General features: G+C 40.2%; 2 protein-coding genes across 2 annotated transcripts; both read right to left on the bottom strand.

Moving 5' to 3' along the window:
• Positions 1–21882: 21882 nt before the first annotated feature.
• On the bottom strand, positions 21883–46578 carry LOC311282609 (tRNA pseudouridine synthase Pus10-like). The gene is made up of 17 exons (XM_084396499.1): positions 46515–46578; positions 45093–45302; positions 28166–28252; positions 28041–28075; positions 27822–27933; positions 27672–27733; positions 27350–27395; positions 26576–26640; positions 26414–26499; positions 24351–24476; positions 24171–24227; positions 23981–24057; positions 23607–23662; positions 23201–23318; positions 22973–23115; positions 22184–22283; positions 21883–22088 (listed from the first exon to the last, which is right to left on the bottom strand). Exons 2-17 carry the CDS (start codon positions 45297–45299, stop codon positions 22050–22052), a joined length of 1416 nt encoding a protein of 471 aa, XP_084252625.1. The 5' UTR covers positions 45300–45302; positions 46515–46578; the 3' UTR covers positions 21883–22049.
• Positions 46579–47460: 882 nt separating this feature from the next.
• LOC311286096 (lysozyme C, milk isozyme-like) lies at positions 47461–50362 on the bottom strand. The gene is made up of 5 exons (XM_084402135.1): positions 50119–50362; positions 49254–49443; positions 48979–49152; positions 48765–48825; positions 47461–47988 (listed from the first exon to the last, which is right to left on the bottom strand). The coding sequence occupies exons 2-5, from the start codon at positions 49432–49434 to the stop codon at positions 47880–47882; spliced, it is 525 nt and encodes a 174-aa protein (XP_084258261.1). The 5' UTR covers positions 49435–49443; positions 50119–50362; the 3' UTR covers positions 47461–47879.
• Between the last annotated feature and the right edge of the window lie 21727 nt (positions 50363–72089).

Here is a 72089-nt window from a genome sequence, read left to right as displayed (position 1 = left end):
CGTGTTCAAGCAGTACAGCACCGACTGAGCGCGTTGCTCTGTGAGACGCGCTGTCTGGGCGACCGAATCCAACTCCATACCGAGATAAGAGATCCTCTGCACGGGGGCGAGTTTGCTCTTCTCCCAGTTGACCTGAAGGCCCAGCTGGCTGAGGTGCCTGAGCACGAGGTCCCTGTGTTCGCATAACTGATCTCGAGAGTGTGCCAGTATGAGCCAGTCGTCGAGATAGTTGAGAATGCGAACGCCCTGTTCTCTCATGGGAACAAGGGCCCCCTCCGTGACTTTCGTGAAGACACGGGGAGACAGGGCCAGCCCGAAGGGCAGGACCTTGTACTGATATGCTCGACCCTCGAATGCAAAGCGCAGAAACGGCCTGTGTCGAGGAAGAATCGAGACATGAAAGTACGCGTCCTTCAGGTCGATCGCTGCAAACCAATCTTGGGGACGGATGCATTCGAAAATGCGTTTCTGCGTAAGCATTTTGAACGGTAGCTTGTGAAGGCTCCGATTCAAAACTCGCAGGTCCAAGATCGGTCGTAACCCACCTCCTTTCTTGGGTACAATGAAGTAGGGACTGTAGTGCCCTGACCTCATATCGGCTGGAGGGACCGGCTCTATCGCATCCTTCGCCAGTAGGACTGCGATCTCCGCGCGCAAGACATGGGCATCGGCTGCTCTCACTGTAGTGGAGTGGATGGCCCGAAACTTGGGGGGACGCCGGGCGAACTGAATCGCATAGCCGAGCCTGATGGTCCGAATGAGCCAGCGAGACGGACTGGGGAGCGCTAGCCAGGCTCGCAGAGACCGTACAAGCGGGACCAAAGGGACCGTAGGCGTACCCGGAGTGGGGCAGCGAGGTGGAACACAGGGGCTCGGCTCGGGAGGCTCTCTCTGGGAGGCAGCCCGTAGCGGAGTCTGAGTGTGCTGTGCAACACTTACCTGATTCCACGAGGCCGGAGGTGCAGGAGGCGGCTTGGTTGCGTTCTCGAACTGCACACTGCTGCCTGCTGGCGATAGAAGAGGCGGATGAGAGTGGTGAGGATTCTCTCCCCCCACTGCTCTCCGGCCCTCTTCGGACCCAGAGATGGAAGAAACTGCTCTTTTATTGAAAATTTGGGTACCGCTGGTTTTGAGGCCAGCGGCGGAACAAAAACAAAAGGAAAACAAGGATTTTCCACCCGGCCCTCTTCCGGGGGATGGAGCGATGCGGTCATCGTCTCCTGGAGAGCAGTCCCTGCCATCTCTGGGTCGCCCGTCCTAGGGCCGCTTGCTCCTGGCTTTGCCGCCCTTCTTAGCGGGGTCCTGGACGGGCGGGGCGGCCCGCCTGCGACTGGCTCCACGGCGCCGTTTAGATGGAGGCTGCTGCGGCGGCGCGGGAGCAGGGGCAGACGCAGGAGGCCGCCCTCGGCGACGAGCAGACTGAGGAGCCGCAGACGGAGGGGTGGGAGCAGCAGCTGGCCGCCGCGGCAGGATGTGACGGATGGCCTCAGTCTGCTTTTGTACAGCCGAGAACTGCTGGGCGAAGTTCTCGACCGCGTCGCCGAAGAGGCCGGTCTGGGACACGGGGGCGTTAAGGAACCGGAGCTTGTCGGTCTCCCGCATGTCCGCCAGACACAGCCAGAGATGGCGTTCCTGGACCACCATGGTGGACATCGCACGACCCACCGACCGCGCGGTCACCTTCGTCGCACGAAGCGCGAGGTCCGTCGCGATACGAAGTTCCTGAAGAACTTGGGGATCATGACCACCCTCGTGCAGGTTCTTCAGTGCCTTGGCCTGATGAACCTGCAGCAACGCCATGGCGTGCATGGCAGAGGCAGCTTCCCCACAGGCCTTGTAAGCCTTGCCGGTTAGATCCGACGAGTACTTACAGGCCCGTGAAGGGAGACACGGTTCTCCACGCCAAGTGGAGTTAGGGCACAGTTGCATAGCAACGGCCCGTTCCACTGGCGGGATGCGCGTGTATCCCTTAGCTGCCCCGCCATCAAGGGTGGTGAGGGAGGAGGAGCCACCGGGACGGTTTCTGGCAGTGAAAGGTGCCGTCCACGTCCCCGTAAGCTCCTCATGCACTTCCGGGAAGAAAGGCACTGGGGTGGGTTGCTGAGAACCAGCACGCGCCACCCCGAGATACCAATCGTCCAACCTCGAGGGTTCGGGACACGGTGGAGGATTCCACACGAGCCCGACCCCGTTGGCGGCCCGGGAAAGCATGGCCATCATCTCCGGGTCCGTCTCAGGCATCGTTGACACACCCGAAGGAGGTAACGGCGCTGAGTCGTCATCCGCAGAGACATCTGACCCACCCTCCGATGCCGCGATCGACATCTGATCCTCACAGGGAGCCCCAAAGGAGACAACCGGTACACACCGCGAGGATGGTCCAGCTTTCTCCAATGGGGGCTCAACTGGCTGCGGAGCATGAGAGGGGTGAGGGCTCCTAGGGGGTTGGTTCCCCGAAGGAGACGCGCTCACCGTGATCCTCAGGTCACCCATGTCACTGCCCGAAGCAACCCTCTGAGGAGGATTGGATCGAGGCAGCGGCACGGGGACTCCGCCCCTTTGCAGGAACGTGAGTCTCGACCGCAGCTCCGCGATGGTCATCTTCCCACAATGGGTACATGACTCATCCACAAACGCTGCCTCAGCGTGTTCAATGCCCAGACACACGAGGCAGCGTTTGTGACCATCCTGTGAGCCCAGGTAACGACCGCATCCAGAAACACACAGATAGAAAGTCATCTTTAAAAAGACGCTCTCTATCTGTGTAAGCTCTTTTAGGGACTGCTCTCACTGGTGCTGAAACACGCAGGGGAACAGTCACTGCGAACACAGACAGGAATGTGCACCTGTCTGTGCGCTGTCTTTCTCTTACCAGCTGTTAGAACAGCCTTTGAGCGCTCTAATGGCGCACCTTACCAGCTGTTATAACAGCTTTTTTGTTTGCTCAGTATGTAAAACAAAAAAGACAGAGAAGGTAGAGAGAGAGAAAAGAAGACTGCTCGCGCTGCCGTGCTGTAACGCCCGCACCGGGAAGGAGAGGTCCAAAAAGGCTCGTCTTGTCACTCTGTTTGTAGAACGCATCGAAGTGCTTGGCTCCGAAGCAAAAAGCTGAAGTGCAATCACACCAGCTGCTCGTTAAATACCCGCGCTGCGAGGCTGCGCAGCTGATGCAAATGATTGCACGCCAATGTGTATTGGCTTGTTTTAGTTTCACTCGAAGTAGATTGGCCTCTCTAGCGAGATTCCTATTCGTCGTTCACCACGACGTACGTCGTAGTGACCGGACGATAGGGAACCACTATTTTCTGTTTCAAACTTTCACATAGCATCTTTAGGTTATAATAATGACATAAAAAAATTCAAATCCAGATTTGGATTTTCAACGATTTATTATAAAAACTGATTCTTTTTCCCCAAAAATGCAATAAATTCATGACACTTTTTTCTTCAAAATGCTATCATATTGAAACTGTTGAAATCAGCCGTCGCTAAGAAATATCTCCTGAACTTTTTTGACGGCGATCAGCTCACAAAAACTGATTTTGCACGGGCACTTTGCACTGCTCCCTGAATCGCGACGTGCTTATTCATTTGTGGATGTTAACTGAATCTATATGTCAGCTATGCTGTTTACTTCTCAATATTATATTTCATTCTGGTGCGCTTAACGTTATCGCTACTGTGTAATAGTATTCACCAACTAAACATATCCTATTCAATGCGTTCACAGTCTCTTTCACGGGCATCATTTGTAGTAGCCTATTCACAAACTGTTTGCTCAAAAATAGCGTTTTCTCGGAGTTCACTGTGTGCTTTCTACCATACACAAATAAAAATGTCACTGCTCATTGTTACAATTACACAGCAAAAGTTCATTCAATCACACCAAACCAACAATTACTAAAAACACACACAAGAACTGATTTTGCACGGGTATTTTGCACTAGTAATATTCAAAAGTAAACAGTGTAGCTGACACACAGCTGTTCTGGTTATGTCAGAATGTTTATTTTTAAACCACAACCTTCTAAGTGCTTCTTTTACTGTTATTTTTAACGATATCTTTTGCATTTCTCATCCAAACAATGTCAAACTTGGCACTGCACTTACTCGTGCCCGTGGCGAGACACCTGTCGAGTTTGAAATCAATCGGACTAACGGTTCGAGAGATATGCGAGGAACAGACACACACACACACAGACAGACAGACGTTTCTGTAATTTATAGATAGATGGATTTATCACGTTTTGGAACCAAACTATAATATTCAGAAGTAAACAGTGTAGCTGACAGATTGTCAGAATGTTTATTTTCAAACCACAACCTTCTTGGGGCTTCTTTGACCGATGTTTATTTTTAAACCACAACCTTCTAAAAATGATATATTTAACGATATCTTTTGCATATCTCATCCAAACAACGTCAAACTTGGCACTGCACTTACTCGTGCCCGTAGCGAGACACCTGTCGAGTTTGAAATCCATCGGGCTAACGGTTCGAGAGATATGCGGTTAACAGACACACACACAGACAGACAGACAGACAGACAGACAGACACACAGACAGACAGTTTCTGTAATTTATAGATAGATGCTGGTGATTTGTCACGTTTCCAGAATGTGCACCATCTGTTGAAAAAATTAACAATTAAATACACAACCAAAACATTATAGTAAAGCTTATTGAAGATTGAGAAACATAATGACTACTAACAAAGTAAATTATAAACCTTTTCCTAGGTTTGATATTATTTTTTCAGATTTTTTTTCACTATGGACTTGATCCTTTTTAATGCTGTTTTCTCTCCATATTTATTCTGTAGTTCCTCTACTGTGTCTTCCAACCTCCCTGTTGTTCTTCTCCAGCTGTGTTAACCAAAGACAAGCAGTTAGAAGAATAAAATGTATGTACAATAGCAAAAATAAAGTTGGTCATTAATTGTTAGGGTTAGATACACCTGTAGACACATTCATACACCTGTTCGCCTGTTTTCATTTAGCATACACCAGAGTTCAAACATTCACTTTTTCAAAGGCCAGATAAGCTCATAAATATGGCAACCAAAGCCAAACGGAGAAAGGCAGTCAGAAATAACAATATTCTTCATATAACACACCAGTTCAAAGTCAATGAACCGGCTGATGCTGCAGGTGTTAGAGCACATGATGGACAGTGAACAGACGCACAGCAGGTTAAACCAGAGTTAAAACAATAGTCTATAATAGTCTACACTCACCTAAAGGATTATTAGGAACACCATACTAATACTGTGTTTGACCCCCTTTCGCCTTCAGAACTGCCTTAATTCTACGTGGCATTGATTCAACAAGGTGCTGAAAGCATTCTTTAGAAATGTTGGCCCATATTGATAGGATAGCATCTTGCAGTTGATGGAGATTTGTGGGATGCACATCCAGGGCACGAAGCTCCCGTTCCACCACATCCCAAAGATGCTCTATTGGGTTGAGATCTGGTGACTGTGGGGGCCATTTTAGTACAGTGAACTCATTGTCATGTTCAAGAAACCAATTTGAAATGATTCGAGCTTTGTGACAGTGCATTATCCTGCTGGAAGTAGCCATCAGAGGATGGGTACATGGTGGTCATAAAGGGATGGACATGGTCAGAAACAATGCTCAGGTAGGCTGTGGCATTTAAACGATGCCCAATTGGCACTAAGGGGCCTAAAGTGTGCCAAGAAAACATCCCCCACACCATTACACCACCACCACCAGCCTGCACAGTGGTAACAAGGCATGATGGATCCATGTTCTCATTCTGTTTACGCCAAATTCTGACTCTACCATCTGAATGTCTCAACAGAAATCGAGACTCATCAGACCAGGCAACATTTTTCCAGTCTTCAACTGTCCAATTTTGGTGAGCTCGTGCAAATTGTAGCCTCTTTTTCCTATTTGTAGTGGAGATGAGTGGTACCCGGTGGGGTCTTCTGCTGTTGTAGCCCATCCGCCTCAAGGTTGTGCGTGTTGTGGCTTCACAAATGCTTTGCTGCATACCTCGGTTGTAACGAGTGGTTATTTCAGTCAAAGTTGCTCTTCTATCAGCTTGAATCAGTCGGCCCATTCTCCTCTGACCTCTAGCATCAACAAGGCATTTTCGCCCACAGGACTGCCGCATACTGGATGTTTTTCCCTTTTCACACCATTCTTTGTAAACCCTAGAAATGGTTGTGCGTGAAAATCCCAGTAACTGAGCAGATTGTGAAATACTCAGACCGGCCCGTCTGGCACCAACAACCATGCCATGCTCAAAATTGCTTAAATCACCTTTCTTTCCCATTCTGACATTCAGTTTGGAGTTCAGGAGATTGTCTTGACCAGGACCACACCCCTAAATGCATTGAAGCAACTGCCATGTGATTGGTTGATTAGATAATTGCATTAATGAGAAATTGAACAGGTGTTCCTAATAATCCTTTAGGTGAGTGTATATTATGACAATAGTATGTTCACAGGAGCCGCTGAGAGCGAGTTCCAGCTGATAACGGTCATAAAGTGCGAGATAAGGTGCAAGTAGCTAAACTAAACATTTCATATTTGACAGCTGTTTTGAGAAATGTTAAACAACGACAAAAATAATCAACTTTTTTCTAATTTCTGTCAGAACCAGGACTTGAACTCGGGTCTCCGGTGTGAGAGTCAGACTCTCAAACTTTGAGCCACTGGAGGATGGTGAACCCAACAGTAAGACGCGCTAAGGAGAACTTGAGATGCAGAAAGTCTTTTAATAAGAGTTCAAGCAATAGTCCACAACTGGAGCAAAAAACAGCAAAAAGTAGTTCTCAAACAAAATAAGTCCAAAAAGGGTATTCCAGAAAATATTCAAAAGATTCAAAAAATCTTAAAGCAAAAAACCTCCAGAGGAGTAAGTCCACAAAAACAAATAAAACTGATAAGGAAAAATCCACAGGCAAAAGAAAATACAAAGTCTCAGAGTTAGAGAACACCTACTCAGGTAACTGGCTTCAAAACAAATAAACACCAAGCAAAGAAGCTATGAGACAGAGTCACTTAAATACACACGGCAGAACAAGACACATGTGAACCTAATAACATCAATTACAAGCTGAGTAAGCTGGGCATGAGGGCACCATGAGGACCTCTAGAGGCCAAAACACAACATGACAAGCAAAATGCTGACAGGACCCCCCCCTCTAGGAACGGCTCCTGACGTTCCTCCCAGGACGACCAGGCTTATGAGCATGAAAGTCTCGAATTAACTTGGGATCCAAGATGTCTCTGGCAGGAACCCAGGAGCGCTCCTCCGGGCCATAGCCTTCCCAGTCCACAAGATACTGGAGTGATCCTCGCACACGACGGGAGTCCAGTATACGATGGACCGTGTAAGCTGGTTGGCCTCCAACAATGCGAGGGGGAGGAGGAGGTTTACCTGCCGGAGCAAAGGGAGAAGACAAAACAGGTTTTAGAAGGGAGACATGAAATGTAGGATTAATCTTTAGAGACCTAGGTAAGTATAAACGGTAAGTAACAGAGTTAACTTTCCTCGCCACTTTGAAAGGCCCAATGAACCGCTGAGAGAGTTTGCGGGTCTCTACTCGTAAGGGAAGGTTCTTTGTGGAGAGCCAAACTCTCTGTCCGGAACGCAGGGTGGGGGCAGGTCTGCGTCTACGGTTAGCCTGTCGCTGGTACTGCTGAGAGACTTGAAGAAGCTTGTGTCGAGCTTTCCTCCAAGTCAGATGACAGCGTCTGACAAACTGCCGAGCGGAGGGAACTCCAACTTCAACTTCTTGATCGGGGAACAATGGAGGGGTATAACCAAACTGGCATTCGAAGGGAGACATGCCTGTAGCCGATGAGCATAGAGTGTTGTGGGCGTACTCTGCCCACATAATGAAGGATGACCAGGAGGATGGATTATTGGCAGCCATGCACCTTAGAGTAGTCTCCAGATCCTGGTTTAACCTCTCCGTTTGGCCATTGGACTCAGGGTGAAATCCAGAAGATAGGCTCACGGTTGCCCCCAGAAGTTGACAGAATGCCCGCCAGAATCGAGAGGAAAACTGAGGACCTCGATCAGAAACAATGTCCTGGGGGATGCCAAAAACTCGAAAAACATGGGTAATGATCAACTCTGCAGTCTCTTTAGCAGTGGGCAACTTAGGCAAGGGAATGAATCTGCCAGCTTTAGAAAATCTGTCAACAATGACCATAATGGTGGTGTTACCTTGGGATGGCGGGAGTCCAGTAATGAAATCCATGGAAAGGTGAGACCAGGGTCTTCGAGGTATGGAGAGAGGATGGAGCAACCCCTGAGGCAAGCGGTGAGAGACCTTCCCCTGATTGCAAGTTGGACAGGCGTTTATAAAGGTCTTAGTATCCTCTTTGATATTTGGCCACCAAAACCGTCTCTGGAGGAATTCAAGGGTGCGAGTGGTACCTGGATGGCAGGTCAGACTAGAGGAATGACCCCACTGGAGAACCTGGGAGCGAACAGCTTTAGGGACAAACAAGCGGTTGGCTGGCCCCCCTCCTGGGTCTGGTTCCCGGGTCTGGGCTTGTCTTACTGTATTTTCAAGTTCCCATCTTACGGGGGCCACGATCTTGGAGCTTGGGATTATGGGTGTGATGGGATCTTCTTGGCTACTGCTTGCGTATACTCGAGATAGAGCATCAGGTTTAAGATTTTTGGAGCCAGGGCGGTAGGATAATATAAACTGAAACCGGTTGAAGAATAGAGACCAGCGCGCCTGACGAGGGTTGAGTCGCTTGGCCTGCTGAATGTACTCTAGATTTTTGTGGTCAGTGAGCACTTGAAATGGGTGTTTGGCCCCCTCAAGCCAATGTCTCCATTCTTCGAGCGCCAGTTTAACAGCCAGTAACTCACGGTCTCCCACATGGTAATTCCTCTCAGTTGGTGTAAGACGGTGTGAAAAGAATGCACATGGATGAAGTCTGTTATCCTCCCCCCTCTGGGAAAGCACTGCTCCAACACCCACATCCGAAGCATCCACCTCCACAATGAAGAGTTTGTCTGGGTCGGGAAGATTAAGAATGGGTGCTGAAGTAAAGCGGAGTTTGAGTTCATTAAAGGCTGACTCTGCTTCCGGACTCCAGCAAAAGACTGCCTTATTTCCTTTAGTGAGAGCTGATAGTGGAGCCACCACAGAGCTGAAGTTCAGAATGAACTTGCGGTAAAAATTGGCGAAGCCAAGAAATCGCTGCACCTCCTTCACAGACGTGGGAGTGGGCCAATCCGTAACTGCTTGAACTTTCTGAGGATCCATTTGAATATGACCAGGCTTAGTGATGAATCCCAGGAACTGTACTTGGGTCACATGGAATTCACACTTCTCAGGTTTGACAAAGAGGTGATTATCGAGAAGGCGTCTAAGAACCTTCCTGACATGCTCAATGTGTTCACTGAGGGAACTTGAAAAAATGAGGATATCGTCCAGGTAGACGAATACAAACTGATTGAGCATGTCTCGAAGGACATCATTTATCAGAGCCTGGAAAACTGCAGGAGCATTGGTGAGACCGAAGGGCATAACTAGGTACTCATAGTGCCCGGTGGGAGTGTTAAATGCAGTCTTCCACTCATCACCTTGTCTAATGCGCACAAGATGGTAAGCATTGCGCAAGTCGAGTTTGGTGAATATGGATGCTCCCTGCAGTATCTCAAAGGCTGTGGCCATAAGTGGCAACGGGTAACGGTTCCGAATAGTGATTTTGTTGAGGCCTCTGTAATCTATGCAGGGTCGAAGGCCCCCATCCTTTTTGCCCACAAAGAAAAAACCAGCACCAGCAGGTGAAGTGGACTGACGAATGATGCCTGCTGTGAGGCCCTCCTCAATATACTTGTCCATAGCAGCACGTTCGGGAGAAGACAAGGAGAATATGTGGCCTCTGGGGGGACAGGTACCTGGAAGCAGGTCAATGGCGCAGTCATAAGGACGGTGTGGTGGTAAAGAGGTGGCTCTCTTTTTACTGAAGACTGCCTTGAGATGGTGGTACTGAGTGGGGACTTGAGATAGGTCTTGGGGATCTTGAGACTCGAGAATAGGGTCAGGGGAACTCTGGACCAAACAGGTGACATGACAAGTGGGACCCCAACTGAGGATAGCGCCAGTGGCCCAGTCAAGGTGAGGGTTGTGGTGAAAAAGCCAGGGGTGGCCGAGGACCACAGGGAACTCTGGAGGTTGTATCAGGTGGAAACACAATTCCTCTTGGTGTTGGTGAATAGAGAGGCGAAGGAGAGAGGTTAGAAGGGTTACCTTCCCGGGACCCAGAGGTCTTCCATCCAGTGCAGTAACCGTCAGAGGGGTAGTGAGTGAGTCAGATGGGATCTGGAGACTCCTAGCAAGAGATAAGTCCATAAAGTTCCCGGCTGCACCTGAATCCACCAATGCCTTGAGTTGATGCTTATGATTTCCCCAAGCGAGAGTGATGGGGAGAAACAATCCTGAATTGGAAGGTGGGGCAATGCAAGTAACTCCCGTTACAGTCCTTCCTTGCCTGTACGGGACCGAGCGTTTCCCGAGAGCTCTGGGCAGGCAGAACGAAAATGTCCAGGCAGTCCACAGTATAGGCAACAACGCTCCCTTATGCGGCGGTCACGTTCTGATGGGGAGATCCGGGTACCACCCAACTGCATGGGTTCTGGAAATCCTTGGGACGGAGGTAAGTTCTCTGTGGGAACTGAACTGACAGGAGGTTTGAAAACAAACTGGCGACTCGAATTCCTCTCCCTCAGACGATTATCCAGCCGGACTGCCAGGTCAATGAGAGTCTCTAGATCATGGGTAGGTTCTCGTGTTGCAAGTTCGTCTTTGAGTGCCTCAGAGAGACCATTCTGGAAACAAACCATGAGAGACTCGTTATTCCAGCCACTCCCTGCTGCAATGGTGCGAAAATGGATGGCATATTCTGCAGCACTGCGACTACCCTGCTGGAGGGACAGCATTCGTTTAGACGCCTCTCGGCCACTGATGGGATGATCAAAAACCCGTTTGAATTCCTCCTCGAATGCAGAATAACTTGAGCAGAAAGGACTCTGGGCGTTCCAGACAGCTGTTGCCCAGGAGAGAGCCTTACCAGAAAGGAGAGTGATGACATATGCAATCTTGGCCCTGTCTGAAGGGAAGGATGATGGCTGTAGCTCAAATGTGAGGGAGCACTGAGTGAGGAATCCACAACAAGCACTGGGGTCTCCCGAGAATCGTTGTGGTGGAGGTAGTCGAGGTTCTACAAGGGGAGCTGACATTTGAGGGTCCGGAAGTGGTACAGAAGCAGCAGTTGAGACAGTAGCTTGAGTAGAAGACAGCCGATCGAAGATCTGATGGACAGAGGTCAAAACATCAGACAGTAATTGTGAATGCTTAGCCATCAAGGCCTCCTGTTGGACTAGCACAGCTTCGTGACGTTGGACTGAGGACTCATGCTTAGCCACGGTAGTGAAGAGCTCTTCCGCGCTGGGCGTCTCTGGGTTCATGTTTGGCTTGGTGTTTCTGTCAGAACCAGGACTTGAACTCGGGTCTCCGGTGTGAGAGTCAGACTCTCAAACTTTGAGCCACTGGAGGATGGTGAACCCAACAGTAAGACGCGCTAAGGAGAACTTGAGATGCAGAAAGTCTTTTAATAAGAGTTCAAGAAATAGTCCACAACTGGAGCAAAAAACAGCAAAAAGTAGTTCTCAAACAAAATAAGTCCAAAAAGGGTATTCCAGAAAATATTCAAAAGATTCAAAAAATCTTAAAGCAAAAAACCTCCAGAGGAGTAAGTCCACAAAAACAAATAAAACTGATAAGGAAAAATCCACAGGCAAAAGAAAATACAAAGTCTCAGAGTTAGAGAACACCTACTCAGGTAACTGGCTTCAAAACAAATAAACACCAAGCAAAGAAGCTATGAGACAGAGTCACTTAAATACACACGGCAGAACAAGACACATGTGAACCTAATAACATCAATTACAAGCTGAGTAAGCTGGGCATGAGGGCACCATGAGGACCTCTAGAGGCCAAAACACAACATGACAAGCAAAATGCTGACAATTTCACCATTTTGAACTTAAAATAGGCCTATATAATACATGTGATTTAATGTGAGAGGAGAATAAACTAATTTTCATCATATTAGGCATAAGATTAATAATGAATGTGTGTACATATTGTGAATTAATTTAATAAACATAAACAATTTAATAACATCCATAGCCTTCAGTAAATTAAGGCTAGACAAATTTACTTTTTAACTCTGCCCCCTGCTCTAGTTAGAACTTTGGAGCGCTTAAAAGTGTGGGGCTCAAAAATAAGTGTCATTTGGAACTCTTTTATAGTTATTTTTTATCAAAAAATATGTTGATAATGATTAAAAACTTCAGTGCCCTTCGAAGGCACCATTTTAGATAGTTTGGCACGGAGGGATTGTGTGTCCATAGGCTAGTGAGAGAGAGCGTCTGGTGCTCAGAAATACATTCTACAATGATATAAAAATAAGTCTTCATTAAATGCCTATTTTTTATTCTATTCTTTAAACCACACATAAAATAGGTTTTTATACCTGCTCAAGTACTTCTTGATGAGTTTCTTCTGTATTAAACAGCAAATCTTCTCAGTCAGATCTTCGCAAGATCTCAGGAATCCTCTCACACTGCTCGTGTTCACGCACTCCATCGCTGCACTTCCGTCATATGCATATGCCTTTAATCCTATACAGCTGTGTAATAATAATAATAATAATAATAACTTTAATTTATATAGCGTCTTTCACAGAACCCAAGGACGCTTAACAAACAACAAGAGAAGGGGGATAAGAAGAGAGAGGTGTAAAGTCAGGGGAGCTAAAGCCCATAGGCCTCGGTGAAGAGGTGTGTTTTAAGCGATGACGACACCCCTAATCAGCCCCTGCAGCGGGGCGGGCTGAGCTCTGTCAGTTGTCCTGATAAATATTTCAGGACATCGCATGCTCTAGCTCTAGTCTAGCTCTACTAGCCTCGGACTGCTGCGCTACTGCATCATCTCATTGATCAAAGCCCGCTTCAACATTCCTGTTTGCCTGAACCTGACGTATACTTCTGACCCACAAACTTCCACGCACAAACCCTGGACGATTGTGCCGCAAGGACTCACTCAGGAGATTCCAGGACTTAACAGCATCTTTCATCATCGAATAAGGGACTCTTCGAAAAGCATCTTTCATCATTGTTGTAAAAAGTTGTAAAAATGGCGACACAAAACCTGATGGAGAGCGACTCCCCGTTGAGTTCTGGCGATGCGGAGCACAAGTATCATCCGGCTTGTGAGTGCGCCACAGGCAAAGAGTGTCGTTTAAGAGATACGCTAGACTGTATGTTTAAAGATCATTTTAGAGGCCAAATGGTTGGCTTGATGCACAGGATCATCGATGCTGCGTGTGACATGAAAAACGATTGCGCGCAGGATACCAAATGTGTGACAAATCTCAAAAATTAAATGGATGTCGTAAGAGGCCTGACAAATTCATGGACTGATGTAACACCAAGCGGCAACATTCTAATCTGAAAAATGAAGCCTATCCGGAAGTGCGAAAAACTGCAATACATCGAAAATCCGCTAGAGGGAGGTCCCAAAAGGGAGCAAATGTCCATAGACCCCATGTTAAAATGTCCGTTTTCACAGCATAAATTCATGTTTTTACAAGTTGGTCCTATGGACTTTTATTGTATTTTTCGATAGCTTCCGAGTGCCTGACAACTTTGAGGGGGGTGAATTTTTTTCTAACTCGTTAGTTTAGATTGTATTTAGATATAAAATGTATGACAAATAAGGGCGTGGTTAACTTTGATTGACAGCTTGATTGACAGCTTAGGCTGCGCCAAGGAGAATGTCAACATAAGAAGCGCCATTTTCTAACACAGTTGAAATATAATACTACTGTTTCTGTATCATGAAATGTAGTTTTAAGAGTTTTTCAGGCGAGAATGTAGTTGTTTAAAGCTCAAATCTGTGGTTTATTTAAAGATTTATGAAAATTTTATCCAGTTGTGAGATCCAGCGATGACCGGGCGCTCGGCGCTAATGTACCCCGCCTGGAACAGCTTTTCCTCGGCTAGTCGTTCTGACGTTTGCCGCGGACTCTGGCGTCTCTGTAGTGGTTAAACCTGAGATATAATTCGTCTTGTCTATATCTAATGGGCGATTTTTGGTCTCGTGAATCTATAATTTGTTACCTGGGCAATCGTTTTGGCTGTGGGGAAGTTTCATTACTTTATAAGCTATTTAACTTTACCGTTGTATTGTTAGACTAGATCGAGCGCTGACTTTGTATGTTTGACTGAATTGTTTGCTTTATTTGTATAGCTTCTTGTACCTTTTACTTATACTTTTATAATGGCTAATATTGATAAAACTGAAGTTTAACAAAAAGAGACTGAGTTGAGTTTTGTCATTTTAAATTTTAATACAACGAAGATGATCTGTAATGTTGTTTACTGCAAAATCTGTTGTTTAGTACAAATGCACATATTGCCTGGACCATATTCAAATGTTTAATATTTTTATATTATATTTAAAACAAAAAGAGGCAGGTTTGTGTTTTATATTTAGTTTTTTTATAAATAGGCAAACGTTATGAATCCGTGTATCATTCGTTCAGTCGTTTTTTAATTTAATATTGAAAGTAGAAAAATGAGAAAACAGTTCCTTTTTCGATTTTCATTTTTTCCAAAACAATGAAAAACAAGAATTCAGCTTGATTTTTCGTTTTTCGTTCTGAGGTAGAAAAATGTATAAACAGCTGGAATATTCGAATTTTACACGTGGGCGGGAATGAAACGCCCCTTTCCTTTGATTTGTCAGCCGAAGATCAAACTGTCCCGTCATCAGTTCTTCCTCAGTTCTGCACTGCAGAATAAGAGTCCTCGCGTTGTGATTCTTAACGCGTTTATTGCAACTACATTTCATCTTTTTTTTTTCATCAAATAACCAGACTAACATGGCTCAACACAACCCGTACTGGGGAAAACACTAGACAGGGCTTTCTTCTGTGTAGATATAAATTCACCTACGCTTTGCATCAGCTGGGTATGCGGGGTAAATGACGGCTGTTAGCCTACATGGTCGCCCTCGCCCAGTAATTTTTTTTAAATAATAAATGAAGATATAAATCAATATAATTAGTTGTAAATTTAATATTTTTAACACCAATACAAAAAGAAAAGAATAATGCATTGACAATATTAATATGTCTATATTAACGTAAACTCATGACATTCAGACTGAGAGAACCGGAGAACAGAGAACAACAGAGATATTAAAATACTCTTCTGAGTTTTATGATGTAGGCCTTGTGTTTTATTAAAATTTATTAATTTATATCTCAAAGATATGTCTATGCGTATTTTACTTCCTCTTACTGTAGCCTATGTCAAATCCTTAAATGAATGGTAGGCCTGTTCAGAAAACAACAAGAATGAAAAATAAGTAGCCACGTATAATAAAAATATAGCCTAATAGCTTATAAAAAAAGCCTATTTTGTCCTTTATTATAAACAACATTTAGCCAATTTTAAACGCCAAGCCTAAACGAATTTATTTGAATCGAAACTGAAACTGTACCGACGTTGGTTTCGCGCATCTCTCATTCGGTCCAAAGTTTCCATATTTGCAATGTAACATTTGGATGCTAACTAGTAATCTAAAGAAGGCTTTATACTTAAGTCGAGTCCCAATACACGTATAGGCTAAATCAGCATCTTCACAGCAAGGGAAATGAGTTTGGAATAACAGCAAGTAGCCTACTGTGCGGCACAGCCTTTATATTGTACAACAGACCAATTAAATTAAGCAGAATAACTTTTTATATGTTTGGTTGACTGTGTTTTATTTTAATAATGAACAGGCTGCGATGTTAGCAATGCCAGAAGTGAACTGATAGAGATGCTGTGTGAGCGAGCGATGCGCCGGCGACATCACTTGGATTTGTTGCTCAGCAGGGGAAATAATAATATTCTGTCCTTTAATACTCTGTCATTCGAAACAGTAACATTTATATTTTTATTTGTGTACATTCAAAATGACTACAAAATGTCATGCCTTTGGAAAATAAAGAAACCAACATGATGCGCTGCTTTAGCGCGTCTCAGTCTCCTTGAACATCTTTCTGGCACACGCCAAAAATGAACCAAAATAGAGTGAATAGCCTTCTGACGCACCTACTTTTCAAAGTCAACATTTAGATTATTTGAAGTAAAATGCATTATATAGTCACTTAAGAATAAAACACAGCGTGGTTCATGATAAAAATAAATAAATAAATAAATGTGACTTTACAGTTCAGAAATAGGAAAATAGCAAACCCCTGGCACTTGAGAACTCCTGGTCTACACAGAAGAAAGCCCTGTCTAGTGTTTCCCCAGTACGGGTTGTGTCGAGCCATGTTAGTCTGGTTATTTGATGAAAAAAAAAGATGAAATGTAGTTGCAATAAACGCGTTAAGAATCACAACGCGAGGACTCTTATTCTGCAGTGCAGAACTGAGGAAGAACTGATGACGGGACAGTTTGATGTTCGGCTGACAAATCAAAGGAAAGGGGCGTTTCATTCCCGCCCACGTGTAAAATTCGAATATTCCAGCTGTTTATACATTTTTCTACCTCAGAACGAAAAACGAAAAATCAAGCTGAATTCTTGTTTTTCGTTGTTTTGGAAAAAATGAAAATCGAAAAAGGAACTGTTTTCTCATTTTTCTACTTTCAATATTAAATAAAAAAACGACTGAACGAATGATACACGGATTGTTATGTGCAGTGAATATAATCAATACGCGTTGCCTGAACCACATTTGTGTGGCTATAATGTTTAAGATTTCTTTAAATGAAAACGAAAAGAGTTAGTATGGTGTTTTATAACATATTTCGTTGCCTAAAATATACACAGAGATAACCGGAGTAGCAGAGCGAGCTGAGTGACGCACGCTGCCTCAGAAGGTGGGCGGGGTTAGGATTTTCCAAGATGGTGCCGCCCATACCCCCCATAAACGGCTTCAAAACTGTTCTTCAGAAAGTCTATAGGTGACGTCACAGACGCTTTGTCCATATTTTTTACAGTCTATGTGTAACACCCATGTTTTTTAACGGCAAAGAGCCGAAAGGCGTAATCCTCAGAGAAGTTCTGGATGTGTAAAAATCATCACCATGGCATGTAGTGACGAATTTGGAGTCACTGAGATACTCGCTATTTGTACTTTTGTAACGGATGTCAAAAACTGCAAAAACTGACGTTGGTGAAATAGTTGAAAATCTGGTCAACTATACCCTAGAGCAGTGGTTCCCAAACCTGTCCTGAGGGCACCCCAACACTGCACATTTTCTTTGTCTCCCTCAAACACACCTGATTCAACTCATCAGCTCATTATTACATGGGTTAATGAGCTGATGAGTTGAATCAGGTGTGTTTGATTAGGGAGACAAAGAAAATGTGCAGTGTTGGGGTGCCTTCAGGACAGGTTTGGGAACTACTGCCCTAGAGCAAGACATGATAGCCTGCAGAGATTTTCTATTCTGGTTAGACCATCTGTAAATGTCATTTTTGTTTTACTTTATGTACGTAATGCCGATCTATCATTTTCTTCATTACTTCAATGTATACTCGAAAGTATAATGTTGAAATAAAAATTTCTGAATGAAAAAATGTCTGAGCTCATAAAAATAGTATTATAATAGTATACATAATAATAATATTTAGAATAATATTTAGAATAATTAAATATTTCAGAGATCCTTGTTAAGAGTTGCGGAATGTTTTCTGCATTTTAATTACCGTATTGTAACCCTGACTTAAACACTGTATTCAGTTGTTTGCCCGCTGTGTACAGGACAGAAGAAAGGACATTTTGTGGTGTTGAACAAAATTCGATTTTGTTCTTAGCATCAGTTCCTGCATCATATAGGGAGGAGGCACATACCCCCGACGTCGACCTTCTATCTGTTCAGGAGTTCATTACATTTTTTAATAAGATTATGTGTTCTGTCATGGACGACTAGACACTAGTCATGGGATGTCCAGCAGAGAGAAGGGCTTGAGTGGACACGCCTTTTCCCCGCTTCGCAACGTAGCCATCCTACAGCTTTCAACTCGGCAATGCAACAGTGTGAAGAAAGGTTGCTCACATTTGTCAACTGGCCCCCAAGAATAACTGTTCGACCAGACCAATTGGCTAAAGGCACAATATGTCACTTTTTTGCTTTAAAAATAGCAAAAATCACTATATATATATTTTTTAGTTGTGTACTTACATTATCCCAACTGTTTCTAACAACTTTCAAACCAGGAGAAATTTTAATTTAAAGGTGCTGTATGTAGTTTTCAGCGACCTCTAGCGGTGATGTTTCAGATTGCAACCAATAAGTTTACAAGCGCGTGCTCGAATTTATGAGCGAGCACTGTGGGTACCTTCAGACTGAGACGCAACACACTGGGGAAAGCATCACACAACATGCTGGAAACTAAGGTAAACTCCTAGCCTGAATACGTCAGACTTCATACTTCCGCTCAATTTCAGTTCGCTTCTGTACTCAGTCTGAGATATCGACCTGTCTTTCAGTTTTCCTCCGGCCTCAAAACAGCCGGCCAATCAACGAACAGAGGGCGGGCTGAGACCCGTGACGTAGACGCTGATTGTACCGTGGATGCGTAGTTTTACTTCACATAATCTGCAAAAGTCGTTCACAGCCATGTTCAGTCCGGTATTTCACTCAATGGTTTTGTTTTCGCATCATACATGTGTTTACAGGTGAAGTTCAATGCGGCTGAGTCGGCGCATAACACACTTCTTAACCAAACGTTATGTGATTGGCTTACGGGTAACCAATGATTTTAAACTTCAGACAAGCGCCCCCGCGCGAGAAAGAAAATGCTTTTCTATTACACCCTTCCAGATTCTGTCTACGAAGCAAAGCGAAGTATCAGAGTTTGGTATTACCAGGCTAGTAAACTCCCACTGCAACGTTACAATAATAGGCTACTTTTATCAGCTTGATGTTGAACTAATGCTCCATGCTCGTACCATGATAAGTATTGGAACCCTATCAACCGTGACGAATTTTGCCACTGCAAGCACCACTTCACATTTTCATCAGGAAATGTACATTCTAGGTTTGTAGATAAGGTTTCTCCATAATTCAAATGCCCTGCCGATGTTGAGCCGTGTTTTTTCATCCGAAGTTCATGCGATTCACGTCTGGCCTTACGAGCTTCAGCAGAAAAAAACTTTTTTTTTAACTTTTTTTTTATCAATATGTGGAGTTTGTGTTGGAGTCTGTGTTGTGCTGGGAGCAGGTCGTTTCTTAGTGTTATCAGACATGTCATAAGTTGCATAAGTCATAAGTCCATATCATAATTTGCAGACGAGGCGAGAGGCGAGAGGTCACTGGATTTTGCGGTAAATCCGACCCGGCACCTTCATATAAAAATAAGAATACTTGCTTTCCGAGGTAATAGCAAAACCCGCAAAGTGGATAATTTTAATGTGAGATTACAACCCCTTCACACACAGGCAATAAAAAAAGTATTCATTTTAGTAGAAAAGTTACATACAGCACCTTTAATTCGAAGACACGTCGCGTTTCTTTATTTCCGTTTTGTCGCAGTCAATGGCGTCATATCCGCGTTGTCCCTGGTTTCCGCTCGTACTGCCATGGTAACCAGAGCCCTCTGATAGTAACCAAGGCGACAGTTGTGGACAATGTATTTGCACGCTGTTGTTGTTTCGTTCAGGTTCAAACATTATGGACCATGGCAAGCAGACTTTGGATAAAAAAGAGAACTAAAACGAGAATTAATTCAGCGCGGTGTTTTCGAGATGCCTAGAGCTCCCATAGACAGTATATAAACGAGAGCTCCACGTCCGAGACTTCGACCGCTCCTACATGTAACTTATTAAACAGGTGAGCACATTTACATAAAACTAATCAATGTTATATAGTTCAACAATGATACAATGTTATAATATAATCTGTATGTAATTCTAATGTTGATCTAGCTTACTACTGCTAGTCTCATACAGACAAACTAAGTTAATACATACATTTCAACACATTCAAATGCAATGGAAATGTCCATATTCCTTTTATATCCGCGGGACTCGCGTCGCGTGTGGAGCTGATAGCTGTCTCTTAGCAATCCCGACCTGCTTCATATCACAGTCATGATAAAAACATCGATGTATTCACTCATCCATAAACATTATTAGATCGGACGGCTTGACGTTGACGACAAGATCCATAATTCTTAGCAAATGTTGCGTCATCAAACTACGCCTTTGTTATTGTAAAGAGGCTAGCGACCCCTAGCGGCGAAAAAATGACATACTGTTATATGTTGGTCGTTGTCGGTGGTACCCGATCCGTTCCACCTGCACGATCCGTTCTACGCATGCGTATAATGGGATTTTAGCAATATTGCGATTATGCTTTACCTCATGTAAACACAATACTTAATAATGTGATAAGCTCATAATGGCATCAGCTATAATCGTATTAAAACAGGTGGCGTACGCCGTGTTTAACCATGTAAACACTTGAATCGCACTAACTGAAGTGCGCGTGTTTTTGTCACGCACCTAATGCTGGGTACACACCAAAAGATAATCGGGCTGATTTTGGGCCGATTTCCCCCCTTCCGACAATCCTAGCTATGTCCCGATTATCTTGATGGTTTAACAGATTATTTTATGAATGGACTATTTTCTTTAGCGGAAGCAATACAATCGTTTTTAAATCAATAAACTCCTTTATAAATCAATATTTTGTGTCAAATTATTTATTTATTTTGTAGGTAGTAAATATTTACTATATATTTATATATAGCATATATAAATACTATATTATATGCTTCGCGTCGGGGTCCCGTTCAGCCTGTCGGGGTTGTTATTCGCTAAAAGTAGCTATACATTATCCCTTACATAAAGTACAGTACTCGCTCCAGCCCTGCTCACTCGCTCTGTTTGGTTTCATTACAGTGTGCACTGGGAGCTCCCTCTGCTGTCCATAAGGTGCCTCTGCGCACCAGCCATTTCAAACCCAGCCTCCAGTATTTGGGCCACGCCTCCTTATTTGCATACACCCCTCAATCCTCAAATGCCCAATCCTAAAACCCCAAATTCCCAATCCTAAATCCCCAAATCCCCAATCCTAAATGGCTAAATGATTAAATGCCCAATCCTATACCAAATTCCCAATCCTAAATCCCTAAATGCCCAATCCTAAATCCCTAAATGCCCAATCCTAAATCCTAAATGGCTAAATGACCAAATGCCCAATCCTAAGTACCAAATGCCCTATCCTAAATACCAAATGCCCAATCCTAAATACCAAATTAATTTTCGACTTAGACTTTTAGTTTTCGACTTAGACTTTTAGTTTTAGACTTTTCGTTTTAAATCTGACCCAATAATCCCTCTTTAGTTTTAGACTTTTCGTTTTAAATCTGACCCAATAATCCCTCCATAGAAGGACGCTGTCAGCCGCGTTTATTAAGTGCTCTCTCTCCCTCATTATTTTTTATACCTTTCCTTTAGTCGTTTGCCTGTTTTGTTTCATACCAAAACATTAGGGCAAGTGCCATGTAGAGGACTTGCATTGCCATTTGGTAGTATTTATTTTAAGTTATATTAAAATGTTCAAATTTCCCAGTATGTCCATGTGGTATTATTATTATTTTTTTTCTGTAATTAAGTTGTGATGTTTTAATGCTGCATCATCTATATACTTGTCTATATATATATACACACTCTCTCACTCTCTCTCTCTCTCTCTCACTCACTCTATCATTTTTAACAAAGGATAATAGTTAATTTTTTAAGAGAAGCATAAATAATGAATAAAATTACTCATAAAACAGGAACATGACAATACCAAACAAAAAAAACAAAATTAGGTTGATTTATTAAGGAAAATGCATATAGTTCAGTCAGTGCATAAGGGTTTGCTTTAATTCAACCAAATGACTATCAAACTAACAAAAAAACTGTATGACAGAAATATATAGGCTAGTCCTGACATAAAAAAACTAATTCTCAAAATCCCGAAAGTCAATCCGGAATAGCAGGAGGCCAGTCGACGTCTACGGACTGAAACACACAGACACAGGAAGGAGGGAATATTAGAGATTTTGGAGATAACGTGCATCTGTGACTCGTGATATTGCATATTTCATGAGACGCACCTCGACGTCCAGCTCCAGAATATCAGCGTCGGTGTTCATGAGGTCACAGAGGTTGGGTTTAGTGCGGCCGAAGTCTCCGTGCACAAACTCTTTAATGTAACTGCAGTGACGTCCGTGAAGGGAAACCACCACAATTAAAAGTACACTGAAGAACACTATTAATATTAATAATATTTCTCAATATTGATATTTTACTAGGGATGCACGATATATCGGCCACCATATCGGTAACGGCCGATGTATGGTCATTTTTAATGTTATCGGTATTGGCCTGATAAGAAAATTTGGCTGATATATAAAAGCCGATAAATAATGTATTATGTCCTTCAGCTGAGACGGCTCAGATTCACACTGTTCAACATGACGGTTTTGAATTGCTTGAAATATGATTGAAATCACTTCAAAAAAGTTTTTAAAAAAAGTAAAGTGCAACATGTGCAGCACAAGTCTGTCATATCGGCTACATAAAATCATAATGAGAACATTATAATTGTGTACATGACTTTTGTTTTTGTAATCAGGCTCTCAAAAATTACATAAAGATTTAGATTTACATTTTATCAGCCAATATATCTGTTATCGGCTTTCAAATATAAAGAATTATCAGTATCGGCCAAAATGTTAATATCGGTGCATCCCTAGTTTTTAGTGGGTTTTTTTTTTTTTATCAGTCTTGGTGAGCAGAAGAGACAAAAAAATCTTTGAAGCAGTAGTGTAGATGTTTGTGTAGTAATTGTCAGTACCTCACACATAAGAACTATGTTGTGAATGTGTGTTTGGGAAGGATACGTCCCGGCCTGTGTGCACAGCTTCAAGGTGAAGTGGTGTGTGTCGAGGTGAATGGCGCTCATGGAGTGGACGAGTCTCTGTCGGACCGCCAGCGGCCGGCGATGCAGGACTCTCAGCGGAGTCTTCTGAGCGATCTTCAGATCCTAAACACACACACACACACACACACTCATTAAGACGTCTCTTCTCAAGCCTCCTACTCAAACAGATCACACAGCACAGAAAGACCTTGATGTTTCTTAGGAAGTCCAGATCCGTGTCGTCGATGGCTTTCTGAGTCCAGATGAGGGCGCTGTAGGTTTTGGTCTTCTCCTCTTCGCCCTCTTTCATGCGGCTTGTTGCATCCCTGCAGAAATACACTTGAAATTACTTGGGCTGGATCGAAAAGGTTGATCTCTCGATTCTCATTTTGATGAACCGATATTGATTCATAAATATCGTTAATTTTAGCACTCAATATTATAGTATGGGGTTTTCTGTATAGTTTTCAGTGTGTACTTGCCATGTACTGTACCTGACATATATCCAAATGCATCGATATTGAATGGAAACCGGAATTGAATCGACTTCATATCTTTACATCTTATATTTGTGCTTATAGACAACACACACATATACACACTCACACACTCACCTGGTAACAATCTGTAGGTGTCGTACTCTAATTTTGTCAGACGACTGGTTGATCGTCTGCAGGACAGGAGAGAACAGAAATCAAAATTCACATTTTCCATCCTTATTCCCAGAAATGATATAAAGCCAGCCAATCAGATTGCGAGTTTTGAAAAAGATCTTGACATTTTTATCAGCAATATGCATTTGACTGACAATACATGATCTCATTTTGGGACCAATTATACTTTAGAAATATCAGGAATTGACACACTGTGAGAGGACAGAACAGTACCAAACCGTTTCAAAAGGCTTTAATATATTGCAAGTATAAATGCATGAGTAATCATGACTGTTACTGATACTAAAGATTCCCGAAGAGCAGTAAAACTACACCTCCTGTAGTTGTTTGATCTCAGTCCTGCTGAATTTGGTTCGATGTGGGTTCAGAAGCTCCAGAGCGAACGGTCGACCTGAGAAACAACACGTCAATTAAAGCAAACACATGACCGCTTTGACACAAACCTCAATTGTGTCGCATATAAGGCAAAATTAGTGTGGAAAAAAGGTAGAGTGTGTGTTTTACCGTTTCCCAGAGTCCTCACATCCACGTCTTCTCGTCCGGAAGATGAGAAGTTAAAACCTACGCGGATGAGACAGGAAAAAAGACTCACCGGTAAACCTCGCAGGTCTGAAATCGATCTGTGCATCATATACGTCACATCATATCATGTGCATCATATACGTCGTGCCGACACACACTCACCGTCAGCTCTGAAGGAGGACAGGAGCGGAGCGGCGATCAGCTCCTCCACGGATCCATCCATCCGCCTCTCTCCATCGATCACCCACGGCGTCTGCGGGAGCTCCCGGGAAAACTTATTGTACCGACCTGCGGAGACGGTAAGATTTGTTTTGTTTTTTTTCTAAAGAAAATAATACTTTTATTCAGCAAAGATGCATTAAACTCATTAAAAGTGACGATTAAAACATTTATAATGCTAAAAAAATGTATCTATTTCAAACAAATGCTGTTCTTTTTAACTTTCTATTCATCAAAAAATCCAAAAAAATATATATATCAATAACAATATGAAGCAGCACAACTGTTTTCAACATTGATAATAATCAGAAATGTTTCTTCATATCAGAATGATTTCTGAAGTATCATGTGACACTGAAGACTGGAGTAATGATGCGGAAAATTCAGCTTTGATTACAGGAATAAATTACATTTACATTTCTATTACAATAGAAAACAGTTATTTTAAATTAAAATAATATTTCCCAATATTACTGTATTTTTGATCAAATGAACAAAGCCTTGGTGAGAAAAAATAAAAAAATCGTACCAACCCCATACATACACATATATACACATATATATATATATATATATATATATATTAGGGGTGACCCCGAATAGTCGAAGATTCGATGCTTCGATAGGAGGAGCCTGATTCGACTACCGATCTCATGGTCGAATCTTCGCAGAGGTGTTAACGAGGATCATGCCCCTTTGGCTATATGAGGGCGCTCAATTTCACATAGAACTAGCTTTTATGTCAATACGTTAATATTCAGCCTATTATGATAATGCTGTATATAAAAATGTGCAAAGAAAGAAGCTTTTAATAAAAAAAATTTAACGTGCGTGAATAAATCCAAACACCCGTGACAGATTTAAGTTTCACTTTCGATCCGTGACCGACAGAGGAGCGTCTTGGCGGCAAGGATTTAAATCTTTAACAATGTCTGGGATAAGAAAATCTAAAGTGTGGATGTACACCATCAGAAAGGATATTCTCCAAGGCTGGATTTAGCATCAGGAAAACCATTATCGCACTTCTGCCGGCCAACGTTAACGTTTCACGCATAGACTGGGTTTCACGTTAGAATGTATTTTATCCGCGCGCACAATTTGAAAAGACTCCAACGGACACAGACAGAGTGAAAGACTGGATTTGTTCTCTCGATCAGGTAGGGTACAAGTGATTTCAAAACTTTTCAGCCGGTTCTAATTTGATTTTTGGATGCTGTGAACATTTTTAGCTAAAAAGACTGCCACTCCAGTTTAGCATTTATTGTTGTTTCTGCAGTTAAAAAGACAAAGTTGAAAATTCTGGCTACTATCGTTATTTTTATAATTTCTTTATTTTTATTTTATTTATTAATCTGTCAGGGTTATCTAATCTAACTATTTGTGGCTTGTGTTTTGAATATATGTTCCCCTGCACTTTAGGCATTTTGCACACATTTGCTCCTCATCTTGTGACTTGATTCTAATTTATTTCGTTTTGTATTTTTTATTTATTAGAAAGGTATAGGCCTATTCTGTTCTAATTTAATTTTAGTAAATTAATTGTTTATTTTTTCGGTGCATCGATGTTGTGCTGTAGGCTGGCCTGCTCGCACAGGTAATTTAGGCGATTTAATTTGATTTGCATGTGAAATGCAAATCCTGTCTGCAGTGTGGCCTTTCTGGAGTTATGTTATTTCTTAGTTTTATTGATCCAAAATGTTTTTATAAATTTTCTTCTATATCTTTGTGTGATTTTCTGTACATCGCGGCTTTGAAACGTTAAAGCCCCGCCCCCATACACATGATTCGACTATTAGTCGACTATAGGCAAGACATGACGATTCTGATTCGACTATGAAAATCCATAGTCGGGGACAGCCCTAATATATATATATATATATATATATATATATATATATATATATATATATATATATATATATATATAAATCACACTAAAATGGACAATTCAATTGACAGTCCTACTAACAACATAAATCTGATGTTTAGTAAGTATTTGGACGTACCTGCTATAAAGACAGACGTGTGGAGACATGAGGTGTCCAGCGCTGTACATCTGGTGTTTGGCTTCTTCGGGGGACATGGGTAATTCCTGCACACAACATCCAACATTTAAAGGGAAGCACCAAAAGCTGTCTCAAGCGAGCATGAACACCACAGACACTGACCGGCTGAACTTCTCATCAGAGATCTTCTCCAGAGCTTTGACCACCGCCATCCTGGTGAAGATGGACTGAGGGACAGAGACCCAGAGGATTACAATTACACTACTTTTATATTTCAAACAGGCACTTTTGAACTTTAAACAGGACCTATTATGCTTTTTTACATGTTCATCTTTCTTTAGTGTGTGATGTTGCTGTTTGAGCATGAAAAAGGTCTGAAAAGTTACAAAGTCACTCCGACAGGAGTTATTCTCTATATCAGTGTCACTGTTTCTGAACTCCCTGAAACGCCTCTATTGTAGTCATGAGTTTGCTTTCGGGAACAAACACGTCACAATATTCCTCATTTAAATAATTCCCGCCAAAGGCATACACTAAATAAAGGGGCGGGACCTGGTTGAGTGAGTTAGTAGTGTGTTAAACTCGTGGTTATGGTAAAGGACGTGACATTTCCCAAACGCGCTCAAAGCGATTGACCAATCACAACACACTGGTCCAGCCGACCAATCAGAGCACAGTGTGTTTTTCAGAAGGATGGGCTTCATAGAGACAGGAACTAAACAGAGCGTTACAGACAGACTGGGAAGAGAAGAGCTGCAACAATGTCAAACATGTGAAAAACAATGTGTTTATGAACATTCAAGCATGAAAACCTATTTTAGTAGAGACCAAAAATTGAAAAAGTGCATAATAGGTCCTGTTTAAAGGATAGTGGAGAGAAACGGGAACGCAGATTGAGGACTGCAATCACAATATGGGAAAAATGGGAAAGCTTACCGCTTTGTTTTTGGTGGGTTTGAAACAGTCTGGACAGGTGTTCGCTCTGCCCAAAGAAAGACACAAACATGTTAATCAGAAAGTGACATAATTTGGACCCATTCTACATGATGACAAGACGATTATATTTACATTTATGCGTAAAAGCGTCTGCTAAATGCATAAATGTAACATGTAAATACTTTAATTCCATATTCACAATTGTTCAGCAAGTTGCAGTATCGCCTGCATTAGTCAAGCTCAACCATTCGACCCTGCCACTAAAGTTGATGCAGTGCATGAAAACCATCAAACCAACACTTATGGTCATTGACCCACTTACAAGAAATGACAGTCCTCCTCGGTTTCTGGGTGTATAAACCCGACGCTCACTTCACACGGACTCTGCGGATCACAGAATGAAGATCAGAGATTAAATAACAGGCAATTCCTGACAGAAAGCCAGCAGTTTCCCAGCAGGAGGAGGACTCACATTGGCCAGGACAGCAGCTCCCAGTTCCTGGCCAATCTTTCCCTGTACGGCCCACTTGAACGCGTCCTTCACCTGGATGACATCATCTTTCCCTAAACACATGCTCTTCTCCCTGGAAACACAAAAGTGGAGTTAAACGCAGCCCAGGAGAGAGGAGAACCCCTGCTTTAAACAGATGCGGTTGCTAGGATAGATGGGAAATGTGTGCTGCTCACATACCTGACTTCCTTTCTGACATGCAACCAGCAGGAGTGCTTTAAAAATGCACAGAGAAACACATTTTGTCCAGATTAGTATCATGAAAGTAGATGATAAACGGATCATCTGTGGAGGGCAGGACTCACCTCTCTGACGGACAGCTGAGCAGGGAGAGATACGGTCAGCACTAGACTGTCAAACTCAAACTGCTGCTTTTTCACAGCATCTGACACCTGTGGATGAAAACACTAAACATTACAGCCACACAGTATCACAATATAGATATAAAAACATAACAAAGTATATAGGTAACACTCTACAATAAGATATCGCTAGTTAATGCATTAACTAGCAACGAGCAATATACAGTGGGTACGGAAAGTATTCAGACCCCCTTAAATTTTTCACTCTTTGTTATATTGTAGCTATTTGCTAAAATCATTTAAGTTCTTTTTTTTTCCTCATTATTGTACACACAGCACCCCATATTGACAGAAAAACACAGAATTGTTGACATTTTTGCACATTTATTAAAAAAGAAAAACTGAAATATCACATGGTCCTAAGTATTCAGACCCTTTGCTGTGACACTCATATATTTAACTCAGGTGCTGTCCATTTCTTCTGATCATCCTTGAGATGGTTCTACACCTTCATTTGAGTCCAGCTGTGTTTGATTATACTGACTGGACTTGATTAGGAAAGCCACACACCTGTCTATATAAGACCTTACAGCTCACAGTGCATGTCAGAGCAAATGAGAATCATGAGGTCAAAGGAACTGCCTGAAGAGCTCAGAGACAGAATTGTGGCAAGGCACAGATCTGGCCAAGGTTACAAAAACATTTCTGCGGCACTTAAAGCTGCATTCAGTAACTTCGGGATTTCTTTTGGTCATACCTAGGATATCCAGAACCACCAAAGGTGGGAGAGCATTTTCACATTTAGCTCCAAAACTCTGGAATAGCCTTCCTGATAGTGTTCGTTGCTCAGACTCGCTCTCCCAGTTTAAAACTAGATTAAAGTCGCATCTCTTCAGCCAGGCATTCATATAATATTTTTAATCTTACAGTTCAAACTACAATCCGGCCTCTAGTTAATAAACGCAAGAGGAGAACTGGCCCCCGACTGAGCCTGGGTTCTCCCAAGGTTTTTTTTCTCCATTGGGTCACCTGATGGAGTTTTAGGACACCAGTAGGTCACTTGATGGAGTTTTTCGGTTCCTTGCCACTGTTGCCTTTGGCTTGCTCAGTTGGGGATATTCTGGGGATATCTAATTTGATTTTATCAATAAATTCCACTAGAAACAAACCTTGTTGTATTATTTTAATTTAATACTGTGAAGCTGCTTTGATACAATCTGCATTGTGAAAAGCGCTATACAAATATACTTGACTTGACTTGACTTGACTTCTTCGCTGAATTCTCGCTTTTTGCTCACAGGTTTCTCTCTAGAGCTCCCCCCACAGCTTCGGAATAGATATTTGACAACACTGTTGTAAAAACTCGTTGGCTATTCTCAGACAACAAAGGCTAGTAGATCAACGACATCAAAGCAGATGGGACATTCTTTAAAACGTCTTCCTTATTCGGGTTCGAACAGCGTGAGGGAGCGTAATAATGACAGCATTTTAGCAGATTTCTTTTGGCCGTAAAGCAATTGTTTACATCGCGAGACCTGATATCACGCGAGACTTCCTGACGCGGCAGCCGGCGGCCCGCCGGCTCAAAGTTGCAAGTGCGCATTTTTCGCTCACGGGCACCAGGGGGGTGCGAAACGACCACCATTCAACCCGAAATAAGTAATATAACCATTCCAATGACTCCGAAGCTGTTCAGATAAGGTAAAAAAAGTTACTTAGTTCACCTTTAAGGTTCCTAAGAGCACAGTGGCCTCCATAATCCTTAAATGGAAGACGTTTGGGACGACCAGAACCCTTCCTGCTCAGCTACTGTTCGGACGCTCTTGCTTACTGCTCCGCGCTTTGCTCTATCGCTTTTACATTTTATCTCCTATTTTTTCTATTTTTGATTTCCTTTATTTTATTTCCTTTTATCACCTAATTTTAACTTCAGCAAATCAGCACAGTGCTCATACGACAAAGTTTGGATTACTACAAAAACTGAGAATTCTTTTACCCGACCAGCTTACATACCGGGAAAGGAAAACACAACTGCCTACAAGGATAAGAGAAAATGCCTCTTCTGGAATCTACTTGCTGCACTAACTGCCACAGACTTTTACAAAGGATTGCAGTTCTAGAAACAAAGTTACTTACGGGACCACCAAACCAGACGGAGCACACAACAGAGCTTCGTCATGGACACCCTCAGCATACCGGTGAGTCCCATGAAACTAGTACTCCTCGACAGGTAGAGAAACAAGCCGATCGACTTACTAATCGATGGCACAAACAGGGAGCGAGACCCAAAGGCACTCGAGACATCAGATTGTCACGAGCATCACATATTACCGCAGTAGCATCCTCTACCCCAGATACAGCTCTGACAAGGATTGCAAACACTGGCCTCCTACCACCGCCTATACATCTTGAGAACAGATTTGAAGTACTAATGAATGTAAATGAGGAATCCACAAATGTGATGAATGTGATCGAACACAGACTGAATAGGCCAGTAGCTAACACTGATGCTAACTGGCGCTCAAGGTCGAGCAGACAGCGGCACTCAGCTCAGAGCGCAGCCGAGCCCAGGACTCTGATAGTGGGGGACTCCATAATCAGAAACATTAGCAATAGGGATACAACTACGTGCTGCCTTCCACAAGCAACAACTTCTGATATAAACAGGGAACTTCAGAACATTCTGATGAAACATAAGACTGCAAATCGACTCATCATACATGTGGGGAAGAATGATATTCATAAAGAAGGATTTCAATGAACTTTTTGAAACACTTAAAAGACTGAAAGTTGAAACATTCATCAGTGGACCACTACCAGCAAGAGGAACAAACAGGTTTTCACGGTTGCTTGGGCTAAATACATGGCTGCAAAAAACCTGCAATATAAAAGCAGTGAACTTCATTGACAATTTCAATCTTTTCTGGAGTCAACGACAACTGTTTCATCGGGACGGCCATCACCCAAACAAACTTGGTTCAAGAGTGTTAAAGGACAATATCTACTTCTCCCTAAATCATCCTTCTGCGGTTTGTGCCAATCCACTCAATCTGAATGGCACACACACACCTGGACACAGTATGAATGACCACGGGACTTCACTTCAGCAGCAAAATGGACATGATAACACCACTCCGCCACAACAACCTCTGCTCACGGACACAATCTCAGCTGAGCCCTGCACACAGAGCTCACCACAGACAGCCATATCAGAACTGCTTGAAGATTTAGCACCCAAGGACGACTTCCTGGAAAACAGCCAGGGAAGCCAGGACAGCATATTACAGCCTCCTATAACACCGGAGCAACAGCCCCTTTCACCAGACACTTTCTCCCTCTCGCCTGCAACGCCACTACTGTGCTTCTCACAGAAAATGGAAGAACTGGTGCATGCTGGAACCAGACTATCCCACTCTTTTGCTGCAAGCCCCCAGATACCAACTAAAAAAAGACAGGCACCACTACCACCAAAGCCTGCGGGCCCAGCTCGCCCTCCCCCTCCTGTGAGAGCTCTTCGGCCTCTGCCACAACGCCAGGGCCCACACCCTCCTCCTTCTGCTCGAGGTGAACCAAAAACAACTGATACCAGCTCTCAGTGATATGTGTCGGGTCCCCGTTTTGATAACAGTAACTTTCTCAAATGTTTACAAAACAAGCGGGAACCCAGTGTGCCTGTATCTTTCTCTATTGCTGTTCTATTACATGATAGAAAGTCTAAGGCCTTCAATAGCCGTGCAGCAAACCCAACTAATCTGGTGCCTATTACACGTCAAACTAATATTGCTGTGGGGAAAAGTAAGTCTGTTAAGTTAGCTCTTTTAAACATTCGCTCACTTAAAAATAAATCACTTCTAGTCAACGACTTAATAACCACAAACAACCTGGATTTTATGCTTCTAAATGAAACCTGGCTAGAAGACAGCTGCAGTGCAACAATCCTCAATGAAGCAGCCCCTCCTAACTTTACTTTTATGAGTGTCTGCAGAGCTGTTAAGAGAGGTGGGGGTCTAGCTGCTCTTTTTAAAGATATCTATCAATGTAAGCAAATATCATTTGGGAATTACCCGTCTTTCGAATATCTGGGTATTGTGTTAAAAGGTGCTCCACGCATTTTACTTATCATTATTTACAGGCCGCCAAAATACTCTCCAGCCTTCACTGAGGACTTTACAGAACTGTTATCAACAATTACCTCAGAGTTTGACTGTTTTGCCATTGCTGGAGATTTTAACATTCACATAGATAATGCAGAAAACAATATGGCAAAAGAAATCAAAACTGTTTTTAAAACTTTTGATCTGACTCAGCATGTTCATGGACCCACACACAATCGTGGACACACTCTAGATTTACTTATCAGTAAGGGTCTAAACATTTCATCGATTGTTATTAAGGATGTAGCACTGTCTGATCATTTCTGTATTTTCTTTGATATATTGATCTCTCCTGCCACTGAAGCTAGATCTGTGTCTGTCAAGAAGAGATGCTTAAATGAGAACACTAGTGTCCTATTTATGAAGGCTATATCCTTAACACCAAGCATATCTGCTGACTCTGTTGATTTTCTCCTTGATTCTTTTAACTCAAAAGTTAAAGGTGTAATTGATGATATTGCTCCTGTTAAAGTCAGGAAGAAGAGTGGCAGACAAAAAGCACCTTGGAGAAACTCAACAGCAGTGCAAAATATGAAAAGACAATGCAGAAAAGCAGAGCGCATGTGGCGGAAGACAAAACTTGTAGTCCATTATAACATCTACAAAGACAGCCTTCATGCCTTCAATATGGAACTAGGCAAAGCTAGACAGACTTTCTTCTCAAATATTATAAACAGCAATTTAAACAACACACGCACTCTTTTTGCTACTGTAGAGAGACTGACAAACCCCCCAAGCCAGATTCCCAGTGAAATGCTCTCAGACAGCAAGTGCAGTGAGTTTGCTTCTTTCTTCTCTGAGAAAATCAATAATATCAGAAAGGTGATCAGCACATCCTTGACTTGCGCTGGGGTCAGACAGATCAAACCACCTGAGAAAGTAGTTACTATGTCTGATTTCAAAGAAATTGATGGCAAAATTTTGGAAGACACCGTACAGCACCTTAAAACATCAACCTGCGCTCTTGACACACTTCCCACATCGTTTTTCAAAAGTGTGTTAAACAGTTTAGAAGCAGATCTTCTAGAAGTGGTAAATGCTTCACTTCTCTCTGGGAGTTTTCCAAACTCCCTAAAAACTGCAGTTGTCAAGCCCCTCCTGAAAAAGAGCAATCTGGATAAGACCATATTAAGCAACTATAGACCGATCTCAAATCTTCCTTTCATAGGCAAGATCATTGAAAAAGTTGTCTTCAATCAGCTGAACAAATTCTTATGCTCGAATGGATACTTTGACAATTTTCAATCTGGTTTCCGACCGCACCACAGCACAGAGACAGCGCTCATAAAGATAATAAACGATATTCGCTTAAATACTGACTCAGGCAAATTATCAGTGCTGGTACTACTCGACCTCAGTGCTGCATTTGACACTGTCGATCACAACATACTTCTGGACAGGCTGGAAAACTGGGTGGGGCTTTCTGGGATAGTCCTAAAATGGTTCAGGTCATACTTAGATGGGAGAGGTTATTATGTGAGTATAGGAGACCATAAGTCTGAGTGGACATCCATGACATGCGGAGTCCCTCAAGGCTCAATTCTTGCACCACTCCTGTTCAACCTGTATATGCTCCCAATGAGCCAAATAATGAGAAAGAACCAAATTGCTTACCACAGCTATGCAGACGACACACAGCTCTACTTAGCCCTATCGCCTAACGATTACAGCCCCATTGACTCCCTGTGCCAATGCATTGATGAAGTCAACAGTTGGATGTGTCAAAACTTTCTTCAGTTAAACAAAGACAAAACTGAAGTCATTGCGTTTGGAAACAAAGATGAAGTTCTCAAGGTGAACGCATACCTTCACTCTAGGGGTCAAACAACTAAACATCAAGTCAGGAATCTTGGTGTGACACTAGAGTCAGACCTTAGTTTCAGTAGTCATGTCAAAGCAATAACTAAATCAGCATACTATCATCTGAAAAATATTGCAAGAATAAGATGCTTTGTTTCCAGACAAGACTTAGAGAAACTTGTGCATGCTTTCATCACCAGCAGGGTGGATTATTGTAATGGACTCCTCACTGGACTTCCCAAAAAGACCATAAGACAGTTGCAGCTCATACAGAACGCTGCCGCCAGGATTCTGAGCAGAACCAGAAAATATGAACATATCACACCAGTCCTCAGGTCTTTACACTGGCTCCCAGTTAAATTTAGGATTGATTTTAAAGTATTATTACTGGTATATAAATCATTCAATGGCCTAGGACCTCAATACATTGCAGATATGCTCACTGAATATAAACCCAACAGATCACTCAGATCATTAGGATCATATCAGCTAGAAATACCAAGGGTTCACTCTAAACATGGCGAGTCCGCTTTTAGCTATTATGCCAGCCGCAGCTGGAACCAGCTTCCAGAGGAGATCAGACGTGCTCCTACAGTAGTCACATTCAAATCCAGACTCAAAACACATCTGTTTAACTATGCATTTACTGAATGAGCACTGTGCCAATGTTCGTCCGACTGTTTGTACTGTATTTTATTTTGTATTCTTCTAAACTGTTTTAATTATTCTTATTTCTTTTTATTATTTTAATTTCTTCTATGTAAAGCACTTTGAATTGCCATTGTGTATGAAATGTGCTATATAAATAAACTTGCCTTGCCTTGCCTTGCCTTGCCTTCCTAGAGCTGGCCGTCCGGCCAAACTGAGCTATCGGGGGAGAAGAGCCTTGGTGAGAGAGGTAAAGAAGAACCCAAAGATCACTGTGGCTGAGCTCCAGAGATGCAGTCGGGAGATGGGAGAAAGTTGTAGTAAGTCAACCATCACTGCAGCCATCCACCAGTCGGGGCTTTATGGCAGAGTGGCCAGACGGAAGCCTCTCCTCAGTGCAAGACACATGAAAGCACACCTGAAGGACTCCAAGATGGTGATAAATAAGATTCTCTGGTCTGATGAGACCAAGATAGAACTTTTTGGCCTTAATTCTAAGCGGTATGTGTGGAGAAAACCAGGCACTGCTCATCACCTGTCCAATACAGTCTCAACAGTGAAGCATGGTGGTGGCAGCATCATGCTGTGGGGGTGTTTTTCAGCTGCAGGGACAGGACGACTGGTTGCAATCGAGGGAAAGATGAATGCGGTCAAGTACAGGGATATCCTGGACGAAAACCTTCTCCAGAGTGCTCTGGACCTCAGACTGGGCCGAAGGTTCACCTTCCAACAAGTAGAAGACAATGACCCTAAGCACACAGCTAAAATAACGAAGGAGTGGCTTCACAACAACTCCGTGACTGTTCTTGAATGGCCCAGCCAGAGCCCTGACTTAAACCCAATTGAGCATCTCTGGAGAGACCTGAAAATGGCTGTCCACCAACGTTTACCATCCAACCTGACAGAACTGGAGAGGATCTGCAAGGAGGAATGGCAGAGGATACCCAAATCCAGGTGTGAAAAGCATCTTTCCCAAAAAGACTCATGGCTGTATTAGATCAAAAGGGTGCTTCTACTAAATACTGAGCAAAGGGTCTGAATACTTAGGACCATGTGATATTTCAGTTTTTCTTTTTTAATACATGTGCAAAAATGTCAACAATTCTGTGTTTTTCTGTCAATTGTAGGGTGCTGTGTGTAAGAACTTAAATGAAAAGAACTTAAATGATTTTAGCAAATGGCTATGGAAGCTTGTTTCCGCCACAGAATAAAAAAATTTAAGAGATAATTGCGACTTTTTATCTCACAATTGCGAGTTTACATCTCGCAATTCTGACTTTATTTCTCAGAATTTTGAGATATAAAGTCAGAATTGCGTGAAATAAAGTCGCAATTGTGTGTTATAAAGTCAGAATTGTGAGATAAACTATTCTGAAAAAAAAAAAAAAAAGTCTGTCTTTTTTTCCCCTTAGAATTCCCTTAGAATTGGACTTTATATCTCGAGAAAATATGTCAGAATTGCGAGATGTAAACTCCCAATTGCGTGTTATAAAGTCAGAATCGCGTGATATAAAGTCGCAATTGCGAGAAAAAAAGTCAGAATTCTGACTTTATAACACGCAATTGCGACTTTATATCTCGCAATTCTGACTTTATAACACGCAATTCTGACTTTATTTCACGCAATTCTGACTTTATATCTCGCAATTCTTACTTTATAACACGCAATTGCGACTTTATTTCACGCAATTCTGACTTTGTATCTCACAATTCTGAGAAATAAAGTCAGAATTGCGAGATGTAAACTCGCAATTGTGAGATAAAAAGTCAGAATTCTGACTTTATAAGATGCAATTGCGACTTTATTTCACGCAATTCTGACTTTATATCTCGCAATTCTTACTTTATAACACGCAATTGCGACTTTATTTCACGCAATTCTGACTTTGTATCTCGCAATTCTGAGAAATAAAGTCAGAATTGCGAGATGTAAACTCGCAATTGTGAGATAAAAAGTCGCAATTATCATTTAATTTTTTTTATTTTGTGGCGGAAACAAGCTTCCATAAATGGCTGCAATATAACAAAGAGTGAAAAATTTAAGGGGGTCTGAATACTTTCCGTACCCACTGTATTTCTACAGCTTCTATTAACCTTTGCTAATGTTAGTTAATACAAATGTTTCTTCACAGTGCCTTAATTTTAACAGATGCAACTTTTGATCTTAAAAATGTTTTAGTGAGATTAGGATTAGCTATGAAGATTAGTAAATGCTTACAAAGTGTTGTTTATTGTTAGTTCATGTTAACTAACGTTACCAAAAGATTATCGTAAAGTGTTGCCAAAATATATATTTGCATGAAGAATACATTTTTGTTTATTAATTATATATGTATGTACACACACACACATACAGTAGTGGCCAAAAGTGAAGTCCAGCCTAGGGAAATTGCCATCTTCACCCTTTATTCACATATAAAAATGCATTAACGGTTTTGTAAAAATATTGTGTAGTTGTCAATTGTTTTATTTGTGATAACGCAAATTGTGCGGACATACTGTACAGGCCAAAAGTTTGGAAACATTACTATTTTTAATGTTTTTGAAAGAAGTTTCTTCATTTATTTAATCAAAAAAAAAAAAAAAAAGTAATATTGTGATATATTATTACAATTGAAAATAATTGGTTTTCAATTTATTATACTTTAAATTTTCATTTATTTCTGTGATGCAAAGCTGAATTTTCAGGATCATTACTCCAGTCTATCACATGATCCTTTAGAAATCATTCTAATATGATGATTCATTATCAAAGTTGGAAACAGTTCTGCTGCTTAATATTTTTTCATAACCTGTGATACTTTTTTAGGATACTTTGATGAATAGAAAGTAAAAATAAAAAAAGAAGCAAGTGTTTTAAAAATAGAAATCTTTTGTAACAACAATATACACTACTGGTCAGTAATTTGGGGTCAGTAATTTTTTTTCTTTCTTTTTTTGAAATAAATCAATAGGGTGAATAGTGGTAAAGTGGGACAATGGGTAAAGTGGGACAGTTAAGCTTTTTAATTTCTATCTTTACATGTAAATCATTCCATTGCTAAAAATCAACACTGAGCTCATCATAAGCAAGTATGTGATAAAAAAAATATAGATTCTGTGGCTATGACATCACTTCCGGGGGTGTGGCACACCATATTCAACAACCTTACAGTGAACCATGATGGTAAAGTAAAATGACATAGCATTCTGAGGTGAATATTGTTAAGCTTATAAAAATTAAAACACTCATGGATCATTTGTAATTGTTATATATTTTGTTATAGGATGTAATGGTGAATCAGAATTTGTAAAAATCACATTCATATGAATCTTTTTTTGTTGTTTTTTATGTGATTTTGACACTGTCCCAGTTTGCCAATAGCGTATTGTTAAACTGGGACAGGGTATTACTGGCAAACTGGGACAGCCATTTAAGTCATTCTAATGGGGAATTGAGTTCCCTTTTTGTATGCCCCTCATAAATTTAGTTAGCTAGCTACATATTTCAACAAAGATTGTAAACTGATTTTAAAAAAACAATGCCAATTCCAAAAAAAAAAAAAAAGAAAGAAAGATGGAGGATACAAGCTTGTATGGCAAACATTTGCAATATTTGCAAAAAACTTTTCAACAAAAAGAAATGAAACTTAGCCTGTGTGGAACAAAATTAGCCTACAAGAATAAATGTTTATGAAGATTTCTATTTTTTAAATTTATATGAAATAAACTAAACCCAATACAAAATATTGTGGACAGGTGAGGGAGGGAGGGGTGGAAATAATCTGCTGTACTTGCATCCCTCCTTAAAAAAAGTGATTTTTATTATTTTCTTGTTGTTGTTTATATTTTTATTGTGTATTTAATTCATTGGGCCTACATTTGAGTAACAATTGAATGTGTTTGAAGTGTCCCAGTTTGCCAATAAGGGTGTCCCAGTTTGACAGTAGCGCCTGGAAAAATGTGGTTTGGGGTCAGTGTGTGTTTGAGGAAGAGTCATCCATCCTGTGTTTAATGTTTCTTTCTTTTTTATTCGGTATAGTAGAGTAGAGCTCTTAAGCTATTTAGAATAGTATCATATGAGGGGCTAAGACATTTGGATCATAAAACATTATGCAGAAGGTAAATGATCAGAAAGTGTCCCACTTTAACACTATTCACCCTACTTTTATTCAGCAAGGATGTGTTAAATTGATAAAAAGTGATAGTAAAGAAGATTTATATTATTAGGAAATATTTTTTTATTTTGAATAAATGCAGTTCTACCAGAAAGACTCGGGAGAATTAATACTGTAACAATAACATTTATTTAGGAGCTCAGCAAGCAATCAGGTTCTTTGGCGTAGGCCCCGTTCATAACTCGCATTCAGAGGGTACTGAATCTGCGAGTCCCGCCTGAAGACGAAGGCGGGGGCGCCGCTCACCCCCAAAGATAGGTGGAATTAAGGATCCGCCGGAACGGGGCCCACCCCCCCAAAAAAAGTTTTTTTTTTTTTTTTTTTTTTTTTTTTATATATACATATATTTTTTAATTAACTCACCGGCCGTGAATCCTGAAGTTCCTAACATAGATAAGAAAGGAAGAGAGAGAGAGAAAAAAAAACAAACAAAAAAACATTAGATTTAGACGAGTACCATCCTTGATTATATCGAATAACCCACTGCCGTCGTGGTTCTAACATATTATTATTATTTATAATAAGAAAATATATATCAACTTTCGAGATACATGGACATATGCTGCTGGTATCCTTGGTTGCACGCATAAAACAGAACCGCCTTTAGATGGACCTATGAGCACGAGCCGTCTTTTGATAGAACACATGGGCCACAGGCCATCTTTTGAAAGAACACATGGGCCACAGGCCATCTTTTGATAGGACACATGGGCCACAGGCCATCTTTTGATAGGACACATGGGCCACAGGCCGTCTTTTGATAAAACGCATGGGCCACAGGCCATCTTTTGATAAAACACATGGGCCACAGGCCATCTTTTGATAGGACACATGGCCACAGCCGTCCTTTAATAGAACACATGGCCGCAGGCCGTCCTTGATAGAACACATAGGCCGCAGGCCATCTTTTGAGAGGACACATAGGCCGCAGGCCGTCCTTTGATAGAGCACGTAGGCCGCAGGCCATCTTTTGAGAGGACACATAGGCCGCAGGCCGTCCTTTGATAGAACACGTGGGCCACAGCCACTTGGTAGTACACTTGGGCCGCAGCCACTTGAAACCATAACATGTAACAACTGTTTAAACAGACGTGAAACCCACGGCCATCTTGGTTTAGTAGCTAGCCATACGATCATAGAATGCCAATCTGCTTTGGCAAAAACACCACCACCAGTAGATAAATAGGAATTTACCTAGATCAAGACTGGAGAGCTTGCTGGGCTTCGAGGATGGATTTTAAATCTGGTCTTATGTAGGACTCGAAAGCCGAGGAGGACCACCTGCCCAAGATTTTGATAGCTGCTGTAGAGATGCCGCGCTCGGCTGCTGTAGTGGCAGCTCCAATTCTGAAGGAATGTCCGGTGAATTGAGAAGGAGATAAGCTGCAGCTTTTGAGAACGGAGTTGAGATGGAACTTGAACCGGTTTTGAGAGAGAGGTGCTCCGTTGGGTAGAATGAAGAGGGGAGAACTAGCAGAATGTCTGAGACGGATTTTTAGGAATTTAGTCATTGAGGAGAAGGGGCAGAAATCGCTACTGATTTTAGAGATAGTTAAAGTAATGCCAGAGCCTTTAGAGTCATTCTTGGAATGTTTAAGAAAGAGTGTGAAAAAATTAGGAAAGAATTGTAAGTCTGAAAAGGAAAGACCGCGTGCTGGATCGAATGTATTGGTTGGTGAAGTAAATTCTCCTGGACGCATAAAGCCGTAGAAAGCTGTAAGAAATACAGCTTCTAGCAGAGTGTTGATATATTTGGAAAAGAGGCCGTTGCGAACTGCAATGATTAACCTATGAATTAAAGGTAACGTCAAAGGCAGCCTTTTGTCAGGGGACACGATAGAAGTTTTAGCCATACCTTTGAGCATGAGGCGAATAGGAGTAGCGGTGAATAGGCTAGGAGAATCGGGGTTATAATATTTGGCGTAGAATTGAACACCTGCGAGTAATCTACGAATGGAAGAGATTTTTAAATTTCGTTTGTCGAAATTAAACGCGAGAAAGGAGCAAACTGTCGAAATCAAAATAGGGAATAAAGGAAGTTGAAAGGCTAAACAAAACATTGAAAACGAATACCAGGCAGAAGTATAAGCTTTGAGAGTCGATGGAGCAACGCCTTTAGACATGTAAAGTCTGGCTGAGCAAAGCAAATCTTCTAGTATAACGTTGTGGCTGACAGGGGAGGGCAGGGTGTTGGATCCTTGTTGGCTGCGGGGCAGAGCCGTCTGAAGGTCTGAAAACGAAAGCGAGATAGAGCGTCAGCGACAACATTGAAATGGCCAGGTATGTGAGCAGCTTTAATAATGAAGTTGTGGATGACTGACTGCCAAATTAAGCGACGCAGAAAAGGCATGATCATCAGGCAAGATGATCTGCCTTTATTAATAATAGCTACGGTGGCTTCGTTATCGCAAAACATAAGAATGCGTTTCCTAGACCACTCAGGACCCCAGATTACGCTGGCTACGACTAGAGGATAGAGTTCGTATAGCGCTGAAGAGAGTGAACTAGATGTAGAACTAGGAAAATCATTCGGCCATCTCTCTGCGAACCAGTGCCCTTGGAAAAATCCCCCGAACCCGACGGACGGAGCAGCATCGGTGAATAAATGTAAATCTGCGGATGATTCGAAGTTCTCGTTATAGAAAAAAGAAATGCCGTTCCGATCATTTAGTAAGCGAGACCAGAATGTAATATCGGACCGACAACCTTCGTCTAACTGAACCGGATTACTAAGTTCGGGCACGGAATGTGCAGCTGTTAATAGACGCGAAATGAAAGCCCTGCCTTGCGGGATGATGCTCATCGCGAAATTTAGGTGGCCCAAGAGGGACAATAGATCGCGCTTCGAGACGACTGGTAGAGAGGAAAATTTTTCCAGGAAAGATCGGATTCTTATAAGCTTTTCTAGGGGAAGAGAAGCTTGCATCTTAACCGTATCGAGGGAGATACCTAAAAATTCGAGATTGGTGGAGGGGCCCAGAGTTTTCTCTGAAGAGAGGGGAACGCCGACGTCACTGAAAACCTGCTTTAAGATATCGAGGACGGAAGAATGAGGAGAAGGGAAATCGATAAGCAAGAAATCGTCAAGTAAATGCAAAACGAACGGGAGTTTGCAGACGTTCAGCAGGATCCAACACAAAGCTTCCGACAGACTATTGAAGATATGAGGGCTGCTCCTACACCCGAAAGTGAGCCTTACTGCAAAATAGAATTTTGAATCCCATTTAACGCCGAAAAGTGGCCAGTCAGCAGGGTGTATTGGCATGGTTTTAAAAGCGTCTGTTATGTCTGCTTTAGCCAGCCAAGCACCATGGCCAGCTAGCTTGATTAACTGAATAGCGTTGTCCACCGAAGCGTAATGAAGGGAGAATGGTTCGAGGGGAATGCATTCATTAACGCTTAGAATTTTGCTGGAATGGGGAGAAGACATGTCAAAAATGAGACGTTTTTTTTACCAGAGTATTTTCGGGTAGCGACACCAATAGAGTTAATCCTGAAGGGGGAAAAAGGAGGGAAGGCGAAAGGGCCGATAACATAGCCTTTATTGACTTCTTTCTCGAGCAGTGTAAAAACAACGTCGGGCTCGTTCATAGCTGATTGCAAGTTTTTAGCTGAAAAGGATGAAGTGAGTTGTGAGAGAATTCCCACCCTAAACCCTTGAGACAAGCCGGTGATGAGATAATCGACGAAAGATGGATCGGGGTGAGAAGAGAGGTAGCTAGAGAGGTTTGAAATGTTGATAGGTGTGGACGGATGTTTGCTCAGAATTTCTTCTGAAACTGGGCTTTCCTTGTGGTTTGAGGTTTGTATCGGCGTGGGCAGACTGATTTCGGGTGTGGGTCTTTGCACAAGCTGCAAATATGAGCGAAACGACAGTTATTAAATGTACACACAGCTTCGTTAAACTGATTGCAAATAGGATTGTCATTAAATGTTTCAGCGGGGCGTCCTCTGCTGGAGGAGCTGCGTCTTACATTTTCAGTACCGCGGACAGCGGCCTGATCGCGGCTAGAAAAAGCTTTCGGGCAGAAAGCAGCTGAGTGTCCGTGGGCGCTGCATATAGAACATGACAAACTTCTTTGACCGCCGAAATGGCGAACTAGCAATTCAGTATCCGTGATGGACCAGTCGAGTCTTGAATTGTAGAGTGTAATGCAAGACGCGGATTTAGCGGAAAAGGATTTATGATACTCATAGAATAAGGTGCCCCCGTACCTTTGATTAAAGTCTGCCATCATGGATAGATAGAGGTCTAACTCTTCCCTCCTATCTGGAAAAACTTGGCATAGAGTGTCCCTGTAAATGCTGAAAGCAATTACGAACTCTCCGAACGAAAGATTGCGTTGCAAGCGTGGATCGGAAGTTTTAAGGAGCACTGCCACGTCACCGCATTCCACCATTTTCCTGTCGGCAGCAGGCGAAGGGAGAAGTAAAGAAGCCAGGTTGATGTCCTTACCTTGGATAATATTTGACCTGAGATGTGGAGAGACTGTAGCGGCGGCGGGAGGAACGAAACGCCTACCGAAAGCTTGAGCTGGTGTAGATGAGGAGAGATTAAAACTGGGAGAAGCCGGTGAAGCTGAGACGTTTTGGAATGACGGCTGGATCCTGAGAAGAGGAGCGGGCAGAGAGGTCGATGTAGAAGGTAAGCTTGCTGAAATATTACCGGAGAAAGAGGGCCGAGTTGTAGCGGGATCTGGGCTGCTGTCAGGGTTGAAGAGAGAGTTTTCAAAATCTGTCATCTTGGACTGTAATCCTTTGACCGTTTGGGATAGGTTTTGAACTGCGGAAAGGAGCAGCAGATTAGTATCGGGTGGGTCGGCGATTTGAGAAGGAGATATCTCTTGATCCGGTAATGATGTCCTTTTAGCTGAACGAGGTGTAGATTTTGCAGATCTTTTTCTGCTGGCTTTTTTCGGTTGAGCAGAGGTTGTGGCGGCGTCTGGATGTGGAGAAGTAGATGCAGGAGGATTGCCCAGTGTGTTCTGGGCCAAGAGCAGAAGATCTTCTCTAGAAATTCCTTCGCTAGCAGGGATGCCGGCGTCCTCGAGAGCGTTTAATATGAGTTCAGAAGAGCAGCTCGCCCACGAAGAGGTGCGGCATTGAATTCGGGTACTCTGGCGTGTAGCAGAAGGGGATGGCTGAACGAAATCGTCTGAATCTGAGTAGTCACAAATGGATTGGTTATCCTGAGACATGTTTGGTCGGCTACTGTCGCTAGCAGTTGAGTTACTGGAGTGACAGCATCTGCGAACTCAGACATGTGTAAGCGCTGCCCTTTTAAGCTACAGTAAGTGATATAATTGGATAGATGAGGAGGTAATTAATGACGCAAACGATTGAGTCTTCCTGGCAGAACTTGCGCTAGCTTCATTTCTTTTTAACCCTTTATTCATCAAATATATTAGGCAGCAGAACTGTTTCCAACACTCATAATAAATCAGAATATTAGAATGATTTCTAAAGGATCATGTGATAGACTGGAGTAATGATGCTGAAAATTCAGCTTTGCATCACAGAAATAAATGATAATTTAAAGTATAATAATTTGAAAACCAATTATTTTAAATTGTAATAATATATCACAATATTAAAAAAAAAAACTGTATTTTTGATCAAATAAATGCAGGCTTGATGAGCAGAAGAAACTTTTTTCAAAAACATTAAAAATAGTAATGTTTCCAAACTTTCGGCCTGTACTGTAACATTGGCCAGGCTGTCATACAAAGAAATGATGAACACATGCAAAAACAAGAGAGAACCAACAAAATATCAATAACTGATTATGTTGTGGTGAGTCAATGTATGTTTTTTTTTTCTGTAATCATTTTGTTTTTCTACGCATTTCTTTGCACAGTAAAATAAAACCTGTAGCTGTATAATAATAAAATTATTTGCAAAATAATTTTGTCAGATAAATACATTAAGTTTAGTGTTTTGTTCTTCCCTCATATTTAACATGTTTAAAAAAACATCAAATATTTACCTTATATTTTTTATTGTTTAATTGAACTTGTAGAGCCATTAAAAACAAATATCCCCTCCAGACATCACTACTGTATATATGCATATGAGACATTTGAGGTTTTTTTGTATTATTGTATTTTTATTGGAAACGTTCTGTGTGATGGGATTCTTTGTAGATATTACCAAAATGATAAAAAGACACACCTGTTTAGCAAACGTGGGATGACAGAAGTCCTGCAGGACTCCCAAACAGACGGGACAGATGTCTGAGTCCGGCTCGGCGGGCGTAACGCAATCCTCATCCACTCTCATGCGTTTACTGGGCGGGTCGTCAGTCTTGCCCTCACCAGAGGCATCGTGGGACTGCGGGCTGTTTTCCTCACTGACGAAGGCGAGAAGCTCCTTGTGCATGTCCTACAAACAGAAATGCTCATTAAAGGGGTGGCTGATTATGATTTCACTTTTCTAACTTTAGTTAGTGTGTAATGTTGCTGTTTGAGCATAAACAACATCAAGTTTCAACGCTCAAAGTTTAAAGCAAAAGGAGATATTTTCTTTTAAAGAAATTCCTTTTTAAGGACTACAACAAACGGCTGGTAGGGACTACACCACATTCCTTCCGGGTTAGTGACATCACAAACCCTAATATTTACATAAACCCCGACAGACACAAAAAACTGTGCGTTTTTGCTCACCCTTGTGGTGGATTTTTAATAGATAAAATAGTAAACTGTATATTAAACTAACCATGTTTCTAACATCTAACCTTACTTCCTTTTTCAGGCCTAACATGATAACACTTTAAAACACAATGTACTAAAATGTCCTGTCCTGTGTTTTTGCAGCATGACATTTTTGCCATACCCTCTTATTCTATAAAAACTGTTGTATTCATTTAGCTGGTGGGATTCTCAATGGAATTTGTCTGAGATCCTCCGGCCTTGCTTCTTCTTGGGGGAGATTCCCTGAGAACTGCTCGGGAAGATCTCCCGGCCGTGATTAAAGCATTTAAAGGACATTTGCTGAGGTCTGTTTGTCAATTATTCCTGCGCAGGAAGAAAGCTAGTTAGGGAAGCAAGTTAGTTAGGTAGACTATATATTAAGCGTCGATTGGAGACGTTAAGGATCGTCGATTGGAGACGGTCCAGGTATTTATTAAGCATCGATTGGAGACGTTAGGGATCGTCGATTGGAGACGGCCCAGGGAGAGCGTCGATTGGAGATGTCCCCGGTAAACTTAGGTCAGATGAGACAGGACTTAGTTATAGGTTTAGGAAAAAATCTACGACACCCTCAAAAGGTGACAATTTGAATATGCTGTATAAAAATATCTATGGGGTATTTTGAGCTAAACCTTCACATACACTCTCTGCGGACATCAAAGACTTATTTTACATCTTGTGAAAAGGGCATTATACCACCCCTTTAATGCCTGATACATAAACAGTGATTTTGGGGAAGCGGTTGAATGTGAATTTATTTGTTTATGATTAAAAGCCAAATCAGCAGCAATGGCTATATTCATGGCAATCAAAAGTTTCAATTGAATCAGAAATAATTATGATTACAATCAATTCAAAACATAGTTTACAATAATGTAAGAATTTTGGGTTGAGTGTGAAAGACCTCGTATGAGCGTCTGTAAGCGGAGCTGCTTCCCACACAGCAGAAGCGCAGGACAAATCACACAAATGTTAACCTTATCAGCCTGATAAGAAAATTTGGCTGATATATAAAAGCTGATAAAAAATGTTCTATTTTCTTCAGCTGAGACACTTCAGATTCGCACTGTTCAACATGAGGGTTTTGAATTGCTTGAAATATGACACTTCAAAAAAGGAAAAAACAGTAAAGTGCAACATGTGCCGCGCAAGTCTGTCATATTAGCTACATAAAATCATAATGAGAACATTATAATTGTGTACATTGCTTTTAATGGTGAGACTAAACATTTAGATTTATCAGCCAAATGAGCCAATATATCTGTTATCGGCTTTCAAATATAAAGAATTATCGGTATCTTATATTATCTGAATAAACATTACTGATCTGCTTTTGGGCCCTCTTTACGTTCTTGACAACGTGACAATTCATTTACTATGCAGTCATTATTGGCAATGCAAGTGTGACTATTTTTTTATGGAATATGTTCAAGGTTTTTGTTTTTTTTTACACAGCAAGTGCCAAAACATTTCCAAGTTTCGTTCCATTCCGATGAAGTAAAAAAAAAAAAAAGAAGAATTTAATAAAAATAAGTTGCAAAAAATGGCAAAAAATGTCCAAAGAGAACCAGAGTGTTTTCGTGGTGAAAATAGTTGTATACTGCTATCTCAGGTTAACTTTATTAGGTTAATCAGTGAAGATGTCTGATGTTCTGTGTTGTTTAAGTACATTAAGTATATTTCCAATTTATATATGACTAAAAATGTCCCCTATTATAATTAAGTGGCTTTTTGACTGGGGTGAGACAGACTGATGGACAGTGACGGATGATCATAGTGCTTGTCGTCATGTTGTACTTCAGCACACTATCACAGTGTTTGCAATAAACAACTTCGCGCCCATCATTTTTAAAAGCTCTTTATTGTCTTTATCATAACCGCACTCAGCATCAGCACAGTGTGATTCAAGGAAGGGGGACAGTTTTATTTCAATTGTTGACAGAAATTTAAAACGCCACCAAACATTTACAGTATTACAGCATTGATATAAAGTTTATTCATGCACAAGCACCCTCTGTTCAGAGCCTTGATATGTTTAAACTCAGACAGGTCCCACCACCATCATAGTGACTTCATTACCATTCAATCAAAGCAGTTGCCATGGGCACATCAGACTGTTGTGTTTTTAGATTGACAGAAATCATGCAGCTGATCAGAAGTGCTATTGTTAGATAACGGTAGTATATAGATTCATATATTGATTCTGTAAATCACTGGTTCAAATCTACAGTTTTACAGCAGGTCAGAAGAGTAAAATCACACTGTTGTTTCACCAACTGATACCAACACACACTTTAGTATTTTTTGCAGTCAGACACTCAGCGAAATAACGAGAGGGAACCACAGAGTCACAGTCCTTCACCAAAATAGTGTTCAACCTGTAACGCACAAAAAACAGTCACACTTTGAATGTTCAGGCCGGATTTTACTTCTTAAGTCTTTATATTTGAGGTAAATAATTATAAATAAATAAATATATCTACAGTATCTATCTATCTATCTATATGTGTGTGTGTGTGTGTGTGTGTGTGTGTATATTATACAGTATATATAATATATTTATATATATATATAAACACACTTATTTCTATATATTTCCAAATTTAAATGTGACAAATTTTAACAGCACTGGGTTTATATGATTGCAAAATTATAAATAATATAAATATGCAAATATAATCTCACACACTATTGTGAAAATAAGAGAGTTCTGTAGACTTCTTTTTGCATATAAAGGATCATAAATTTGATTATTTTCAAATTATGCTGCAAGTGTAAGAGTGATATCAGAGGAGTTTTTGGGTTTAGGTTTACTGACATTTTTTTATGAATGTAATAATACTTCTATTGAATGTTTATATATTGTGCACATTTTTATAGACTTAACTTTCCCTTCGCATGCGCTTTTGCCCAAATGCCATCCAGTAACTACACTGTCAAAAATGCTTTTTATTTGTAGTTGTAAATCAAACAGAAATACCATTTCAGTCTTTCTACTTCAGAATGTGTTAGTTGCCATTTCTTTCTAATTATGTGTGAAATTGAGCAATTTCTGAGTGAAATGAGTTTCAAAGTGAATCCTACACAAAAAGTTTTTTCAGCGTATGAAATGACATCTATCATTCAATGCAGTGTCAATAGTCTGTGTACTTACATGCTGCCAATCATGGTCTTCAGGCAGGCGATGTCATCTGTGATGTCATCGTCAATCAAAGCTATGGGAGGAAACAGAAAAGAGTCAAAACCTTCTTCAAACTGGTTCACTGTGAGTGCTTAGAGAGCCATAGGAATCTGGCAGTTTTTGAGTCCAGAAATTCACAAAACATTGTTTAAGATACAATGTTATGATTTGTGTGGCATTTTCTCACCAGAGCAGCTCATGTTGCAGACATTGAGCGACGGCATCATGCCAGAATCACAGGCCAGCTGATCACTGAGCTGAAACACGCCGTACAGCTGCCGAGGCTTGATCATCTTAGGCCTGGCGCCGATAGCTTTGACAAAGCTGGTGTTGAAGCCCGAGGCATTGGCCTTGCAGACAACTGCCACAGAACGAAAGGAATAAAGGGTGTGAGGCTGATCAACATTTTATCTGCACATCATGCGACATAAATATGGATAGAGAAGGGAATCTGTTACTCACGTCTAGCGATAAGATCATCCACGGTAATATTGTCTCCCATGGCTCTAATCACCTTAATCTGAGCCGCCTCGAGTTGAGCCTTCAGCTCACATTTACTGAGAATCCGTCCCTCAGTCGCACTGGACACCAGCAGAACCAGAGCCAACGCCGCCAACATCTTCACTGGGAGAACGCTCTTCATCTCTGATATCTGGAGGTTAAACAGAGACAATGAATGAGTCCAAAGAAACAATCCTAATCTGCAGTTTAACTCAGTCTATTCTCTTCAAACTGTGTCAATCAAATGCTTGCAATGAAGGAACCTAACAATCAATAATTAGCAACCTTCTGGGTTCAGAAAAAATGTGCAAAAATTGTACCCTTAGGTTGTCACTGGGGCAGTATCCTCAAAAAGGTACATCTTTGTACCTTATTTACCCCTAAACGTTCATAGTAGTACCTTAATAGTACATATTAGTATTACTTTAAGACATAATGCACACTGTATAATTTAGGGGTAGATAAGGTAAAAAGATGTACCTTTTTGAGGATATGCCCCAGTGACAACCTAAGGGTACAATTTTGTACATATTTTTCTGACAATGTTTCAAGCTTGGTTGGTCAAGCCCATCGGGCTATTTAACCATTGTTTTTTTTAAATAATTCTGCTCTTTAGCAAGGCAACTGGTTGGTCTAGACTAGAGGAACACTCATGCAACTAAACACTTTGCATTAGATCTTCTGCAACCAAATGGCTTATTATTACTGTTGCATATTTTAACATAGTTATAAAACATGAAGCATTTGTATAGCCTAGCAGATCAATTTGAGCAATATTTACTGGTAAAGCATTTTATCGTAAAGAGAGTTCAGAAGTGATTTTTACCAGAGAGCCTATTGTCTGTTGTAGATGCAGATGTAGATCTAGTCTTCACTCTTGCTTCAGTCTGGTGTTTGTTTCCACCGCCCGCTGTGTACTGAATGCATGAGTGTGGGGATTTTTATACTAAACTGACACGATGAGCTCACTGCTTTGAAAACTCACTTAACCTGTTGAAAAAACATTACATTACTTGGATTCCAAAGACAAATGACATGTATTGCTTCATCATTTTGAAATCTGGTGTGTTATGTAACATTACACTTTCAACTAATTTTAAACTGTGACCATGTGATTATGAGGTCTTTGTTGTGCTTTATACACACATGTTGCTTCAGCCTTTGACCAGCGGCCCTGCAAATAAATAAGCAATTTCAATATTTTTTATTTTACTTTTTAATTTGAAAAGGTTATCATTGAACCCAAAATATCTTATTTTAATTATTCAGGTCCAGAGTATCAGAGCTGTTACCATTATATATAAACCTCCAGTGTATAATTAATGTTTATCATCACTAACCCTAATACCCTATATTTCAACCTTCAATCTTAAAAAACAATTTCAGCTCAATTGGATTCTAAATAGAACTCTTGGGTTCTTGACTCAATTTTAAAGAACCCTTCATGCCAAAAAGGTTCTATATAAGGAGAAATGTCTTAATTGATTGCATAATACATTCATGTTTAATGGGTTATTTCAATGTATAAAGTATGTTTATGAGCTGTTTAATTCATAAAATTGAATCCAAATTAAAAATGAATAAAACTGACCTCTGCCATCCAACACTTTCTGACCTCTTACAACTATGAATCCCTTCTCTCCTCTCAACTCCAACTTCTCCCACCTTTTAATCAACCCACGGATATTACTGCATTTTTGTTATTTTTGTCATCATTGTCTTTTTTTTTCTTTTTTTTTTCATTACTGTTATTGTTATGATTACTATTATTATTTTTATTATTGTTGTAATTGCTGTTGTTATTGTCGTTGCTCTCATCATTGTTATCACCATTGCCATCATCATCATCATCATTATTATTACTATTATTATTATTATTATTATTATTATTATTATTATTATTATTATTATTGCTGTTTTGGAACTACTAACCTGGTGTTCATTGTTATCACTACTGCTATGGTTAAATCAATTGATTATTTCCAATTCCCCCCTAATCTTTCATGTGTTTTTAATGCACCACAACGTAGAATAGAAGGAAAAAAGGGAAAAAGAAGAGAGAAAAAAAAACACCATACCATACTGTGTTTGACCCCCTTTCGCCTTCAGAACTGCCTTAATTCTATGTGGCATTGATTCAACAAGGTGCTGAAAGCATTCTTTAGAAATGTTGGCCCATATAGCATCTTGCAGTTGATGGAGATTTGTGGGATGCACATCCAGGGCACGAAGCTCCCGTTCCACCACATCCCAAAGATGCTCTATTGGGTTGAGATCTGGTGACTGTGGGGGCCATTTTAGTACAGTGAACTCATTGTCATGTTCAAGAAACCAATTTGAAATGATTAAAGCTTTGTGACATGGTGCATTATCCTGCTGGAAGTAGCCATCAGAGGATGGGTACATGGTGGTCATAAAGGGATGGACATGGTCAGAAACAATGCTCAGATAGGCCGTGGCATTTAAACGATGCCCAATTGGCACTAAGGGGCCTAAAGTGTGCCAAGAAAACATCCCCCACACCATTACACCACCACCACCAGCCTGCACAGTGGTAACAAGGCATGATGGATCCATGTTCTCATTCTGTTTACGCAAAATTCTGACTCTACCATCTGAATGTCTCAACAGAAATCGAGACTCATCAGACCAGGCAACATTTTTCCAGTCTTCAACTGTCCAATTTTGGTGAGCTCGTGCAAATTGTAGCCTCTTTTTCCTATTTGTAGTGGAGATGAGTGGTACCCGGTGGGGTCTTCTGCTGTTGTAGCCCATCCGCCTCAAGGTTGTGCGTGTTGTGGCTTCACAAATGCTTTGCTGCATACCTCGGTTGTAACGAGTGGTTATTTCAGTCAAAGTTGCTCTTCTATCAGCTTGAATCAGTCGGCCCATTCTCCTCTGACCTCTAGCATCAACAAGGCATTTTCACCCACAGGACTGCCGCATACTGGATGTTTTTCCCTTTTCACACCATTCTTTGTAAACCCTAGAAATGGTTGTGCGTGAAAATCCCAGTAACTGAGCAGATTGTGAAATACTCAGACCGGCCCGTCTGGCACCAACAACCATGCAACGCTCAAAATTGCTTAAATCACCTTTCTTTCCCATTCTGACATTCAGTTTGGAGTTCAGGAGATTGTCTTGACCAGGACCACACCCCTACATGCATTGAAGCAACTGCCATGTGATTGGTTGATTAGACAATTGCATTAATGAGAAATTGAACAGTTCCTAATAATCCTTTAGGTGAGTGTATATATATATATATATACATTGAAAAACCTCATAAACACTCAGGCAGGCAAGACAGGCGAGAAGTGGTTTCCATAGGACAGCATCTCTGTCCCAAGTTGAGACACTCTCACACTGTACCCCTTTTAATGCACCTTAGACACTACACATAACATACAAAGAAAAAAAAAAGAAAAAAAAAATTTGTATAGGAGAAAATAGGGACTGAAGAGATGTGGGGGGGAGGGTTATCTTATATTATCTTATTATATTATCTTCTATTATTATCTTACTATCTAAAAATTAATTTATCTATAGAGAGTGCTGACAATGGTAATTGTTACATAGGAGAAAAGATAGAAATAAAAATAAAAATTGACTAATACAATGTTGGCAGTATGATGGTAGTGAGGAGTGGTGGTGGTGATGGTAATGAAGATGGTAATAAATAATAAATGGTTACTTTGCTTATGCATATATACACACACACACACACACACACACACACACACACACACACACACACACACACACACACACACACACACACATGCACACGCACACACACACACACTCACACCCCTATACATTTACACACTTTTATTTCACTTCTGGAATTCTGGAATTACTAGATTGTTCGTTACTGCACTATTTTGGCCTGTATGTCTGTCTGTTAAAAAAAAAAAAAAAGAATAAAAAAAAATTTATGAATTACAAATAAATCCATAAAATTATCCCATCTAAAATGTTCTATATATGAAAAACAAAAACAAATTGAATATACTTAATTTTAATGGATTTACATTAAGTTTATTTTGGTAGCATCACTCAGTTTTGGTGTGCTGTGCAATAATTTGAATTGAAAAAAGAAATTAACCCATGACACTTCTCTTGCATTACATGTTTTTTTGCGATATTAAATGTTTCAGTGTTAAATTTGTAGGTTGAATATCAATGCAAAAATGTCTAATGGTGTAAAATAACTTAAATTTAACTTAAACTTAACATATTATTCACAGTCCATATCTTTGTACTTCACAAGACAAAAATCTGTAAAAAAACAACAACAAAAAAACAAAACTGAATTTATTTAATTATTTTAAATAACAAAAATTATGCATAATAAAATACTGATAAAGATGCTATCCAAAAGAAACGTAGTCAAAAATACTTTTATGCTTATACACTCTTAAATATGATGTCAGAAAGACGACAAGCCACAACATAAATTCATTTATCTTTTCTAATTTATTCAAATGAACTGTACTGTAATGAACTGGGAAAGTCCAGACATGAATGGTGGGTGGACTGGTATCACACACACACACCTGTGGTTGGATTACTTTTATCTATTTTCAGCTGGACTGCCACATAGTTTCGGCAGTAATTAATAACTGAACAGATGCATCTTGTGTTGTTACAGAGCAGTTTTGTCTGGAATATTCAAATACGCTATGATTCATTTCTCTGAAGAGACTGTCAATCTATGTTGTGTGAAATGCATGTATATGCAGACCATGTAAATGTCCCAAAAAATATATTTTTGAAGTGAAAAGTATTTTAAACTGTGTACAAAGTGGCCCAAAAAGTATCTGGACCCTTAAATGATCAACACTCAACTTCACTGCGTTAGATACAAAACATCAAGCCAAGTCTCATCCACTTGCTCTGTTATTTTTAACCAGCTGGTCTGAGCACATTTTTTTGTGAATGCATAAAGGTCATCATATTACCATATAAATGTCTCACAAAACTTATGTTAATTTTATATATATTGTACAGAATTTTTTGTTTTATATTTTGAGATCTTACAAAAAAAAAAATATTTATTACAATTTTTGTATGCTATATTTCTTTTAAAAATACCACTTGTTTTGAATGCATATGTGTGTGTGTATATATATATATATATATATATATATACACACATATGAGAACTTGTGTGATTAGTATGCGAGTATCCTAGCAAACACAGTAGGTTATGTTTTGTCTTAAGTGAACGTAAAGAGTTGAGAAAGTAAACGCATGTGTACAGTATCAGTATATTAGATCCGTGCATTCGCTCTTAAAGTGACAGCAGCCTAATATTCCTGCTGCTGTCTGTGTTTTTCATTTTAACCAAACAACAAAAGACAAGAAAATCACTCACTGCTCTTGACTGAATAGCTTTTGTAACTTTAATATTGATTAATCTTTATTTAATTTCTGTACCTGAAAACTACTGTTAGATACCTAAAAAACCTGAAAAGCACTGTTTATTTCATTTGTATCTTTGCTCTATTGTTTTTATTTAACTTGTAGTTAGATTATTTGTTCTTATTTTATTTATTTTATTTGACAGTAGTCCTTTTTACCCTGAACAGAGCACATACAAAACCATACCAATAATTTTAACCTATACATATATACACTCACCAAAAGGATTATTAGGAACACCATACTAATACTGTGTTTGACCCCCTTTCGCCTTCAGAACTGCCTTAATTCTACGTGGCATTGATTCAACAAGGTGCTGAAAGCATTCTTTAGAAATGTTGGCCCATATTGATAGGATAGCATCTTGCAGTTGATGGAGATTTGTGGGATGCACATCCAGGGCACGAAGCTCCCGTTCCACCACATTCCAAAGATGTTCTATTGGGCTGAGATCTGGTGACTGTGGGGGCCATTTTAGTACAGTGAACTCATTGTCATGTTCAAGAAACCAATTTGAAATGATTCGAGCATTGTGACATGGTGCATTATCCTGCTGGAAGTAGCCATCAGAGGATGGGTACATGGTGGTCATAAAGGGATGGACATGGTCAGAAACAATGCTCAGGTAGGCCGTGGCATTTAAACGATGCCCAATTGGCACTAAGGGGCCTAAAGTGTGCCAAGAAAACATCCCCCACACCATTACACCACCACCACCAGCCTGCAGTGGTAACAAGGCATGATGGATCCATGTTCTCATTCTGTTTACGCCAAATTCTGACTCTACCATCTGAATGTCTCAACAGAAATCGAGACTCATCAGACCAGGCAACATTTTTCCAGTCTTCAACTGTCCAATTTTGGTGAGCTTGTGCAAATTGTAGCCTCTTTTTCCTATTTGTAGTGGAGATGAGTGGTACCCGGTGGGGTCTTCTGCTGTTGTAGCCCATCCGCCTCAAGGTTGTGCGTGTTGTGGCTTCACAAATGCTTTGCTGCATACCTCGGTTGTAACGAGTGGTTATTTCAGTCAAAGTTGCTCTTCTATCAGCTTGAATCAGTCGGCCCATTCTCCTCTGACCTCTAGCATCAACAAGGCATTTTCACCCACAGGACTGCCGCATACTGGATGTTTTTCCCTTTTCACACCATTCTTTGTAAACCCTAGAAATGGTTGTGCGTGAAAATCCCAGTAACTGAGCAGATTGTGAAATACTCAGACCGGCCCGTCTGGCACCAACAACCATGCCACGCTCAAAATTGCTTAAATCACCTTTCTTTCCCATTCTGACATTCAGTTTGGAGTTCAGGAGATTGTCTTGACGAGGACCACACCCCTAAATGCATTGAAGCAACTGCCATGTGATTGGTTGATTAGATAATTGCATTAATGAGAAATTGAACAGTTCCTAATAATCCTTTAGGTGAGTGTATATATATGAGAGTTTTCCTTGAAAACGTGCTTGTGCTTCTTTAAAATAAAGGACATTTTTGTCTTGATATTCCCACATTTTGAGTCAATGACTTAAGTGTCCAAATACTTTTGCATCTACTTTATTTTCAGTTGGATCAGTTATTAAATTGCTTAAATATATTTAATTATGCAGAAATGATCCTGGTTCAGCATCACGCACACCCCCATCGCACCATGTCAAATCTGGTGAGAGAACAATGAACCTACAGTTGAGGAACATGATCACGAGTTATGACGCAAGTATCGGATATCAGAGAAGTCTGGAGCCGTTTGACAATAGTCTGAAACCGTGCTGTGATTATCTGATATCTAATAGTTAAATATGATTAGATATGTTTCCCACACAACATCCTTTGCCAATAAAGGTTCAAATGCAGGTGGAGATTATTGCTCATTTGTTAGTCCTCATTTGTTTGATCATCTAATGAATTGCATTGGGATATATAAATATTTAAATAGTTTCTGTATTTAACCAATGTATGATTGAGATTATGCCATTCTAATGTCATACTTTGAAGTAAATCTAAACAAACAACAGCTCGGATTAGTCACCTTAACGTGATCACACAAATCTTCACAAAACAAAACTCTTTTAGATCATCCACACTTTATTCTATGATTCTGTGTACTACTTTCACAGTTTTAAGGCTGATCATTGCAGACGTGCATGAAGTAATGTCTTTGTGGCTTTCAGGTTCTGGTTGCGTGCCAGTGGAAAAGTACTCAAACGCATGTTTTACATGACGGCTCTGACAGTTCTGTTGTGTCATTGTGTGATCACATTCCACCAGGAAGATTTGTTCCTCAAACGAAAGGTTTTGATTATGGTTTTGATAGCAGCTTCATGTGCTTTGGGTCAGATAGAGGTGCTGATCATCTCCTCTGTGTGTCTCCAGTGGGCCTGGATGTGAACTCAGCGTGAACTTCTGGACATCAGTGCCTGTGTAAAAACAGCACAAAATATCACCGTAAAGTTCACAGACTGCCCTTTATAATGGCATGAGTCGGTTTGTCATTTCATCCGCTTTAAGCAGCTAAAATCCTTTGTTTCAGAGCATTTCATGCGTTGTGTGTGCATTGTTGGCTTGTCATGTGGATGGAGTTCGGCACACTTGCAGGTACAGTGATTTTATGGCATGTGTGTTTCCTAAGCATAACCATCTCTATCAGTGTCTGTGAAAACAATTTGTTAAAGAAATAATTCACCCCAAAATAAAATATCATCATTTACCCGCCATCATGTTTTTCCATATGCCACTATTTTATTCTGGGTTACACAAAAGGAGAGTTTTCCTTAAAGCTGTTCATAGTGACTAAAGGCCGTCTAGCTCAGAAAAGGAAGAAAAATCAACTTGGTATTAACTCAAAATCAAATCATTCATGCAAAATGATTATGCAGCTTTCAAATCAGTGTTTTAAGTATCATAGAGATACTATTATAGTTTCATTAAAATTTCTAATTATTATTATTATTTTTTTTTTTTTATAGGCTAGTTAAAAGTTTTAGTCATTTTGTTGTACGCTTTTATCCTTTTTATTATAATTTTTTGTAAATATGTCTAGGTTGTGTTGTTTTAGAGTTTATTAATCATCAGGTTAAACCAAAAAAAAAAAAAGAAAAAAAAAAGAGAAATGTAGCCTTGATGACTAGCTGAAATAAAATAAGTTTTACGTTTTTAATATTTTAGTTTATTTCAGTTAACATGTATTTTATTTCAAGTGAAGTAAACGTTTGTTATGTTTAGTTGTAGTTAACTAGAATAGGCCTAATCCTGTTTCAAATGGTTGACATTCTTTAAAATGATTCCTTCGTGTTCCTCAAAGAATAACAGCTTTCGAATGTGGAATGACGTATAGATATGACAAATAACACTCACTCACATTCATTTTCTTATGAAACTGAAAACATTCATTTGAGATTACTAAAGGTGAAGAAATATGTGACGATAACAAACAGGTCTAAAATAGCTCTTACTCGATGAGAATAGCGGAGTCCACACCACAGCTAACAGTTAACGACACAGAGGAACGACATATAGCGCTTTTTCCAGATGATGAACGATATAAGAAACAATATGACAAACAATCAGAATCCACCTAACTTTAAAGCGCGCGCTGCTGTCACAGAATAGGTGTGTTCGACATCGGCTGCGGCTGGATGTAACCGATCGGGGAGAGTAGCCGCGCGCAGGCGGGGAGGAGCTGCAAACGGAGACTTGAAGTCGGACACTTTCTGGTTCCCGTAGTGACCGCTCACGTGGTGTTTGCATACTTTACCGCAGCTGAAGTGAAATAAATGCAATATTTGCCAAATAATACACAGATGTTTCAAAATATATGTAGAAGTTTAAATCCGGTGTTTAAAATCTGTCTGGTGGCCGCATGAACAGACTTTGGGGAGAGCTGATGATACTATAGCAGAAAGCATGCCCTTTGACCTCCTTGATTTTGGAGACTTTTTTGTTAAAGATTTCTCCCATCTAGCGGTGAAATTGTATTTTGCATTTTAACGAATAGCGCTCTCTAGCGCCTCGCTTTTCAAATGCGTATTGCAACTACGGTAACCATTATGTGCCAAGAAGCTATGACAACATGTCTTCCAATTGCACTTCATCGAGTTTAACTATACATGTTCTACTGTTATGCTGCCTAAAAAATATTTTACACAACCAAGCAATGAAAAAAAGCTTGTCATTTAGACCGTAACTTTGACTTACCTGTCGAGAAGAAAGCAGGCAACTTCCCTTTCACAGTCTTTCTTCTTCATTAGCTCTTTCCACCTGGGAAAAGCTATCCCGATATTTATTTACATCCCGATAAATAAATTTTTTGCTTTTTGGCCACGAGGATTCCTTCTCCTGTGGCTCGGCATAAGTATGATCCTGCATTATATTGTCCCGCGCAGTGCAGCCTTTCAAATGTGCCGGGGCAGTGACAAGCGCATCTCAATGATCTCTGTGTCCGCTTCAGCCGGTCTCAGTCAGCCGGCTCTGAACGAACACGCGTTGATGAAACGTGTTGAGGTAGGCTAGTGCTTTTTGTCCCTCTCTGCCATTATAGTTTTTCAAGATGGCGGAACAACATGGAAGCTTCCATGGACTTACCCGCCCCATGTAAATAAAGATAAGAAATGTTTCGCTTACAAGGATAAGTCAGATCATTGGCAGAGGTCATTTTACACCAATGAGGACATATTTATGAATAAAGACAATGATTTTAGCTAATAGGATAAACGCCATGCTAATAGCTAATAGTTAATAAACGCCAGAGGAGAACTGGCCCCCGACTGAGCCTGGGTTCTCCCAAGGTTTTTTTTTTATCCATTGGGTCACCTGATGGAGTTTTAGGACACCATTAGGTCACTTAATGGAGTTTTTCGGTTCCTTGCCACTGTTGCCTTTGGCTTGCTCAGTTGGGGATATTCTGGGGATATTTAATTTGATTTTATCAATCAATAAATTCCACTAGAAACAAACCTTGTTGTATTATTTTAATTTAATACTGTGAAGCTGCTTTGATACAATCTGTATTGTGAAAAGCGCTATACAAATATACTTGACTTGACTTGACTTAATAAAATACCATTTTTTCAACCGAGCGAATCTGCACATGAGAGGCTTTCAGAAGTCATAACTTCAGGGGTAGGTCAGTTGGCGAAAACACTACATGTGTAAAAATCAAATACTGTATTACACTTTTCAAAGGATAATCTAGTGTAACCGGTCTGCAGCTGACCACTGTTACGATACTCTCTCTGCGTTGTGTATAAGAAGGACCAGGACACCGTTACTGAGGTTCATCAAAATGGGGATGTTTATTAACAGTCACGCCCAACATGGACTTCTCACCATCTGTGGATAAATCAGTAATAAAATAATAAGGATTTTAGTGAAAAAAACAACAACAATACATTAAGCTTGGATTGTACTTATAACTCGTTACACTAGCTTTAAAGTCAGAATAAAAAGTTAAAAACCAAACATACCTGTTGTGTTCTGACACAAGGCCATTAACTCGTTCTTTTTGTTTTATAAATGTATTTTGCTTATTTCTACAAATATCAACCTGATAAATATGGACTTAATACATGATTAAACAAGATAATCATGCTACCCAATATGTCTGACACAACGTTTTTAAGAAAAAGCAGTGTTTTTAAAATCAACTAAACCATGATAACAGATGATTTTTTTGACAGTTTTCGGCATAGTTTCAGACGTAGTGCAACCATGCAATGTTCGAGAAAGCTAATACCGGTGTAATCTTTGCGAGGTCTCACTCACAATGCAAAACTTTGTGTTGGCTGATCCAGACATAGCTTTACTAAAATAAAATATTATGTAAGTCATTGCACTGTAATTGTAAACCATATTTTATTTATTAATATCATGGCTTCATGTTGATTTAAAGTTTTTGTTATTAACTAATACCTTTATCTTTTAACTAACACTTCAACATCCAGCACAAAATTAAAGACATGTATGAGCTAAGGATGTTCTTTGACCCCAAATAAATAGATAATGGAATGTTCACAATCTACAATATACAGTAAGATATTCTCCTGCTTAGTATGTGTGTAAGTAGTTGTGCTTAAATCTTTGGGTGTATTTTTACACACCGTAGTGATGCAAAGTTCCACACCCTATGAACTAACTTTAAAACATAATCTTTATACAGGAATAATATATATACAGGAATTATTATAATAAATACACAAAAGTTTCCAAATTATGGTTTTATTACTGCGCTAGAGTCATCTTGTTCAGATAACAGACGACACTGGTTCACATTTTGTATGTGTTTTAGGTGAAGACGTTTCTTTGAGAGCCGTCAACATTCAGTGTTCATAGGAATAAATGACAATGAAGAATTTAAGTGATAGTCTTTCTATTTGACTAAATTGATACTTTGTTTAGTGCAACTTTCCCTCTATCTACGAATTACACAAAGTATGAGTAACAAAGTTACACTTACAACAGAATCACATCTGACTATTGCACCAAGAGATGCATATTCATTAAAGCTTGAGGCTGTTAAAAAAAGTTCCACACTTTGGTGAAACCTGCAGATAAAATTGCACAAAAGTAAATTCTAGAGGTCAACTAGGTTAAAAGTAAATGCATCATCATGAGCCATTTAAAACAAATACAGAAAACCCACTATAGTGATCAGTTTTAGCTTCTGAATGTCTGTAATTGACATTTTACATCTTGTTTCTTTCTGTTTTTGTACAGTTTGCAAAAAGTATATAGTCCCAAAGCGTGGCCAAACATACATAAATATATATAACATACACAAATAATTTCTTAACTAAGCAACTGTTTCTTAAATTATCAGACACTCACCGCACTGATGTTAACATCACCATATATTGTTTTTTCTACCATGATTGTAGCAACAATAAGTCCCACCATTCTTCTGGTCAGTTGTTAAGTTAAGCTGATTAGGGTTCTGAATTAATGGCTGTCCGAATGATGTAGAATTATTATTACTAGTGCAAAAAATGCCCGTGCAAAATCAGTTTTTGTGTGTGTTTTTAGTAATTGTTGGTTTGGTGTGTTTGAGTGCTCATTGTTACAATTACACAGCAAAAGTTCAGTGACATTTTTATTTGTGCATGGTAGAAAGCACACAGTGAACTCCGAGAAAAAGTTATGCTTGAGCAAACAGTTTGTGAATAGGCAACTACAATGATGCCCGTGAAAGAGACTGTGAACGCATTGAATAGGATATGTTTAGTTGGTGAATACTATTACACAGTAGCGATAGCGTTAAGCACACCAGAATGAAATATAATATTCAGAAGTAAACAGCATAGCTGACTTACAGATTCAGTTTACAACCACAAATGAATAAGCACGTCGCGATTCAGGGAGCAGTGCAAAGTGCCCGTGCAAAATCAGTTTTTGTGTGTGTTTTTAGTAATTGTTGGTTTCTTGGTAAAGAAAACACATTTTTACTCAAATTAATCAAAACTAGTGCAAAATACCCGTGCAAAATCAGTTTTTGTGTGTGTTTTTAGTAATTGTTGGTTTGGTGTGTGCTCATTGTTACAATTACACAGCAAAAGTTCAGTGACATTTTTATTTGTGCATGGTAGAAAGCACACAGTGAACTCCGAGAAAACACTATGCTTGAGCAAACAGTTTGTGAAAAGGCAACTACAAATGATGCCCGTGAAAGAGACTGTGAACGCATTGAATAGGATATGTTTAGTTGGTGAATAGCATAGGCTACTATTACACAGTAGCGATAACGTTAAGCGCACCAGAATGAAATATAATATTCAGAAGTAAACAGCATAGCTGACTTATAGATTCAGTTTACATCCACAAATGAATAAGCACGTCGCGATTCAGGGAGCAGTGCAAAGTGTTGCAAAATCAGTTTTTGTGAGCTGATCGCCGTCAAAAAAGTTCAGGAGATATTTCTTAGCGACGGCTGATTTCAACAGTTTCAATATGATAGCATTTTGAAGAAAAAAGTGTCATGAATTTATTGCATTTTTGGGGAAAAATAATCAGTTTTTATAATAAATCTTTGAAAATCCAAATCTGGATTTGAATTTTTTATGATATTATAACCTAAAGATGCTATGTGAAAGTTTGAAACAGAAAATAGTGGTTTTCATCTTGCCACTTTCTTGGTAAAGAAAACACATTTTTACTCAAATTAATCAAAATGGATTTATCACGTTTTGGAACCAAACTCTAATATTCAGAAGTAAACAGTGTAGCTGACTGAGTGTTTATGTCAGAATGTTTATTTTTAAACCACAACCTTCTCGGGGCTTCTTTGACCGATACAACTCTCTAGTGTCAGAATGTTTATTTTTAAACCACAACCTTTTAAAAATGATATATTTAACGATATCTTTTGCATTTCTCATCCAAACAACTTGGCACTGCACTTACTCGTGCCCGTGGCGAGACACCTGTCGAGTTTGAAATCAATCGGACTAACGGTTCGAGAGATATGCGAGGAACAGACACACACACACACAGACAGACAGACAGACAGACGTTTCTGTAATTTATAGATAGATTTAAACCACAACCTTTTAAAAATGATATATTTAACGATATCTTTTGCATTTCTCATCCAAACAATGTCAAACTTGGCACTGCACTTACTCGTGCCCGTGGCGAGACACCTGTCGAGTTTGAAATCAATCGGACTAACGGTTCGAGAGATATGCGAAGAACAGACACACACACACACACACACAGACAGACAGACAGACAGACGTTTCTGTAAGAAAACACATTTTTACTCAAACTAGTGCAAAATGCCCGTGCAAAATAAGTTTTTAAGTGTGTTTTTAGTAATTGTTGGTTTGGTGTGTTTGAGTGCACATTGTTACAATTGCGCAGCAAATGTTTAGTGACATTTTTATTTGTGCATGGTAGAAAGCACACGGTATTAAGCCATATAATATTCAGAAGTAAACAGCATAGCTGACTTATAGATTCAGTTTACATCCACAAATGAATAAGCGCGTAGATTCAGGGAGCAGTGCAAAGTGCCCGTGCAAAATCAGTTTTTGTGAGCTGATTGCCGTCAAAAAAGTTCAGGAGATATTTATTAGCGATGGCTGATTCCAACAGTTTCAATATGATAAAAAATAACTTTTATATTGATTCAATGGATTAATTGCATTTTGAAAAAAAAAAGTGTCATGAATTTATTGCATTTTTGGGAAAAAAGAATCCGTTTTAATAATAATTCTTTGAAAATCAAAATCTGGATTTGAATTTTTTATGTTATTATAACTCAAAGATGCTATGTGAAAGTTTGAAACAGAAAATAGTGGTTTTCATCTTGCCACTCTCTTGGTAAAGAAAACACATTTTTACTCAAATTAATCAAAATGGATTTATCACGTTCTGGAACCAAACTATAATATTCAGATGTAAACAGTGTAGCTGATTACATTCTGTTTATGTCAGAATGTTTATTTTTAAACCACAACCTTCTTGGGGCTTCTTTGACCGATACAACCCTCTAATGTCAGAATGTTTATTTTTAAACCACAACCTTCAAAAAATTATATATTTAACGATATCGTTTGCATTTATCATCCAAACAACATCAAACTTGGCACTGCACTTACTCGTGCCCGTGGCAAGACACCTGTCGAATTTGAAATCCATCGGACTAACGGTTCGAGAGATATGTGGTTAACAGACACACACACACAGACAGACAGACAGACAGACAGACAGACAGACAGACAGACAGACGTTTCTGTAATTTATAGATAGATGAATCAAAATGGATTTATCATGGATTTATCACGTTTTGGAACCAAACTATAATATTCAAAAGTAAACAGTGTAGCTGACACACAGCTGTTCTGTTTATGTCAGAATGTTTATTTTTAAACCACAACCTTCTAAGTGCTTCTTTTACTGTTATTTTTAACGATATCTTTTGCATTTCTCATCCAAACAATGTCAAACGGTTCGAGAGATATGCGAGGAACAGACACACACACACACACACACAGACAGACAGACAGACAGACAGACAGACGTTTCTGTAATTTATAGATAGATGGATTTATCACGTTTTGGAACCAAACTATAATATTCAGAAGTAAACAGTGTAGCTGACAGATTGTCAGAATGTTTATTTTCAAACCACAATCTTCTTGGGGCTTCTTTGACCGATGTTTATTTTTAAACCACAACCTTCTAAAAATGATATATTTAACGATATCTTTTGCATATCTCATCCAAACAACGTCAAACTTGGCACTGCACTTACTCGTGCCCGTAGCGAGACACCTGTCGAGTTTGAAATCCATCGGGCTAACGGTTCGAGAGATATGCGGTTAACAGACACACACACAGACAGACAGACAGACAGACAGACAGACACACAGACAGACACACAGACACACAGACAGACAGACGTTTCTGTAATTTATAGATAGATGCTGGTGATTTGTCACCTTTTCCAGAATGTGCACCATCTGTTGAAAAAATTAACAATTAAATACACAACCAAAACATTATAGTAAAGCTTATTGAAGATTGAGAAACATAATGACTACTAACAAAGTAAATTATAAACCTTTTCCTAGGTTTGATATTATTTTTTCAGATTTTTTTTCACTATGGACTTGATCCTTTTTAATGCTGTTTTCTCTCCATATTTATTCTGTAGTTCCTCTACTGTGTCTTCCAACCTCCCTGTTGTTCTTCTCCAGCTGTGTTAACCAAAGACAAGCAGTTAGAAGAATAAAATGTATGTACAATAGCAAAAATAAAGTTGGTCATTAATTGTTAGGGTTAGATACACCTGTAGACACATTCATACACCTGTTCGCCTGTTTTCATTTAGCATACACCAGAGTTCAAACATTCACTTTTTCAAAGGCCAGATAAGCTCATAAATATGGCAACCAAAGCCAAACGGAGAAAGGCAGTCAGAAATAACAATATTCTTCATATAACACACCAGTTCAAAGTCAATGAACCGGCTGATGCTGCAGGTGTTAGAGCACATGATGGACAGTGAACAGACGCACAGCAGGTTAAACCAGAGTTAAAACAATAGTCTATAATAGTCTATATTATGACAATAGTATGTTCACAGGAGCCGCTGAGAGCGAGTTCCAGCTGATAACGGTCATAAAGTGCGAGATAAGGTGCAAGTAGCTAAACTAAACATTTCATATTTGACAGCTGTTTTGAGAAATGTTAAACAACGACAAAAATAATCAACTTTTTTCTAATTTCACCATTTTGAACTTAAAATAGGCCTATATAATACATGTGATTTAATGTGAGAGGAGAATAAACTAATTTTCATCATATTAGGCATAAGATTAATAATGAATGTGTGTACATATTGTGAATTAATTTAATAAACATAAACAATTTAATAACATCCATAGCCTTCAGTAAATTAAGGCTAGACAAATTTACTTTTTAACTCTGCCCCCTGCTCTAGTTAGAACTTTGGAGCGCTTAAAAGTGTGGGGCTCAAAAATAAGTGTCATTTGGGACTCTTTTATAGTTATTTTTTATCAAAAAATATGTTGATAATGATTAAAAACTTCAGTGCCCTTCGAAGGCACCATTTTAGATAGTTTGGCACGCAGGGATTGTGTGTCCATAGGCTAGTGAGAGAGAGCGTCTGGTGCTCAGAAATACATTCTACAATGATAAAAAAATAAGTCTTCATTAAATGCCTATTTTTTATTCTATTCTTTAATCCACACATAAAATAGGTTTTTATACCTGCTCAAGTACTTCTTGATGAGTTTCTTCTGTATTAAACAGCAAATCTTCTCAGTCAGATCTTCGCAAGATCTCAGGAATCCTCTCACACTGATCGTGTTCACGCACTCCATCGCTGCACTTCCGTCATATGCATATGCCTTTAATCCTATACAGCTGTGTAATAATAATAATAATAATAACTTTAATTTATATAGCGTCTTTCACATAACCCAAGGACGCTTAACAAACAACAAGAGAAGGGGGATAAGAAGAGAGAGGTGTAAAGTCAGGGGAGCTAAAGCCCATAGGCCTCGGTGAAGAGGTGTGTTTTAAGCGATGACGACACCCCTATTCAGCCCCTGCAGCGGGGCAGGCTGAGCTCTGTCAGTTGTCCTGATAAATATTTCAGGACATCGCATGCTCTAGCTCTAGTCTAGCTCTACTAGCCTCGGACTGCTGCGCTACTGCATCATCTCATTGATCAAAGCCCGCTTCAACATTCCTGTTTGCCTGAACCTGACGTATACTTCTGTCCCACAAACCCGCGCACAAACCCTGGACGATTGTGCCGCAAGGACTCACTCAGGAGATTCCAGGACTTAACAGCATCTTTCATCATCGAATAAGGGACTCTTCGAAAAGCATCTTTCATCATCGAATAGTGGACTATTCGAAAAGTTGAAAAAATGGCGACACAAAACCTGATGGAGAGCGACTCCCCGTTGAGTTCTGGCGATGCGGAGCACAAGTATCATCCGGCTTGTGAGTGCGCCACAGGCAAAGAGTGTCGTTTAAGAGATACGCTAGACTGTATGTTTAAAGATCATTTTAGAGGCCAAATGGTTGGTTTGATGCACAGGATCATCGATGCTGCGTGTGACATGAAAACGATTGCGCGCAGGATACCAAACGTGTGACAAATCTCAAAAATTAAATGGATGTCGTAAGAGGCCTGACAAATTCATGGACTGATGTAACACCAAGCGGCAACATTCTAATCTGAAAATTGAAGCCTATCCGGAAGTGCGAAAAACTGCAATACATCGAAAATCCGCTAGAGGGAGGTCCCAAAAGGGAGCAAATGTCCATAGACCCCATGTTAAAATGTCCGTTTTCACAGCATAAATTCATGTTTTTACAAGTTGGTCCCATGGACTTTTATTGTATTTTTCGATAGGTTCCGAGTGCCTGACAACTGTGAGGGGGGTGAATTTTTTTCTAACTCGTTAGTTTAGATCGTATTTAGATATAAAATGTATGACAAATAAGGGCGTGGTTAACTTTGATTGACAGCTTGATTGACAGCTTAGGCTGCGCCAAGGAGAATGTCAACATAAGAAGCGCCATTTTTTAAACACAGTTGAAATATAATACTACTGTTTCTGTATCATGAAATGTAGTTTTAAGAGTTTTTCGGGCGAGAATGTAGTTGTTTAAAGCTCAAATCTGTGGTTTATTTAAAGATTTATGAAAATTTTATCCAGTTGTGAGATCCAGCGATGACCGGGCGCTCGACGCTAATGTACCCCGCCTGGAACAGCTTTTCCTCGGCTAGTCGTTCTGACGTTTGCCGCGGACTCTGGCGTCTCTGTAGTGGTTAAACCTGAGATATAATTCGTCTTGTGTATATCTAACGGGCGATTTTTGGTCTCGTGAATCTATAATTTGTTCCCTGGGCAATCGTTTTGGCTGTGGTGAAGTTTCATAACTTTATAAGCTATTTAACTTTACCGTTGTATTGTTAGACTAGATCGAGCGCTGACTTTGTATGTTTGACTGAATTGTTTGCTTTATTTGTATAGCTTCTTGTACCTTTTACTTATACTTTTATAATGGCTAATATTGATAAAACTGAAGTTTAAAGATGATGATCGAAGATGATCTGTAATGTTGTTTACTGCTTTAGTACAAATGTTTAGTACAAATGAATATATTGCCTGGACCATATTCAAATGTTTAATATTTTTATATTATATTTAAAACAAAAAGAGGCAGGTTTGTGTTTTATATTTAGTTTTTTTATAAATAGGCAAACGTTATGTGCAGTGAATATAATCAATACGCGTTGCCTGAACCACATTTGTGTGGCTATAATGTTTAAGATTTCTTTAAATGAAAACGAAAAGAGTTAGTATGGTGTTTTATAACATATTTCGTTGCCTAAAATATACACAGAGATAACCGGAGTAGCAGAGCGAGCTGAGTGACGCGCGCTGCGTCAGAAGGTGGGCGGGGTTAGGATTTCCCAAGATTTTCCAAGATGGCGCCACCCATACCCCCCATAAACGGCTTCAAAACCGTTCTTCAGAAAGTTTATGGGTGACGTCACAGACGCTTTGTCCATATTTTTTACAGTCTATGTGTAACACCCATGTTTTTTAACGGCAAAGAGCCGAAAGGCGTCATCCTCAGAAAAGTTCTGGATGTGTAAAAATCATCACCATGGCATGTAGTGACGAATTTGGAGTCACTGAGATACTCGCTATTTGTACTTTTGTAACAGATCTCTGCGTGTCAAAAACTGACGTTGGTGAAATAGTTGAAAATCTGGTCAACTATACCCTAGAGCAGTGGTTCCCAAACCTGTCCTGAGGGCACCCCAACACTGCACATTTTCTTTGTCTCCCTCAAACACACCTGATTCATCTCATCAGCTCATTATCACATGGGTTAATGAGCTGATGAGTTGAATCAGGTGTGTTTGATTAGGGAGACAAAGAAAATGTGCAGTGTTGAGGTGCCTTCAGGACAGGTTTGGAAACTACTGCCCTAGAGCAAGACATGATAGCCTGCAGAGATTTTCTATTCTGGTTAGACCATCTGTAAATGTCATTATTGTTTTACTTTATGTACGTAATGCCGATCTATCATTTTCTTCATTACTTCAATGTATACTCGAAAGTATAATGTTGAAATAAAAATTTCTGAATGAAAAAATGTCTGAGCTCATAAAAATAGTATTATAATAGTATACATAATAATATTTAGAATAATATTTAGAATAATTAAATATTTCAGAGATCCTTGTTAAGAGTTGCGAAATGTTTTCTGCATTTTAATTACCGTATTGTAACCCTGACTTAAACACTGTATTCAGTTGTTTGCCCGCTGTGTACAGGACAGAAGAAAGGACATTTTGTGGTGTTGAACAAAATTCGATTTTGTTCTTAGCATCAGTTCCTGCATCATATAGGGAGGAGGCACATACCCCCAACGTCGACCTTCTATCTGTTCAGGAGTTCATTACATTTTTTTATAAGATTATGTGTTTACACAATTTAAGGCTTGAGTGGACACGCCCTGTGGTAAAAATATGAAATTTTCGTCCTCTCACTCTGCCTTTTCCCCGCTTCGCAACGTAGCCATCCTACAGCTTTCAACTCGGCAATGCAACAGTGTGAAGTAAGGTTGCTCACATTTGTCAACTGGCCCCCAAGAATAACTGTTCGACCAGACCAATTGGCTAAAGGCACAATATGTCACTTTTTTGCTTTAAAAATAGCAAAAATCACTATATATTTTTTTTTAGTTGTGTACTTACATTATCCCAACTTATTCTAACAACTTTCAAACCAGGAGAAATTTTAATTTAAAGGTGCTGTATGTAGTTTTCAGCGACCTCTAGCGGTGATGTTTCAGATTGCAACCAATAAGTTTACAAGCGCATGCTCGAATTTATGAGCGAGCACTGTGGGTACCTTCAGACTGAGACGCAACACACTGGGGAAAGCATCACACAACATGCTGGAAACTAAGGTAAACTCCTAGCCTGACTACGTCAGACTTCATACTTCTGCTCAATTTCTGTTCGCTTCTGTACTCAGTCTGAGATATCGACCTGTCTTTCAGTTTTCCTCCGGCCTCAAAACAGCCGGCCAATCAACGAACAGAGGGCGGGCTGAGAGCCGTGACGTAGACGCTGATTGTACCGTGGATGCGTAGTTTTACTTCACATAATCTGCAAAAGTCGTTCACAGCCATGTTCAGTCCGGTATTTCACTCGATGGTTTTGTTTTCGCATCTTACATGTGTTTACAGGTGAAGTTCAATGCGGCTGAGTCGGCGCATAACACACTTCTTAACCAAACGTTATGTGATTGGCTTACGGGTAACCAATGATTTTAAACTTCAGACAAGCGCCCCCGCGCGAGAAAGAAAACGCTTTTCTATTATGCCCTTCCAGACTCTGTCTACGAAGCAAAGCGAAGTAGCAGAGTTTGGTATTACCAGGCTAGTAAACTCCCACTGCAACGTTACAATAATAGGCTACTTTTATCAACTTGACGTTGAACTAATTCTCCATGCTCGTACCATGATAAGTATTGGAACCCTATCAACCGTGCCGAATTTTGCCACTGCAAGCACCACTTCACATTTTCATCAGGAAATGTACATTCTAGGTTTGTAGATAAGGTTTCTCCATGATTCAAATGCCCTGCCGATGTTGAGCCGTGTTTTTTCACCCGAAGTTCATGCGATTCACGTCTGGCCTTACGAGCTTCAGCAGAAAAAAACGTTTTTTTTGTAACTTTTTTTTTTATCAATATGTGGAGTTTGTGTTGGAGTCTGTGTTGTGCTGGGAGCAGGTCGTTTCTTAGTGTTATCAGACATGTCATAAGTTGCATAAGTCATAAGTCCATATCATAATTTGCAGACGAGGCGAGAGGCCTTCGTCCGAGACTTCGACCACTCCTACATGTAACTTATTAAACAGGTGAGCACATTTACATAAAACTAATCAATGTTATATAGTTCAACAATGATACAATGTTATAATATGATCTGTATGTAATTCTAATGTTGATCTAGCTTACTACTGCTAGTCTCATACAGACAAACTAAGTTAATACATACATTTCAACACATTCAAATGCAGTTTAGTGTGATAGTGTAATGTTAGACCAAGTGAAACAGCGCTGCGTTACCTCACAAGTTTAATTTGTCTAATAAACTGACCTGTGAGTTGTAATTCTGCACTTGCGTGTAATTCGGTAGAATGAAATGTCCATATTCCTTTTATATCCGCGGGACTCGCGTCGTGTGTGGAGCTGATAGCTGTCTCTTAGCAATCCTGACCTGCTTCATATCACAGTCATGATAAAAACATCGATGTATTCACTCATCCATAAACGTTATTAGATCGGACGGCTTGACGTTGACGACAAGATCCATAATTCTTAGCAAATGTTGCGTCATCAAACTACGCCTTTGTTATTGTAAAGAGGCTAGCGACCCCTAGCGGCGAAAAAATGACATACTGTTATATGTTGGTCGTTGTCGGTGGTACACGATCCGTTCCACCTGCACGATCCGTTCTACGCATGCGTATAATGGGATTTTAGCAATATTGCGATTATGCTTTACCTCATGTAAATACAATACTTAATAATGTGATAAGCTCATAATGGCATCAACTATAATCGTATTAAAACAGGTGGCGTACGCCGTGTTTAACCATGTAAACACTTGAATCGCACTAACTGAAGTGCGCGTGTTTTTGTCACGCACCTAATGCTGGGTACACACCAAAAGATAATCGGGCTGATTTTGGGCCGATTTCCCCCCTTCCGACAATCCTAGCTATGTCCCGATTATCTTGATGGTTTAACAGATTATTTTATGAGATTTTCCCTTGGTGTGAGGTGTGTTAAGAGTGTCCGAACCTGC

The sequence above is a fragment of the Rutilus rutilus genome, assembly GCF_951802725.1.
Source record: "Rutilus rutilus genome assembly, chromosome: 2".
Lineage (NCBI taxonomy): Eukaryota > Metazoa > Chordata > Actinopteri > Cypriniformes > Leuciscidae > Rutilus > Rutilus rutilus.
The sequence above is the reverse complement of the archived record's forward strand: the minus strand, read 5'-3'. Positions and strand labels throughout refer to the sequence as shown.

Coding starts and splice junctions, on each gene's coding strand:
- LOC311286096 (XM_084402135.1), bottom strand. CDS start 49,434: ATGAAGAGCGTTCTCCCAGTGAAGATGTTGGCGGCGTTGGCTCTGGTT. Junction 48,826..48,978: donor CTGCAACATGAGCTGCTCTG/GTGAGAAAATGC, acceptor TTCCTCCCATAG/CTTTGATTGACGATGACATC. Junction 47,989..48,764: donor AAGACCATGATTGGCAGCAT/GTAAGTACACAG, acceptor TGTGCGTTACAG/GTTGAACACTATTTTGGTGA.
- LOC311282609 (XM_084396499.1), bottom strand. CDS start 45,299: ATGCACAAGGAGCTTCTCGCCTTCGTCAGTGAGGAAAACAGCCCGCAG. Junction 27,934..28,040: donor CATGTCAGAAAGGAAGTCAG/GTATGTGAGCAG, acceptor TTGTGTTTCCAG/GGAGAAGAGCATGTGTTTAG. Junction 26,500..26,575: donor TCTGATGAGAAGTTCAGCCG/GTCAGTGTCTGT, acceptor TGTTGTGTGCAG/GAATTACCCATGTCCCCCGA.